At 35.3% G+C, this 72,089-nt stretch overlaps 3 protein-coding genes and 1 pseudogene across 29 annotated transcripts in view; 3 read left to right on the forward strand and 1 right to left on the reverse strand.

Moving 5' to 3' along the window:
* The window catches only part of LOC142529381 (uncharacterized), a 723-nt gene extending 42 nt beyond the window's left edge, over positions 1–681 (forward strand). The window contains exon 1 of the mRNA XM_075634911.1: positions 1–681. This exon is cut by the window's left edge and continues 42 nt beyond it. Coding sequence (XP_075491026.1) covers positions 1–681 — 681 coding nt within the window.
* A 9,327-nt stretch (positions 682–10,008) lies between these two features.
* On the forward strand, positions 10,009–41,893 carry LOC142528865 (uncharacterized). Of its 26 annotated transcripts, none has more exons than XR_012815765.1 (6): positions 10,009–10,391; positions 11,804–12,044; positions 12,518–12,599; positions 14,778–14,931; positions 15,504–16,100; positions 28,319–28,583. XR_012815765.1 is itself a non-coding variant. In XM_075634119.1 (5 exons), the coding sequence occupies exons 1-5, from the start codon at positions 10,311–10,313 to the stop codon at positions 41,708–41,710; spliced, it is 426 nt and encodes a 141-aa protein (XP_075490234.1). In that variant the 5' UTR covers positions 10,009–10,310; the 3' UTR covers positions 41,711–41,888. The 26 variants fall into 26 exon arrangements, 9 of the variants coding, with proteins under 9 accessions (XP_075490234.1, XP_075490236.1, XP_075490229.1 ...); XR_012815777.1 differs by lacking the exons at positions 15,504–16,100; positions 28,319–28,583 and adding an exon at positions 23,284–25,302 and having other exon boundaries at positions 11,804–11,894; positions 11,959–12,044; positions 12,190–12,599; XR_012815778.1 differs by lacking the exons at positions 15,504–16,100; positions 28,319–28,583 and adding an exon at positions 23,284–25,302 and having other exon boundaries at positions 11,804–11,894; positions 11,959–12,044.
* A 10,040-nt stretch (positions 41,894–51,933) lies between these two features.
* LOC142529383 (transcription factor MYB7-like) lies at positions 51,934–53,051 on the forward strand (annotated as a pseudogene).
* A 147-nt stretch (positions 53,052–53,198) lies between these two features.
* LOC142529968 (ubiquitin-like protein ATG12) lies at positions 53,199–57,754 on the reverse strand. 2 transcript variants are annotated; one of them, XM_075635701.1, is made up of 6 exons: positions 57,589–57,753; positions 57,379–57,437; positions 56,783–56,851; positions 56,637–56,699; positions 53,540–53,692; positions 53,199–53,412 (listed from the first exon to the last, which is right to left on the reverse strand). In XM_075635701.1, exons 1-5 carry the CDS (start codon positions 57,608–57,610, stop codon positions 53,633–53,635), a joined length of 273 nt encoding a protein of 90 aa, XP_075491816.1. In that variant the 5' UTR covers positions 57,611–57,753; the 3' UTR covers positions 53,199–53,412; positions 53,540–53,632. The 2 variants fall into 2 exon arrangements, with proteins under 2 accessions (XP_075491816.1, XP_075491815.1); XM_075635700.1 differs by lacking the exon at positions 53,540–53,692 and having other exon boundaries at positions 57,589–57,754.
* Positions 57,755–72,089: the final 14,335 nt, after the last annotated feature.

The raw sequence follows: 72,089 nt of genomic DNA on the forward strand, positions 1-72,089 counted from the left end.
GACTTGGAGTACGAAAAGTTTAAGAAAATATATCCCGATGCTGCAAAGTTTTTGGATGAAAGTGATTTATTGGATCGATGGACTCGAGCATATAGCCCAAGATCTCGATATAACATTATGACAACGAATGATGTTGGATCAATAAATGTAAGATTGCGTGAAGAAAGAAAACTTCCAATCATTGCATTACTAAATTCTTTGCAGACATTGACTACATCTTGGTTTTCAAGGTATCGAAATGCATCTGTCGCATCAATAACAAATTTCACTCCAACTGTTGAGTCGATTCTGTGTGAAAGGTTTAATATTGGTCGGGGATATCAAGTTTATGAGCTGGGACATCTTGAGTTCGATGTTCGAAGTGCTACAAACAGTGACCTTGTGGATTTGGAATCAAAGAGATGTACCTGTAGAGAATTTGATATTGACAAGATTCCATGTTCTCATGCAATTGCAGCGAGTTACTTTTGTGATGTTAATTTTTATTCCTTGTGTTTTGAGTATTATTATGTTATGATATGGTATTTAGCCTATTCTGAGCCAATTTATCATGTTCTGAATCAGAACGAGTGGCCACTTGATGATATGTTAGTACTGCCACATGTGATCAAGAGAAGGCGTGGAAGAAAAAAACAAAACAGATTTCCATCTGTTGGAGAATTTGGTAGAAGATATGATTGAATGATATGTAATTTGTTTGAATTTAAAGACAATCGATTTGATTTTATTAATATGTATTGTGTTTGTGGTGAATTTTTAACTTTGGGTCGAGGGGGTGGTGAGTGGGTCAAGTGGACAAGATTGTAAGGTGTGCGGTCGATTTTTAAGTTTGGGTCGAGTGGGTGGTAAATGGTACGATTTTGGGTCGAGTGGTGGTGTTTGGGGTTTGGTTTAGGGTTTAGGGTTTGGGTCTAGTTTGGGTTGATTTGGGTCGAGTGGGTAGAGGGATTTTGAGTTTTGATCATTTTATAATATAATTCATTTTATATATAATTTGAATGTAAATATATATAAAAAAATTTATTTATGTAAATATTTTAATATGAGTTATATATTATAATTTAAGTATGTTAGTTAAAAATTTCATAACAATAGTAGAAGAATATATCCCTTAATCTAGCAATGTGGGTTGAATTTCTACTCGACTACAATTCTTAACAAATTTTATAATTCCACTAAAATTCTTAACAAATTTCATAACAATAGAACCTAAAAAATTTATAACAAATTTCATTACATGTTCTACTGAATGTATATCGAAGCATATGAACTGAATGTTTATTGTATATCAATGGTTCGAGCATATTACTCGTGCACGAACATGGGTCGAGCCTTCATGACGGGTCTCGACCCACTAAGGCTCGACCCAAATTGGGTCGAGTGGGTCGAGCCTGAGATATTGCGTGGCTCGACCCACTCGACCCTGGCTCGACCAACACGATCCCGTGAATTTGTTTCATTGTTTAAAATAGATGCCCACACGATCCCGTCCTCGACCCAATGAATTATTTTCATTGTTTAAAATAGATTGAATGTACTAAAAAATGGATCAAAAAATCAATTTAAAGTATCATATAATTGTTTTAATCCAACGACCATAATTTATCACAAATACAAAAACAAAAATAATGCCTAAATTCTTCAATCTTCTCATCGTTCAGTTGATAGACATTTTCCCTGAACATGGTATAAGCTGTTGTCGCTAAACACTAAACTCCACATTCGCCGCTGCAATGAAAAAAAAAAACATAAAATGTACATTGATATACATTAAACAATAATGAAATAATAATTTTTAAAATAAAAAAATTTAACCTGATTTTTTGAGTAGGAAAATTATCAGGCCTATCTATACTCCATTTTTCCGAAGAATCAACACCCAACATACGTGGAAGCATAAGCGACAAAGGGTTAATAAGTTTAAGCAATGTCTTGCCCGACCTATCTGCGCTGCGGTCTGAATCCATGATTGTGATCTTCTTAAGGTTAGGCAAAAATTTTAACAAAACCCAATGTTCAGGAAAATGAAAGGGTATCAAAATTATTGTGGCTTTATTCCATGGAATAGCCGGCCACTCACCAATTTATGCTCTCACATAGAGCATCAAACATTCTACGTTAGTCTTCCCGCCTTCATTGAAAGTAGTCGAAATCAACTAATGAAAATCGACGTCCATCAATGACACCTCCTGTGACATTAAATGTGAGTACGTCCTTTGTAATTGGAGTAACCCTCGACAACATTCTTGAATATGCTGAAAATGATAAAGTGAAATATGTTAATTACTAACTTAATGTAATAAATAAAATAAAATAAGAAAAAAAATTATTGTCTCAGTCAACCAACAAGCAGGTGTCCCCAATTCACGAAAACACACTTTATCGTAGGACGAGTTCAAACGTCAACTACTCGTTTTTTAAAACGTGCTAGAAATTTTTTTTTTCTCCTTAATCTCCATAATTCGAAATATACATATATACTTTAAAATACCTTGACACTATTTTAAAAATAAAACAACCAACTAACATTTGAAAATCAAAGGAAAATAGTTTGAATCATATAAAGTTTTACAAAACCTAAAAATATTATTTGAAAGGTATAGCTCATACTATCAACCTCTCAAAAATCTCTCAAGAGCATAAATAAATAGTCGTAAAATATCTCTAACATAATTTGAAATCATAAATCATAACTAGTGCGAAAAACTAGAAACGCTGGTCCTCGGGTTATGTGCACCTTCAGTCTAGTAAAGTCAACCATCAAGACCTCCAATACCATTATTATCAATATCACCTGCATCAATCACACCTAATGAGTCTAAAGACTCAACACACCATAATCTTGATAACAAGTAATACGTATACAAAACACATGCAACTGTGAAAATACTTGTACATAAAATATCGTTTTCATGAAGATGTATAAACTTTGAACATGAATATTTTCGTAAACATTTTCAAGATGCATAAACTTTAAACATAAACATTTTCATGATGCATAAACTTTAAACATAAACATTTTCATAGACATTTTCATGATGACGCATAAACCTTAAATATAAACATTTTCGTAAATTTTGACGCATAAACCTTAAATATAAACATTTTCGTAAACTTTTTTATAAACATTTTCATAAACATTTTCATATCAACATAAACATATTTATATTCATCATAAACATATTCATATTCGTATCAATATTCATATCCATATTCATATCAACATATTCGTATTCATATTCATATTCGTTTTCGTTGAATTCAGATCGTTAATTGTGACTCGTATTCGTATTGGGCGATGAATCCATCTACATGTAACCAAAATATTGGGCGGTGGGGATATCAGCGACACTCTTACCTGTGAACTGAGTCTGGCCTATGTATTAACATATCATATCGTGTCAAATGAAAATACGATCGTCGGGCTCCCACTGGGCCTTCTCCCTCACAATATCTCCAACATATCATCGTATTAGTCACAATTACTTCTGTAACGTCTACTCGTTTTAAAATGCGGAATTTTTTTTTTAAAAGCTCTCATTTTTGAAAATAAACATTTAAATGAATCGCATTCATGCAATCCTACGTAAAAGCATCTTTTAAAAATTATCATAAACAATTACCAATGAAAATATAACGGAGTAAAGAAATGAGTAAAACCCTAACATCCAAAAGTAACATAGAACAGTGTATAAAATCCTCATATCATATCAAAAACGTAAAATCGTATAAGTGTGAAAAAATCATAGGTCCTCGGGTCGTGTCGCCCCCCAGGTCCGCTGACTCAGAGTCCAGCACCTCCAGTCTCCTCAGAATCTAGCTCACCTGCATCACACATGCCTAGTGAGTCTAAAGACTCAACAAACTTTTACCAGTAATAACAAGTACATATACGTAGTACACAGCAGTGAAAAATATCATACTCAACATAACTTTCATGAACTTAAAAGCGTAACGTAAACGTGTCGTGGAAAATCATATCGTGTCAAATCATGTCATCTCATGTCATCATGTACGTGTCAAACAGCTCATCAAATCAGCATAAACTTAAACATTTTCTTTTAATTGAATTCAGTTCATTAGTTGTGACTTTCGTATCAGCTCTATCGTATCATCTCTATCGATGGATCCATCTATAAAACCGTGGTACCTGGCGGCGAGGACATCAGCGACAGTATTACCCGTCCACTGAGCCCGGCCTCAGCTCATCATATCTCATGTCATCATATACATATATATCGTCAGTCACAACCAAATCTCATCCTTCAAAAATAACATCATATTCACCAGTTAATAAAAACATGCATATACGTAACATTTTTCTTAAAACCAAGCATGCGACGTATTTAACATAATTGCGTAAAAATCATAAACATGATGCATAAACATTTAAAATATCATAAATTTGTGCTCAGGACGCTGCCAAGACCAAAATCTCACCCCGGATGCAAAATGACCAATTTTGCCCCTGGAAACCCAAAAATTCTCGTTTTAAACCTGGACCTCTAAAATTGACCCGAAGCTTACCAAACTCCTTAAAATGTCCCAAAATGTTTTTAAAAGTATTCCTAGATGTAAACCCGAGTCAAAATCAGAACTTAATCTATTCGTTTTAAAATTTGGACTGGGGTCCCGTTTTTAACCCGAATCGACTCGAAACTTAACCGAAATTTCCCCAACTTCTACCATAACTAAAACCCACCCTAACAGCCCTGAAACACGACTTTCCAGCCCTCAAAGACCCATGAAAACAGACCCAAAAGCTGCTGGAATTTCTGTGCGCAAACAAACCTTAACCCTAGTCACGACTTTGAACCGAACCAACGGCCCTACAACTAACCAGCTTGGACTAGACCCAAACCAGCCCAACCTCGGCCAAAACCAAATAGTAGATTACAAGATAATGAGCCCTTAATTTGTAATTTAAAGGATTAAAGTAACTTTGAGCCCATTAAGCTTAAAAATAAGCCCATCAAGTCCAAATATACTCCCGAAAAATATTTCGTGTTGGAAAGTTTTTGAAAATATTAGCCGAACCCTCAAAAAGTCCCCTGATTCGATAAAATTTACATATCGATTAAAAATATGCTCCGCCGGTAAAAATACCCAACAAAGCCCAATTCTTGAAAAATACCCTTAAAACACCTTATATTAATAAATAAAAATTAAACACATAATTAAAATAATTTTCCTGATATTTCTCCGGTCCCAGTTCCTCGTTCGAACGCGAAATGCAACTTAAAAATCATAGTGCATGAACTTTTAAACTTTCATGAAATGAATCCTATCATGCAATAATTATGCATAAAATGCATAAAATAATTAAACACAAATTAATAAAATAAACACGCATTTAATGCTTTAAAACAATTTAATAAAATATCAAAGAAATTTAATAACTTGCATGCATGTGGTTTACGTGGACCTTCAAATTTTCGGGACGTTACAACTTCACTTCCTTCAATGTTTCGTATTCTCCTCACTTTATAAAATTAAACATGTATATTACGTTTTTCTTTTAAACCAAGCATGCAACATATCTTTTAACGTTATCGTTTAATCATAAAAATCCGTAACCATTTAAATAAATGTTTTAACATATTAAATCATAAAAATCTATAAACATTTAAAATAATATTTTAATATATAAAAATTCATAAACATTTAAAATAATATTTTAACATGTAAAAATTCATAAACATTTAAAATAACCATTTTAACATATAAAACAACATTCAGAGCACTGCCATGACGTTTACTAATTTTCGGGTGTAAAATTATTGTTTTACCCCTAGACATAAAATTTCACGTTTTTGACATTTTCTTAATTCAATCGACTCTAAACCATCTCAAATAATTATTTAAGCTTACAATAATTTTCTCGTATTTTTATTTGGCTTAAATCGATGACTTTTAAATTAATCTTTAATTATAACGTATTAATGCGTTTTAATCCCGAATTAGACCAAACTTTAATATATAAAATTTTCATATTAAAAAGTTAGATTTTTAATAATTATTTGGCCCTTGTGAACCATGACTCGACCCCCTTGAGCCATGTTTCCAATTATTTGTTCATTGAAAACCCTAACTTGACCCCTATATGTTAACCTCGAGCCATCTCCATTTTTTATCGAGCCATGCTCGGACCATCTCGAACCGACCACTGCCCAGCCCCTTTAGGAACCCTCCTGGACCATTAGAACCATAAGACTCAACCCAAGCCCCAAAACTGAAGCCACAACATAAGCCACAAGAAACAGCCGAGAAACCCACCTAGACTACCCTTGAGCCATGTTCGTTTTTCTCGAGCCAAGCCCGAACCCTCTTGAGCCAACCTCGAACCAGACCCCCTATGGACCCTAATGGACCCTTAGAACTTGAGGAACCGACCCTAAGCTAGATCCGTAACCACAGCAACAGAACATGCCATGGCCGAGACTCCCCTCATGCTAGGACTCTATGTTTGGCTCGCTAGGACCCCAACCACTGGACCAAACCCTAACCCAGCCCCTTGTGCAACCTCTTAGAACCCTAGCCACTTGACCTAGCCCAGCCGAATCCCTCTGGCCGAGCCCCTTAACCCTCTGCGCAAGCTGCACACCTGTGCACCTGCATGTGCTTAACGGGTTGGAGTCCTAGCTTGCTAGGACTCCTTCTCAGCCCTAGTGCTCGAGTCCTAGCGTGGCTAGGACTCCTTCCCTGACCCCTCACGGACCCTAGCTAGCCTTGGTCATAGCCGAGACCAAGCCAAGCCACCAATCCCATAAACCGATCCTTATGATCAACAACCAACAATTTTTGGTTCCAGCTTGTTTAGTTCGTGTTTGCAGCGTGTGGTGTGTGTTCTTAGTCCCTTAAACTTGTGTAAAACAATCTCATGTTACTTTCTAATCATGGTAGCCCCTTAGGTACATGAATTCCATGGTTGTTAGATCAAAATACAAGTTTTAAAAACCACAAGATGCATGTGCGAAAATAATAAGATGTGTGGTGTTTTCATAAAAAACATGATCAAATAAATACTATGGTGTGATTGACGGATCGAAGAACGACGACGAACAAGAACCCCTTGCTTGAAGACTAGGGATGGCCTGAAACTTTTCCCTTTGTTGATGCTTGTTTGTGTGTCGTGTATTGAGAGGGAGAAAAGAGTTTGGATTTGTTGGGGAAGTGGGGTGTGTGATTGTGTTGTGAGTTGTTGGGTATTTTCGCACTTTAAATATTAATTAATATACTAACAAAAGCCTTGGCCCATTAACAAGTTAATTAGGTCCAATTATCCCATTAGTGCTTAATTAAAATATTTTGTTTAGTAAAGTTTGTGAATTTATTAGTCGGGTTGCTAAAACATTCGTATTTTTGTGAAAAATCCAACATCGATAAAAATTACGTACCGGCGTATAAAATCACCTTCAAACTCCTTATTTTCAAAAATAAGAAAAAGAGTCAACCATATTTTAATTAATTAAAAACAATTATTTAATAAAAACATTTTTCATTTTTCAGTCATCGGTCTCCGTTCCTCGATCGCAACTCGAATAGCCTTTAAAAATACATTTTAATGCAGCCATGTAGAAAAGTATATTTTAAACATGTCAACATGCAAAACATATTTAATTAATGCAATTAAACAATTAATTGAAATACACAAGGAATTTAATAACTTGTATGCATGTGGTTTACGTGGACCTTCAAATTTTCGGGGCGTTACACGAGTACAACCCAGATATCCTCGTATTTTCCATACAAAAATTAATCTTAGCACTTACTCGAGCCCACGATTTATCGGCGAACATTCTAGCTCTTTTCTCAAAAGACATAGAAATCATATCATTCATAAGAAGATGACACAGTTCCTCATCTGTCATAGGCTCTTCCTACACTGTGAACAATCTTAACTTATGGCTCGAAGTTTTTTCAAAAGCACGAGTCAAAGACGTATCGCTCACAAGTCGAATATTTGGATCCACCTCATCTATTCTCATAAATGAAGTCTCTTCATATGTTCTCCTTGATGTCTCGCCTTGATCTAAGATAATAATACATACAATTTTATCATTTTTCATACTAACAATTAAAAATCATATAAATATCGATAAGTTAAAAATATATAAATATCGATAAAAGTTACCAAAATTGGCACACATTGTAGGCAATCTCCCAAACATATCCTTCAAATCGGTCTGCATATTTTTCAATAGATTCATGATATCGGCTTAGTTCTTTTGTATCGTCCCAACCTTATCCTCCAAACTTTCAAACGAAGGTCATACATATCTGCAACAGATGTATGATCTCTATGCATAGATATATGTCTCATGTCAGTCAATGGAGGAGACATTTGATTCATGTTTGAAGGACCACCGGATGGCCGATAATATTTTCGGACTTTATCTCGAGATGATCTGGAGTATATATACGTGAATGGTCGGAGAAACTGAAGATCCTCAGTTTGTACACCCACTTCATCATCTGCGTGCCCAATGGATCTTGACTGCACACTACTTTAATATCATGTCTAATCAACTCTGTAATGCGATTGATTACCATATTATTAGAATCAACAAAATCGCCAGTCATATAATGCGCAGACAACAGTTCCTCCGTGGTGGGAATGAGGATCCCCAAAATATCATATATTAATCATTAACATTAAACATGAAAATTAGTTAACAATTAACAAAAAATGTATTAGATAATACAAAACGTAAATAAAATGAACAATTTTGTATTTACCTTAATATATATATTTTTAAATGCTTTGTTCACGTCATCCATGGAAGAGGAATGGTTTTTGCTCTATTTCTTAGTCAACCAATGACACATCCGAGGTATCGGTACATTGGGACCTTCTCGACATCTAGCGAACACTTCAGCAATTGTTGGAAAATATTCATAGGCCAAAATCTAGCACACAAAAATAAACACATTTATTAGTATGATATAAAATAACAATGATATTTCATATAATGAACAATATTTACTTACCTGTAAAGGATGAATAAATGCTCTTATATGGAAGTTACCGCACCCACTGAAATCTGAATCATTTCCACGGCGTGCTACCAATTTTTCATAGCTTCTGAACTTATTTTCAAGATCTTTTCTAAGTCCATAAAGAACTTCTTCGAAAGCTATTCTACCCCAGAGATAGTTAATAAAATTATCAAAGTTATTAACTAATCTAATCCATTCTAAATCAACTGTATTATTTTTATTTTTTCTTTGTCTACTTAATACACCAGCCACGAACAAAAGACAAGCCAATTTCAACTTCTCAATGTCTATCTCTTCCCCTGAGTCAATCTCGTACTCATCCATTCTATCTATGAAATCCCCCATACTTATACAGTCTCTTCCACCAAAATGCATCTACCTAAATTCATCTTCCTCAGGTATCACAAGATAAAAGTTTGAACAATTTAGGCTCGTTAACAAACAATACTGTAACAATGAAAACCGTAAAGGTCGTTTACGATATATCATCCAAAATTCATTACATCAACTATCATAAGTTTGTCTACTAATAAAAAACCATAACAATTGATTCGAATTGTTATAATCCTTAGCATATATAATTAAATTCCTGAATTTTGTATGATGTACCAAATATTATATTTCTTTTCTCATTAAAAAATAATACAATTTTCTTACAAATCTCAACGTATCTTGATCCTAAAGTTAACTTACATTCAAAGAATTGATTCCTTCCAAGTTTAGTGGGGAAGTAAATTTGCAAAAAAACAAAAATGTTATTAATTGTCAAAATTTAAAATTAAATAGTGTTTGTTCAATTAAAAAATTGGGTCGAGTCTGGGTCGAGCTCTTCACACTGTGGGTCGAGCTCTTCATACCTAGACTCAATCTCTTAGGTCGACTCGTGTTGGTCGACCCAATAAAATTCAAAATAAATTTAGATTTCTTATTCATACGTGATTTTCTCGTACGAATTTCTTGTACTTATTGTTAGCAAACAACCAAAACAATGCATGTAAAGAGTCATTTGCCCTTTTCCTGCTCTCTTGTTTAAATTGCTCCCAATAAATAACCCCAATCCTAAACCCCCAATACCGTCAATCCCTAGCCCTCACCAAATCTTGTCGTGGATGCCTCCGTACACCGCCGGACGTGGTCTGTCGACCCTTGATTCAGCTTACCCGTGACCCTTTGCTTCGTTTTGAGCCTTGAATCGACATTTTTGAGCAAGATATCAAGATGTCCGAACCTATGCTCGCGACCCTGTTTCTGCGCGATTTTCTTCCTGGCATTTCTGGCCATTTCTTCGCCGGAAATGACTTATTCAGGCCATGGGTAGCAGTAATCGACCAGACCCTTTTGGACGTGTATTAAGTCCAACACAAAGCTTCATTCACGCTTTGGATGAAAAAGTATGTCTTGTGAATCTTGTAGATTTTATACTTCTAAAACTTGATCTGTTACTCAAAAGCTTGTCCACTAATGCAAATTTTTTCCATTCATTATATTAGCAAAAATGAGTTTTTACTTTTATTTGTTTTTATAGTTGCAACATTCTGCATCATTAATTTGTTTTGAATATTTAGTAGAGTTTACTACCGGAAATTGAAGATTCGGTTTCCTCAACATTCTGCTCCTCTCCCTCTGTACTATATCTATATTATTGTGTACAAAGCCTCCCAAAAAACACTGTTAATGCCATAAAGCAAGCAATGCTGCATATAAGAAACAAGTTTGTTCTACATGCTTGGTTTAATTTATTGATGTCTTGTCTTTTATTCTCTTTCAAAACAGCTTTGTTTTATTTCATTCAAGTGTTCTTTTTTTTTCCATGAAAGTTTTGGTTTGTTCCACTTTCTTTTGGTTTGTTCTACATGCTTGGTTTAATTAATTCCTCATATTATGTGGATCTACATATGATCTACATATTATTGCAAGCAATTAAAAAGACGGTAAGCTTCATTAATATCATTCTTAGTCAAAACAGATTGAGATATAAAATCATGAAATTGCCACTGTTAAGTTCAAATTTGTTCAATATTGTTACTTTTTCAAAAATTTGGGAAATTGGAAAATATAAATTCACATACTTGATATTTGAGCACCATTTAACCTGAGCCAAGATCAACTGTTGGTATTATTTTTTGATTTCCTATTGAATGTTGAGTTATGATACATATTTTGGTAACTACAATAATCTGACTTTGCATGTGAAGTTTGTTAATGTGGCTAATTGATACTTGATGAATTTACTTAGTACTTTTCTCACTGTTGAATGAAGGCTGTCTGTGATTCTAATTCTTTTTGGTAAATTTATGGCCCAACTTGATTTAATCACAGAATAATATATGTCTCTCGTTCTCTTGAAGAAAAATTTAAATTTAAAGCTTCCTTTTAATGTTTATGTTAACTTTTAGAGAACAGTTGTCTAACCAAAAATCTCGAGGGAGAAAAAAAAGAAGAAATGAATGAAGACAGTGAGAAGAGATGAAAATATCATAATACCATTTTTCCAATGTTAACTGAAGGTTAGATTATTTGTTTACGGTTTGAAACAATTTTGAGTGAAATGCACTCTTTCAATTCTAAAACGCACCACATAAGCAAGGTTAATTTGAGTTCTTTTAACCATGGTGTTGATCATGCATGTTGTGTTTTCTTAGATTTGTTTGCATGTGAGTATAAGGTTTCATGAGAAGTGTTTCTTTATGCACTTTGGAATAAGAGTTTATGTGCAAGAGATGATTAGTTATTTCTTGATCTTGATTTATTAAGGTGCAACTTATCACTCTAATTTTGTTCCTTTAAATGTTCTTGATTTCAGGATCCAAATGATCCAACTATTGGGTTTTTTATTATATGGGATGGACCTTCTTTGCTGTCTAGCCTGAAAATACATTGCAGGTTTGATACTGGTATGCATCTCTACATAAATATAAGATATTTAACATTAAATGAGCTAAAATCTATCCAATATAGGGCATCCTCGGGTACACTGAAGATGGTGTTATCTCCAATGATTTTATTGGTGAATCCAGGTCCAATGATTTTATTTGTGACTCTAGGTAAAAAAGTTTCCCTCTTGTTGCTCTTTCTATTGTTCATATGTAGTATTGGAACTAGTGTGCTTTTCTCCTGGGGGAGTGGAGGCTCAGTTGAGAATTGATCCTAATTTCATGCACTCCATTGGTTTATGGATTTCTTTTCCAGGGATAATGGCCTGGTTGAGAGATCTCCATACTTTTTTGCAGCTTGGTTTCATTGTAGTGTTGGAATTAGTGAGCTTTTCTCTGGGGGGTTATGGCCCAGTTGAGAATTGATCATAATTCCATCCACTCTATTGATTTGTTGATTTCTTTCCCAAAGGAGATAGCTTGGTTGAGAGATCTCCATAATTTTTTGCAGCTTGGTTTCATTGTATTGTTGGAATTAGTGATCTCCCGGGGAGTGATGGCTCGGTTGAGAATTGATCATAATTCCATGCACTCTATTGGTTTATTGATTTCTGTTTGAATTGTACATCAAATTTGTGTTCCAGGCCTGAGATGGTGGTGGGCTGGTCTAATTCGCATCCTAATTTTGGATGTTGGCTTTCTGGTGTTGACATCAATACTCAACAGGTTTTGCTTCTTTCCTATTTTTTGATTCATATCATGTTTTGTCTAAATATATTGGTGGGGTTGAGGCAAAATATTCTTTGGCGATGATAAATTTATTTATTTTCTGATAATTCGACATGGATTCCAGGCATGTTGTGATTTATGGTTTCAATCACATTATTTATAGATTTTATTAGATCTCCAACATTTAGTACTAACCAAAATGGGTCACTTTCTCAGCCTCATTTTTCAGCAAGACTGGATCAGGTCATTTAACATTTTTTCCAAGTCTTTTCCACGTTGAGATCTGAAGTTTGATCAAAATTGACACTCTGATCAAGTTTTGATGCAGCAACAAGCTCGACTTTCAGAACGCTGTAATTGTGAGACGAAAACAGTAGAAAAATGGCATTTTTTAGTATTAAAATGAAATTAAGAAGATGACGTTGAGCCAAATCCAATGAGAGACGTGAAAAAGAATATGAAAAATTTGAAGTCAAGAAAATGTTTAAATATATCAAATTAGAGGCTTTCTTCGAGCAAGGCCGGACCTGACATTTTTTAGTTCTGAGACGAATTTTAGAAAATGGACCCTCAAATAACGAAGCACGGAAATTTTATTTGTAATTAATAGATCTTTTTCCAAACAAAACATGTAAAAAAAATATAAAATTCCAAATATATTAAAACACATGGTATTATTGAATTTTCTCTAAACCGTTGATTTAAATACTTTAGATCTAACACGAGTCATAAACACATTATATGAATGAATTATTGTTATGCCTATACTAGCAGCAACTAAATAAATTAGAATTCATGAAATATGGTTAAAAGAGAAAATTGTTTTTCATTTCGTTATATTTCTCCTCTTGCGATTTTAGTCCGCTACGTAGTGAAATTGAAGTGTTAGTCTAGCATGTTATTTTTTTTTTTTGGCAATTTTGATCTGATTTTTTATGGAAAACCTAATGGTCATCAGAATTTGATGATTTAGTATCGGAACTTGCCTACGTGACATAAAAATTGAATATCTTTCAAAATAATGGAAGATTATCCTAAATCACACAAAAAATATTTTCTACTTATTTATTTTATAAATTAATATATCCAAATAATCAAATACCTTTAAATAATAAATAAAATTTCCAAAAAAAAGCTCTTCTTGAATCCCTTGAACAATTGGTTAACTTTCATTGTATTTTAATTGACTTTTTCTATAATATTATTTTAGAGTATTTGTGACTTTGAAAGGTAATAATTTATAAAATGAATAGGTGGAATGAGAATTTTCCCACTATTTTGAAATATCTCCGGTTTTTGAGCTGGCAGGAAAGTTCTAATTTAAATCATAAAACTCCGTCGAACATGAGTTTTTCTGACCAAAATTGCCAAAAAATATTAAACTTAAAGGACCAAAACTGCAATTTGATTATGTAATTGATTAATACTACAATGTAACAAACATAACAGACTAAGAAAACAATTTTCCCACAATAAAAATTTGTTATCAGTTTTTTTCCTAGTATTTTTTTTAAAACCGAGTGTCCTCAATCAATTAAGCAACAATGTTGTAATCTCTCGACCATGCACAATTCACAAATTTTTAAATCTTACTGAACAAGAGAATATATATATATATATATATATATATATATATATATATATATATATATATATATATATGAAAAAAACTTTTTTCAAAATTAAAAATGAAAATCATTTGACACATAACCAACCAATGGAGTAGATTGCCATATTAGAATGTCCATACACGGGTGTGAACGAAACGAACCGAGTTGAATATTAGTGAAAATTTAAGGATCGAATTTGGCTCATATTAAGTATATTCGAGTTCGACTCGAAACTCGAATTTTTTGGCTTAAGTTCAGCTCGAAAAGAAGTTTAAACATGTTTGAGTTTGGCTCGAGTTCGATAAATTCGAATACAAATCAAATATTTATTGAATCGACTCAAAAAATTCACGAAATAACTCGATTCATTTACAGTTTTAACACACAAGTGTCACCAACGATGAGCATTTACACAAGAACATATTTTTGGACCCTCATTATAGTTGGATAATTGAGAATAAAAACTTTTTGGCACATATATTATATATCTATTATAAAAATATATATGGGCCTAGTGGAATTTATTGTAACGCTGCCTGGCCCAATCCTTTCACTTTTATCTTAGGGTTGCAGTTTCTCCTGAATCTTCGAGAATCTTCGCCGCCTTCTCTTCGTAAGTAAAATCCTCGGTCTGTTCCGCCATTGTGGGTTTCCGGCTGCGGGTTGCAAGAAAGTGAGTTGAGATTTGGTTTCTTGGGAGAAAGCACCCGATTTATAAAGTAAGTGGCATTCAATACACAATCTCATTAAGGAGATGTTTCGTTTGACTACCGAGTTTTGTTGCAGTGTTTGCCCACACGAGTATTGATGTATAATGCCCTTTTCAAGAAATAAATCTGTGAACATTTTGCATTATCAGTTCGAAATGCTTTGATCTTCTTAGGGAATTGAGTATCAACCATAGTGAAAATCTTGGTTTAAAACTGGTTTAATTTTGAATTGCTTTAAAACTGGTTTAATTTTGCATTATCGGTTCGAAATGCTTTGATCTGCTTTAAAACTTGTTTAATTTTGAACTATAATCGGTTTTATTTTTATGTAAAAATTGTTGTGAATTGTGTGTGATTCACTAATGTTGCGTAGCAGAAGGTTTTCTTGTTCTTGAATGTGTGTGCTATGGGAGTGGATGAAGAGAAGTATAGAAGAAAACAGAATATTATTACCTTTGTTTTTTGTTTTGGGGAGTGAAAAGAATACAATAGAATGAGAGCAAGAAGACTACTTATATGTAGAAAGAATACACCATAACTGCCTCAGCTAATCTAACGGTGAGAACTTGTTCTTTCTCCAGATTTCTTCCATTTGTCCAGATGAAATCTCAGCTGCAGAATTCTCGCTAGTTGGGATCTTCTCCAGCTTCACCTTCCCTTTTGACATCAATGTGCTTAGTCCGTTCATGATAAACTCGGTTCTTGGCTAAGTGAATGCCACTTTGACTGTCACATAACACCTTAGCTACCACTGTGATCTCCTGTGTCTCTAGTTCTGCCACCATCCCACTTATCCACAAAGCTTCCTTAATTGCCTCTGTGACTGCTATAAATTCAGCTTCAGTAGTAGATAGTGCCACTACATGCTGGAAGTTACACTTCCAACTCACCACATTTCCATGATACTTAAACACATAACCCGTCAAGGACCTCCTTGAGTCCAAACAACCAGCATGGTCTGCATCTATGGAACCTTCAATAACTTCCATGCCCTCCTTTCTGTTTCCATACAACAATCCCAATCCAAGTGTTCCTCTGAGATACCTAAAAATCCACTTCACTGCCTCCCAGTGGTTTCTGCCCGGTTTAATCATATATCGACTTTCCAGACTCAGTGCATATGCTATATCTGGACGGGTACAAATCATGGCATACATAAGACTGCCTACTGCATTAGCGTAAGGGATCTTCTCCATGTTCTGCACCCCAGTCTTAGGAGAATCCTTGATTGACAATTTAAAATGTTGAGCCATAGGGGTTTGTACTGGTTTAGAGTTTTCCATGCTAAACCTCTTCAACACCACGTCAATGTAAGTCATTTGTGAAATATAAAGTTTACATGTATTTCAGTTTCTCCTTATTTCCATACCGAGGATCTTACTAGCTGGTCTCATCTCTTTCATTTCAAATTCACTCTTTAGTAGCTGTTTCACCACCTCTACTTTACTTGGATACTTAGATCCTACTAATATGTCACCTACATAAAGTAATAAATAAGTGCTAATTCCATTTTTGCTTCTCTTGAAATAGACACAAGTGTCATACTCACATCTAACAAAATCAACTTTGAGCACATAAGTGTCAAACCTTTTGTACCGTTGGCGTGGAGATTGTTTAAGTCCATACAAGGACCTCTTTAACTGATACACTTTCCTTTCTTCCCCTGTTTTAGCAAAGCCTTCAGTTTGTGTCATAAAAAATTTTCTTCTAAATCACCGTGCGAGAAGGTTGTTCTTACATCAAGCTGTTCCAGCTCCAAGCCTTCATTGGGTACTAGGGACAATATCATTCTGATTGAGTTGTGTTTAACCACAGGGGAAAACACTTCATTGTAGTCCACTCTTTCATGTTGTAAATACCCCTTAGCCACAAGCCTTGCCTTGAAATTAGCCTTCTCTACTTCTGGAATAGCTTCTTTTATCTTAAACACCCACTTGCAACCTATCACTTTCTGTCCCAGAGATTTTTCAACCAAGACCCATGTTTGGTTTTTCTCTAAGGACCTCATTTCGTCCTTCATTGCATCTAACCATTTATCAGAGTTGCTGCTTCTCATGGCCTCTTTATAGGAAATTGCGCCTTCTTCACTTTCAGATGCTACCATGACAACAAAAACAATCATGTCAGCATATCCAAACCTTTGTAGTGGTGTGATATCTTTTTTGGTTCTGTCTCTAGCAAGCAAATAATCATTTTCGACTTGGTGATCAGCTCGAGACTTTCCTTGTTGCTTATCAGCATCATCTTGTGACAATTTTGAGGACTCAACCTCTAAATGGACTTCCTCATTGTTGCCAGCATCTTCTCCATTCATCTTTGGGTTAGGTGAATGGTACATCTCATTTTCCTTTAACACAACGTCTCTACTTATGATTATCTTGGACTGTCCCTTCTCATTATGCCATAATCCGAGGCAACTCCCTCTTGATAACCGAGGAACATGCATCTTATCGATCTTGGCTCCAACTTTACCTGGTTTACATGCGTATAGCAACACAACCAAAAATTCTGAGATATTCGAGGTTTGGTGCATGTCCTGACTACCTCTCCATAGGAGTTTTCAACTCTATTGCAGTAGATAAGGTCCTATTAATCAAGTGTACAACCCCACAACAAACCATTTTGTTGTGGGGTTCCTCTTACAGTGAGATGCCTCTTAATCCCATTCAGTTTGCAAAAATGCTTAAATTCCTCTGAACAGAATTCCTGACCATCATCAGTCTGAAGTGTCTTAACTTTCTTTCTAGTTTGGATTTCAACTAAAACCTTCCATTCTTTGAAATGAACAAAGGTATACTTTTGTGCTTTAGTATATAAACCCAAACTCTTCTTGAGAAGTCGTCGATAAGTGATAAAAAATATTTGGCCCCACTTTGTGAGGGCATTCTTGCAGTCCCTCCCCCTACCCCGACAAATCACTATGAACATATTTGAGTATACTCTGGTTCTGTGAATTCCATGGGCCAATTTTAGTCTCATTGCTTTGCCATATGTGCATTGCTGACGAAACTCTACCTCCAAGAAGACCCTGTTTGCTCAATTCCTTGAGACCTACTTCACTGATATGGGCTAGTCTCATGTGCCAAATCTAACCCTTAGTGGTGTTAGGTTCTGTTGCAACACTTGCTTTTTCAGTGACGACTTTGGCTTGCAGCAAGTACAACCCATTCTCGAGTCTTCCTTTCATTTTTACCAATGAATCTTTAAAGACTTTAAGGGCTCCACCTTCAATTTTACAACAAAAGCCATTGGAATCCAATATTCCCAAAGACACTAGGTTCTTTTTCAGTTTTGGTACATGTCTTATATCTTTTAAAACCCTTTCTATCCCATCTGCAAGCTCGATTTTTATGAATCCAATATCAGTGATTTTACAAGGCTTATTATTACCGAGAAGTGCTTGTCCTTCTTCACAAGGTTTATAAAAGGTGAACCAATTTTTGTGATGGCACATGTGGAAGGAACAACCTGAATCCAATACCCATTCATTGCTAATCCTGTCATTTGTCACACAAAGAACTTCAACACTTTCGTACCCCTCAGAGGCTACTTCAGCATCTCCACGATCACTCTTTTTGTCCAGATTATATTGCTTTCTTTCTGGGCAGTCTCTTTTAATCTGCCTCTCATTCTTACTTAAGAAGCACTTCATCCTATCCTTAGATTTTGATCTAGGAATGTTCTTGAATTTGGAGTCCTTCTTCTTTGTTCTTCCTCTAACATTGAGTCCCCTTAGAATAAGAAGTTAGAATTTGGATTTGATTCGATGGTTTGAAAACTTTATTCATTTTCTGTTTTTGTTGTTCCGGTAGATATTGATTTCGCCCCTTCATTCTGTTATCTTCCAAGCATCAATTTTTTTGTTGTTTATGCCTCATTTGTTTTTTTAGCATTAAATATTGGTTAACATTAAATTTTATTTGAATAATTCATTATGTTATTTATAGGATTTAACGTGGACTGACGTCGAGGAGTACTTCGTGCTTTAACTTTCACAACGAACGGTTATCAAAAGTTTTCTTTTGCATTATCATTCGCTGTTTACATCCTTTTTTTCCTACGTTCATTAGCGATGACTGCAACACGAGATCTAGTGGTGAATAATCACAATAAGAAATTGGAACCATGGAAGGTAGTTGTTTGTTTTGGGGTTGGGGCAACTGTTTGGGTAGCATCGCTGGTCCTTTTAAGAATTATAATATGTTTTGAAGTCCATCTTAAAAGGCTCCAAAGTTCAATATGGTGTAAAGTGTATTTGGTGTTGTTAAGTGCTCCAGGATTATTCCTCTTTCCGATTTTATCTGGGATCTATTCTAAATATTTCACAGATAGAGTGAAGTCTTATATTCTCTGTATGTTATCTCGTATCATCTTTCATCCTCGACCTCACGTTCTGCCTTTCTTGTGGCAATCCTGGAGTATATTCGTGTCGGTGCACTTTGATAATCTCATTGAAGGAAAGTAAGACGAACTTCTACAAATAGCACACACATGCAACACCAATCACAATGGAAAAAGGTTTTTCAATGCTTGGCAAGATGCGAAGGTTAATAATTGAAGGTAAGTACGTACTATTTGCGGAAGTTCGTTTTAATTGCCTTCAATTATCCACATTCCCATTTTGCCAATCATTGAAAAACCCTTTTTCATTTTGATTGGTGTTGCATGTGTACTATTTGCGGAAGTTTGTCTTACTTGCCTTCATTGAGATTATCAAAGTGCTCCGGCGCCAACATACTCCAGGATTGCCTCAATAAGATTGTGACATTCGCTAAGGAAATGACAGCTGCTGAGCTTAGAACTTCTGTTAACGATGATAAAGTACAACTTATTCCTTTAAACATGTCCACTTGTTCAAATTCAATCTCATGTGGGAACGTGAGGTCGATGATGAAAGCTGATAGAGATAACATACAGAGAATATAAGACGCCGCTCTATCTGTGAAATATTTAGAATAGATTCCAGATAAACTCGGAAATTAGAATAATAATGGAGCACTTAACAACATCAAATACACTTTACACCAAATTGAACTTTGGAGCTTTTGAAGATGGACTTCAAAATATATTATATTATAATTCTTAAAAGGACCAGCGACGCTACCCAAACAGCAGCCCCAACCCCAAAACAAAAAACTACCTTCCAAGGTTCCAATTTCTTACTGTGATTATTCACCATTAGATCTCGTGTTGTAGTCATTGATAATGAACATAGGAAAGGAAGGAAGTAACCAACGAATGATAATGCGGAAGAAAATTTTACGTTGTGATTGATGTTGCATGTGTGTACTATTTGCGGAAGTTCGTTTTACTTGCCTTAAATGATCTATCTTCCCATCTTGCCAAGCATCGAAAAACCTTTTTACATTGTGATTGATGTTGCATGTGTGTGCTATTTGCGGATGTTTGTTTTACTTCCTTCAATGAGATTATCAAAATGCACCATCACAAACAGCAGGATTGCCTCAAGAAGGGCAGATTTTGACACCCGTCGAGGAAATGACAGTTGCTGAGCTTAGAGCTTTTGTTAACGATGACAAAGTACAACAATTTATTCTTTCTAATATGTCCACCTGCCCAAATTCAATCTCATGTGGGAATGTGAGGTCGATGATGAAAGCTGATAGAGATAACATAAAGAGAATATAAGACCCCGCTCTATCTGTGAAATATTTAGAATAGACATCTGTTAATGATGAAAAAGTGCAACAACTTTGGAATGATGCTGATGAATATGTCACGTTGACTACGACTGATACAATGTTTCGAAAAGTCTTCGTAGGCACATTTAATCGGGGTTTGGTGCATGTCCTGACCACATCTCCATAGGAGTTTTTAACTTTATTGCAGTAGACGAGGTCTTATTGATCAAGTGTACAGTCGTAGATATGGCTTCTGCCCAGAAGTATGCATCTCACTTTTTCATCCTATTTGCCAAACCATTTTGTTGTAGGGTTCCTCTTACAGTGAGATGCCTCTTGATCCCATTCAGTTTGCAAAAATGCTTAAATTCCTCTGAACAGAACTCCAGACCATCATCAGTCTGAAGTGTCTTAACTTTCTTTCTAGTTTGGGTTTCAACTAAAACCTTCCATTCTTTGAAATGCACAAAGGTATCACTTTTGTGCTTTAGTATTTAAACCCAAACTCTTCTTGAGAAGTCGTCGATAAGTGACAAAAAAAATCTGGCCCCCCATAAATCACTATGAACATATTCGAGTATACTCTGGGTTCTGTGAATTCCATGGGCGAATTTCAGTCTCTTTGCTTTGCCACATGTGCAGTGCTCACAAAACTCTAATTATGATATTTGATCACCTGCAAGAAGACCTGTTTGCTCAATTCCTTGAGACCTACTGCAGCAAGTACAGCCCATTCTCGAGTCTTCTTTTCATTATTGCCAATGAACCTTTAAAGACTTTAAGGGCTCCACCTTCAATTTTACAACAAAAGCCATGTGAATTTAACATTCCCAAAGACACTAGGTTCCTTTTCAGTTCTGGTGCATTGCCTACATCTTTTAAAACCCTCTCTATCTCATCTGCAAGCTCGAGTTTTATGGATCCAATAGCAGTGACTTTACAAGGCTTGTTATTCCCGAGCAGTACTTGTCCTCCTTCACAAGGTTTATAAAAGGTGAACCAATTCTTGTGATGGCACATGTGGTAGGAACAACTTGAATCCAATACCCATTCATTGCTAATCCTGTCATTTGTCACACAAAGAACCTCAGCACTTTCGTACCCCTCAGAGGCTACTTCAGCATCTCCACGATCACTCTTCTTGTCCAGATTATATTGCTTTCTTTCTGGGTAGTCTCTTTTAAGATGCCCCTCATTCTTACACAAGAAGCACTTCCTCATATCCTTAGATTTTGATCTAGGAATGTTCTTGAATTTGGAGTCCTTCTTTGTTTCTTCCTCTAACATTGAGTCCCCTTAGAATAAGAAGTTAGAATTTCGATTTTTTTTAATGGTTTGAAAACTTTATTCATGCTGTTTTTGTTGTTCCAGTAGATATTGATCTCCGGCCTTCATTCTATTATTTTCCAGCATCAATTTTTTTGTTGTTTCTGCTTCATTTTTTCTGCCTCCTTTGTTTTTTTAGCATTAAATGTTGTTTAACATGAAATTTTATTTGAATAATTCATTATGTTATTTATAGGATTTAACGTGTACTGACGTCGAGGAGTACTTCGTGCTTTAAATTTCACAATGAACAGTTATCAAAAGTTTTCTTCCGCATTATCATTCGCTGTTTACTTCCTTTTTTTCCTACGTTCATTAGCGATGACTGCAACATGAGATCTAATGGTGAATAATCACAGTAAGAAATTGGAACCATTGAAGGTAGTTGTTTGTTTTGGGGTTGGGGCAACTGTTTGGGTAGCTGTCGCTGGTTCTTTTAAGAATTATAATATGTTTTGAAGTCCGTCTTCAAAGGCTCCAAAGTTCAATATGGTGTAAAGTGTATTTGCTATTGTTAAGTGCTCCAGGATTATTCTTCTTTCTGATTTTATCTGGGATCTATTCTAAATATTTCACAGATATAGCGGAGTCTTATATTCTCTGTATGTTATCTCTATCATCTTTCATCCTCGACCTCACGTTCTCACATGAATTGAATTTGGGCTGGTGGACATGCTTCAAGGAATAAGCTGTTGCACTTTGTCATCGTTAGCAGAAGCTCTAAGCTCAGCAACTGTCATTTCCTGTACGGGTGTCACAATCTGCCCTTCTTGAGACAATCCTGGAGTATGTTCGGGCTGCTGCACTTTGATACTCTCATTGAAGGCAAGTAAAACGAACTTCCGCAAATAGTATACACATGAACACTAAGCACAATGTAAAAGGGTTTTTCAATGTTTGGCAAGATGGGAAGGTGGATCATTGAAGGCAAGTAAAACGAACTTCCGCAAATAGTACGCACATGCAACACCAATCACAACGTTAAAGTTTTTTTCTGCATTATCATTCACTGTTTACTTCCTGCTTTCTTACGTTCATTATCAATGACTGCAACACGAGATCTAATGGTATATAATCACAGTAAGAAATTGGAACCTTGGAAGATAGATGTTTGTTTTGGGGTTGGTGCAGATGTTTGGGTAGCGTCGTTGGTCTTTTTAAGAATTATAATATAATATATTTTGAAGTCTGTCTTCAAAGGCTCCAAAGTTCAATTTGGTGTATAGTGCATTTGCTGTAGTTAAGTGCTCCAAGATTATTCCTCTTTCTGAGTTTATCTGGGATCTATTCTAAATATTTCACAGATAGAGCAGGGTCTTATATTCTCTATATGTTATCTCTATCAGCTTTAATCATCGACCTCACGTTCTCACATGAGATTGAATTTGGGCAGGTTAACATGTTTGAAGGAATAAGTTGTTGCACTTTGTTATCTTTAACAGAAGGTATAAGCTCAGTAGCGGTCATTTCCTCAGCGGGAGTCACAATCTGCCCTTCTTGAGGCAATCCTGGAGTATATTCGTGTCGGTGCACTTTGATAATCTCATTGAAGGAAAGTAAGACGAACTTCCAGAAATATCACACACATTCAACACCAATTACAATAGAAAAGGGTTTTTCGATTCTTGGCAAGATGCGAAGGTTAATAATTGAAGGCAAGTACGTACTATTTGCGGAAGTTCGTTTTACTTGCCTTCAATTATCCACATTCCCATCTTGCCAAGCATTGAAAAACCCTTTTCCATATTGATTGGTGTTGAATGTGTGTACTATTTGCGGAAGTTCGTCTTACTTGCCTTCAATGAGATTATCAAAGTGCTCCGGCGCGAACTTACTCCAGGATTGCCTCAATAAGATTGTGACATCCGCTGAGGAAATGACAGCTGCTGGCTTAGAACTTCTGTTAACGATGATAAAGTGAACAACTTATTGCCCAAATTCAATCTCATGTGGGAACTTGAGGTCGAGGATGAAAGTTGATAGAGATAACATACAGAGAATATAAGACCCTACTCTATCTGTGAAATATTTAGAATAGATCCCAGATAAACTCTGAAAGAGGAATAATAATGGAGCACTTAACAACAGCAAATACACTTTACACCAAATTGAACTTTGGAGCCTTTGAAGATGGACTTCAAAATATATTATATTATAATTTTTAAAAGGATCAGCGACGCTACCCAAACAGCAGCCCCAACCCCAAAATAAACAACTACCTTCCAAGGTTCCAATTTCTTACTGTAATTATTCACTATTAGATCTCGTGTTGCAGTCATCGATAATGAACATAGGAAATGAAGTAAACAGCGAATGATAATGCAGAAGAAAATTTTACATTGTGATTGATGTTGCTTGTGTGTACTATTTGCGGAAGTTTGTTTTACTTGCCTTCAATGATCTGCTTTCCAATCTTGCCAAGCATTGAAAAACCTTTTTACATTGTGATTGGTGTTGCATATGTGTACTATTTGCGGATGTTCGTTTTACTTGCCTTCAATGATATTATCAAAATGCACCAGCACGAACATACTCCAGGATTGCCTCAAGAAGGGCAAATTTTGACACCCGTTGAGGAAATGACAATTGCTGAGCTTAGAGCTTTTGTTAACGATGACAAAGTGCATTAACGTATTCTTTCTAACATGTCCACCTGCCCAAATTCAATCTCATGTGGGAACGTGAGGTCGATGATTAAAGCTGATAGAGATAACATATAGAGAATATAAGTCCTCGTTCTATCTATGAAATATCTAGAATAGATCCTAGATAAACTCGGAAAGAGAAATAATCATGGAGTACTTAACAACAACAAATACATTTTACACCAAATTGAACTTTGTAGCCTTTGAAGACGGACTTCCAAATATATTATAATTCTTAAAAGGACCAGCGACGCTAACCAAACAGCAAGGTTCCAATTTCTTACTGTGATTATTCACCATTAGAACTCGTGTTGCAGTCATCGATAATGAAAGCAAGGAAGTAAACATCGAATGATAATGCGGAAGAAAATTTTACGTTGTGATTGGTGTTGCATTTGTGTACTATTTGCGGAAGTTCGTTTTACTTGCCTTTAATGATCCACCTTCCCATCTTGCCAAACATTGAAAAACTTTTTTACATTGTGATTGGTGTTGCATGTGTGTACTATTTGCAGATGTTTGTTTTACTTGCCTTCAATGAGATTATCAAAGTGCACCTGCGTGAACATACTCCAGGATTGTCTCAAGAAGGGTAGATTTTGACACCCGCCGAGGAAATGACAGTTGCTGAGCTTAGAGCTTTTGTTAACGATGACAAAGTGCAACAACTTATTCCTTCTAACATGTCCACCTGCCCAAATTCAATCTCATGTGGGAATGTGAGGTCGAGGATGAAAGCTGATAGAGATAACATACAGAGACTATAAGACCCCGCTCTATCTGTGAAATATTTAGAATAGACTTCTGTTAATGATGAAAGTGCAGCTGATGAATATGTCACGACGCTTGCTGAAGGTCACCTGCCGGTGAACAGATTCTCAATCCTGGATCTTTCCACAAGCCATCGAATATATAAAATTAAAACAAGTTAATGATAATTGCAAATTTAATTGGTTTAAAATTCTTGATGTACCGAAGACAACCTTTCACTAGTTTGCTGAATCTCCGCTTGTAATGGTCCTTTGAACTGTCAGTTGCACGATGACGGCTATCTTTCTACTCAAAGCGTCCGCAACTACATTAGCTTTGCTCAGGTGGTTGCTAATATCGCAGTCGTATTATACCAACTCTAACCATCTTCGTTGTCTCATCTTCAACTTTTTTTGGGTGAATGAGTACTTCAAACTTTTATGATCAGTAAAAATCTTGATCTTCTCCCCATATAATTAATGTCTCTAGATCTTAAGAGCAAATACTACTGCTGCGAGCTCGAGGTCATGAGTCGGGTAATTCTTCTCGTGCATAAGCTATCACTCGGTCATTTTGCATCAGGACTGCGCCTAAACCAAGCTTTGAAGCGTCCGCATAGCGAACATACTCTCTTTGCCCTGATGACATCGACAGAACTGGCGCTGAAGTCAAAGCTTGCTTCAGGTTCTCGAAACTCTCTTGACAGTCGAATCCCCAAATAAACTTCGCATTCTTCTTCGTCAAGGCAATCAAGGGTACTACAATAGAAGAGAATCCTTAAATGAACTTCCGGTAGTAGCCAGCTAGACCCAAGAAACTACGGATCTCGGTTACGCTCTTTGGTACTGGCCACTCTCTAACTACCTCGACTTTGCTTGTATCGGCCTCAACTCCATCTCTAGAAATGATGTGGCCTAAGAACTTCACTCTCTTGAGCCAAAACTCACACTTGCTGAATTTAGCAAATAACTTCCTATCTCGCAGTATTTGTAGTGCTGTTCTCAAGTGCTGACCATGCTCTTATTTGCTCATCGCGTAAATCAGAATATCATCTATGAAGACTATGATAAAGTGATCTAGATACGGCTGAAATACGTGGTTCATGAGATCCATGAAGATCGTTGGCGCATTGGTCAACCTGAATGGCATCACCATAAACTCGTAGTGCCCATATCGAGTCCTAAAAGGCGTCTTATGAACATCGGACTCCTTGTGATTCAGCTGATGATATTCCAAACGAAGATCTATCTTTGAGAAAACGATGCTCCTTGCAATTAGTCAAATAAATCCTCGATTCTAGGCAAGGGATATTTGTTCTTGATGGTGACTATGTTCAAGTCTCTATAATCAATGCAGTCGCATACTATATATCATCATTTTTCTTCACAAATAATATCAGTGTGCCCCATGGAGAACAACTTGGACGAATAAAACCCTTGTCCAACAACTCTTGAATTTGGCATTTTAGCTCTTTCATCTCGGCGGGTGCTAGACGATAGGGTGTCTAATAAATTGGCACACTGCCTGACATTAACTCAATAGAAAATTCCACCTCTCGATTCGGTGTAACGCCAGAAACGTCCTCAGGAAAGACACTAGGAAAGTCTCTGACAACCTCAACATGCTCTAGCTTCTGACTGACAGGAACAGGTGCTGAAGCAACACATGCTATCTATCTCTTCCCCTGAGTCATTCTCGTACTCATCCATTCTATCTATGAAATCCCCTAAACCTATACAGTCTCTTACACCAAAATGCCTCCACCTAAATTCATCTTCCTCAGGTATCACATGATAAAAGTTTGAACAATTTTCTCTGTTCCTGCTCTCTTGTTTAAATTGCTCCCAATAAATAACCCCAATCCAGTCAAACCCTAGCCCTCACCAAATCTTGTCGTGGATGCCTCCGTACACCGCCGGAGGTGGTCATGTCGACCCTTGATTCAGCTTACCCGTGACCCTTGGCTTTGTTTTGAGCCTTGAATCGACATTTTTAAGCAAGATATCAAGATGTCCGAACCTTTGCTTGCGACCCTGTTTCGGCGCGATTTTCTTCCTGGCATTTCTGGCCATTTCTTCGCCGGAAATGACTTATTCAGGCCATGGGAGATATAAAATCATGAAATTGCCACTGTTAAGTTCAAGTTTGTTGAATATTTTTACTTTTTCATTGATGTACATGATGTCAATAATTGTTCAAGATTGAGATAAATTTATTTTAATTGATGCACATGATGTCAATAATTGTTCGTTTTTCTACAGGTGTTGACTATTCCATTTAGTTAATTTGATCAGTTCAAAAATAAATTTTTTTGTAGCCTTGGTTATTATCCGTTTATTTCCAATGTTATGAAATCTCATTGCGGTCTTTATTTTTCTGATGGGTTGATGGCCTAGTGGAATCCCAATTTAAGAATACCTTGTGCAGTTGGTAGATAAAGAATGCTTCTTGGCTCTTGCTCTCTGGCTCAGTTGTGTCTTTGTAAATCACGAAGTTGAGTATGTATATTCTGTTGTGGCATGCATGCATTATAAATAGAATGAGTTCAATTTGTAGAGTGGTGTAAGTTATTCATATTTTTGTATAGTTCAGATTGTTGTGTATGAGCTCTTCCGTAGCAAGAACTTGCACTCTTGTGCAGATATGTCTCTCTGCTCTTTCTTTTGCTTCATTCTTTTACACTGTTATATTCTAGCTATTATTTCGATTGAAAGTTCTTTATTATGTAAACTGTAATGAATTTGATTTATCCAGAGTTTAAAACCGAACATGATATTTGTCTCACAAATCTGTTGTTTATCTCGAATTTGCGCTTCTCTATTTTAAAGTTTCTCTTCTTTCCAAGAGATCTCACCTTCAGAAGCTAAGGTGTGCTTAGTTTGACTTATGATGATTTTTTTGGATGTTTAGTGTGGTTTATGATAATTTAAACGAGCCTAGAGTGATTTATTTCGGTTCATTGCTGTTATTTTCTTTCTCTATTTATTTGAATGTTTAGTTTTATTTTTGGTGTTTTTTTTTGGTGGGTTTCAGGTGGTGTCTTTTCTTCTGGACGCATCTGTCAAACCGGATGTAGCAATTTTGATAGATCACAAGTTGAGAAAGAAAAAGTATGATCTTTTAAAATAGTGAAGTAGGAGAATATGTTTTAGGACTAAATTGTTTATTATGTTTATGATTTTATTGTATTTTGTTTGTATGTAAAGTTAGCAAATTGTAAGAGGTTTAAAAGTTGATTGATATGTAAAATAATTATTGTTTAGATTTTTTGGTTATAATAATAATTGTTATTTTTAGATTTTTTTCACATTTTTATATTTTATGTTCAAAATAAATTTGTAAAGAATAGTTCAATTAATAGGTAAAATAAAAAAAATTAAATTTTTTTAAAAAACAAAGTTTTTAAATTGTTGTAAATCATATAAAAAGATAATGTTTTTATCCGTTATAAAAGCGATGTCTTTGAGTAAAAACATGATGGTTTTTATATGTTATCTATGTGTAAAAATTGTTGTCGTAAACAGTAGTGTGAAAAGTGAGCTAAAAAACAACGGATAAAAATCGTCGTTTTTCATGTTAAAGACAATGGCTTCGCAATGGATAAAACTATTGTCTTGATTGAAAAGACAACAGTTTTTATATATTGTCTTTTAGCGAATTTTTAACATTGATTATGACAATAGTTTTTTTCTACATAATGTGTTTAAGCGTTTTTCTCGTAGTAAGTCGAGAGAAATCACAGAACAATAAAAAATAGAAACTCTTTCACGTGGCCCCCTGGCATCAAGTCTCGGTTCTTCTTCCAAGCATTGAGGAACAATTAAAATTCCTAGTTTGGGGAGCTGACGCACAATATAGCCCCAAAGTAATGCCATATAGATCGGGCTACCAATGAAATGTGTGTGAATGTCTCAGACATATCACAACACTGACATTTAGATGCTAACTCAAATCCATGTAGCTGGAGCACTTTGTCAACTGGGAGCCACTGATGTCAAAATCTCCAAAAAAAGAAAGACATGGAAGACCTCATCTAATGGCCCCGGAAAGGAGTGAAGATATAAAAAATGTGGGTTCTCAAACGAACCAAATCCCAATCCAATTTCACCAGGAAAAAACCTTCAACGTGATATAGATAGGGCAACAACAGCGCAAAGAAGATCAAAATATCATGCCCCCTCTGACAGGAAGTGAGAAATGTGAGAACTGTGATCACCTTTAGCCTCTCTCAAACAGAGGACATACCAAAGACAAATTTTAGAACAAAGTATGGACACTAGGAGTTCATGTTTGGGTTAACAAACGCTCATAAAGCATTAGGGTGTTCAAACCATTCCTTGACAAATTTGTGCTAGTGTTTATCGACTATATCCTCGTATATTTATCAGGTGAAAAGGACCACAGAGAACATCTTCATCCCACCCTTCAGATTCAATAAATGCAAATTCCGTCTATAAAGTATGACCTTCTTGGGAGATATAATTTTAGAAGCAGGAGTATCAGTGTATTTAAAGAAAGTGGAAACAATCTCTGACTGGATGAGACCAAAGACCATGATCGAAATCTGCAGTTTCTTAGGATTAGCTTGTTATTATCGAAAATTCATGGAAGGATATTCCTCAATAACCATGCCTCTCACCAAGCTCACACAAAAGAACTTTAAGTTCAATTTGAGTGATGCTAGAGGTAGGGGGCATATGAAGACCTATAAAGGCGAAGTTCATAATAGTTTCAATTTTTATCTGGAAATATTTTCTCTTCAGTGAAATAATTTATATATACTAGAGTTGTGTTATTCAGACCAAATCTTTCTCCATCTTACACATTCTCTAGATCAAAGGGTATTCTTATGTGACTTCGAAATAATTATCTTAGTATAAACACAAGAGTCTCTTTGAGTTTAATATACTATTCTTCAGCTCGAGAAGTTATTTTCTTGTAGAATCGCTAGTTCAAGCGCAAAGGGACATTTGCTAATTCTATGGTTGACCAACCACCTTCTCCTCCCTAGGAAACCATTTTAATATGAATTCCTTTCCTAGATAACCTTAAACTATATAAACGACATACCTTTATCCATCAATCTAGCTTTTTTCAAGGATGATATGGCAGGCGTTGACATGTGAGAAAAGTTTCGAGACCCTGAAAAAGAAACTTGTATCCACATCAATATTGGTACTATCGACAAATGACAAAGATTTTACGATATACAGTGATGCATCACTAAGAGGCCTATGATGTGTGCTCATGCAATATGGAAGAGTAATTAATTATGATTCAAGGCAACTAAAACCATACAAGAAAAAATATCCTGCCCATGACCTCGAACTAGCTGCAATATTTTTTGCCTTGAAAATTTGGAGGCATTATCTCGAAAGATTACAACTTGACGATAAGCTACCATCCGGGTAAAGAAAACAAGGTGGTTGACGCTTTGAGTCGAAAGAATATGAGTAAAGTGATTCTAGCTTCACTCTTTGAACAACCATGCCCACAAGAAACCGTTAAGATAAATCAGGATCGAGATTCCGCTTTGAATAATCTTAATAACCAATTAAAATAAGGGAAATCTAAAGATCTTCAGATTGATGACAAAAGATTCCTATGGATGAAAGGACGACCATATATTCGACACCGATAGCCTTCAACAAGAAGTAATGTCTAAAGCACACAAGTTGAAATTTTCGGTCCATCTTGTTAGTACAAAGATGTACATAGACCTCAAGAAAAATTTCTGGTAGAGTGGAACGAAGAGGGATGTATCAGAATTCGTTTCTAGATTCCAAGTCTGTCAATAGATCAAAGTCGAGCATCAATGACCTAGATGACTTATTCAACCACTCGAAATCGCGGAATGGAAATAAAAACACATTTCCATGGACTTTGTGGTGGGCTTACCAAAGTCAAGAAAAATTCATGATGGGATATGAGTAATCGTATATAGACTATAAAATTTATGCATTTCCTACCCGTCTGCATGAACTATAATATGGATAAGTTAGCTACAATGTATATGGATAATATTGTGTGATTACACTGGAGTTCCTGTAAGAATTATGTCCGATAGAGATCCAAGGTTTGTATTCCGTTTTTGGAAGAGCTTTGAAGAATCTATGAGAACTAGGATCACTGTCAGTACGGCCTATCACCCATAAACTGATGGAAAAACAAATAGAACAATACAAACTCTTGAGGATATGCTGCATATATACCCTAGACTTTAATGGCAATTGGAGTGAACATTTACCCTTAATTTAGTTTTCTTACAGTAACAGTTGCTACATCAGCAATGCAATGGCACCATACGAAGCCTTGCAGAAGAAAATGTCGATTACTCCTATATTGGGATGAAGTAGGGGAAAAAGACATTACTGGACCTGAGCTTGTCCAAACAACATCATACAATGTAACAATTATCAAAGAAAGACTCGCTCAAGATCGACAGAAAAGTTGGGATGATCTGAAAAGAATACCAATAGAATTCCATGTCGTTGATAAAGCTTATGTAAAGGTTTCCCTAATGAAGGGATTAGTCCGATTTAATAAGGTTGGGAAACTGAACTCTAGATATGTTGGACCATTTGAAATCTTAGAGAAAGTGAGAACACTAGCATATAGACTAGCATTACCACCCAATATGTCAAGGATTCACAATGGATTCCATGCATCTCAATTGAGGAAATACATTCAAGATCCTAGTCACATTCTTCAGACTGTACCACTCCTAATCGAAGGAAACTTGAAAAAGGATCTGAAATATGAGGAGATCCATATTCGAATTTTGGATACTGAGGACCAAGTACTGAGACTACAAAACATTCCTTATGTTAAGGTAAAGTGGTGTAACCACAGCGAATGAGAAGCTAATTGGGAATCGGAAGAAAGAATGTGCAAGTAGTACCCCTAATTTTTTGAAGACCAAACCAACCCAAGTTTTGATGAAACTACCAATAAGGAGGGAGAGACGTGAAGACCACGAAAATCCAACCCTCATTCGAAATTCAAGCATGTGGCTTGATTTGTGATAAGCTCTTACGGCTTGACATGCAAATGGTGAGACACCTTACGGCTTGACATGCAAAAAGCGAGACACCTTGCAGGTTAACATGCGAACAACTAGACATCTTGCGTCTTGACATGTTATCGGCTAGACATCATGTAGCTCAACACTAGAGAGCTTGATATCATGCAGCTCAATACCAGTCCCGAATGGATTATGATGTCCAGCTCGAATGCAGATGGTAAAGAAAATGTTTCAAGAATGTGTAAAAAATATTTTTCCAAATTTTCTTTCATGACATATATACATTGAGCTAAAGCATCATCATTAGATTTAATATGTTCATTAAAAATAAATGCAATGTTGCAACAATGTGTTAATACCAAATGTGAAGTAGGATAATAAACACCGAAGAATTGGTCATTAACAGATGCAGATTCACTGTAGGACCGGGGGCCCCCCGAAATTTTTTTAAAAAATTATTACTATATAAGATATTTTTTATTATTTAGTATATATATTATTTGACCCATCAAAAAAATAAAGTAACTATAATTAGTCTAATGGTTAAAGACTTTTGAGTTTACACATGTGGTCTGCGTTTCATTCTTCTTAAGTGCTTTTTTTGACATTTCTTTGCAATTTTTTTTAAAACCTAAATAACGGGCCTTTACAAAGGACCAACTTAAGACATTCACAGTTGGTTAACACAAACACAATCAAGAAACCCATTTGAAATAATAACCTAACATTGTGCAAAACATCTGTTATATTGACGACTGGCGAGTGAAATATTGTGGGACACGAGTTCGGAGGTGCACCGGAAGAAAGACGAGGCTTCTTGGAATTTTTTCTGGCGTTCAGGAATTGGGCAGCGGAGAGGTAAAATTATTGCTAATTTTCTGCTTCATGTTTTATATGGTAAAAGATTTAAATGAAAAAAAGGTTTTTAAATTTTAAAACAATACATTATATCTTATGGGTAAGCTTTTCTTTCTCCAATTTTTTATCTCGAATTAAATGTGATTACATGGTTGAAGTACATTATGGGTAAGCTTTTCTAATGATTTTTTATACTATTATCTGTGATTCTTAATGATTTGGTTATATTATAGCATTTTGGTTAGAGAAATTACTTTTGACTGATGTTAGAATTATATGAGCAAATGCCCAAGACTTCTTCTGAAGCAAAGCACTGGGAAGAGAACATATACCGATGTTAGAATTATATGAACACCTTGCAAGTTTGAATTTTATGAGCTTGGAAATATTTTAATAGCTAAAATTCGACTTTTTCATTGTCACATGCTTCATATACTTCAAATGGGAAAATAAGTTACAATTGATAAGTTTTTTTAAAGGAAGAGAATAAATGAATTAGATACAGCTACTATTTTGGCTTCATCAACAAGATCAAATAACAATGATCTTCCATCTGAAATTTCTCCTCAAAGATTCAAAAATATAGAAATTGAGGAGATTGATTTCAGTTTTTTGGAGCGTGATCCAGGATTGCATCGAAAAGTTTGGGAATATCATCATAACTAACATGAAGAGATTCGTCGAACTTATTTGAATCTAAAGGCATATCAACCTATTCTTGGAGAATATCCACAAAATAAAAATATTAAGCAACCTCGAAGATTTTAGTCTGCTAATTGGTATGATAAATTTCCTTGGTTGGAGTATTCACCCGTTAAAGATAAGGTATATTGCTTTCCATGTTTTATCTTCAACAAGCCATCAGGATGCTCAAATAAAAATGCATTTACAGTTGATGGGTTTGATAATTGGAAGAAAGTTAGAAATGGAAAAGCTTGTGCTTTCTTAGGTCATATAGGGAAACATAATGTATCTTCACCCCATTGTAATGCTGAAAAGGCATGTGATGATTTGATGAACGAACCACAACATATCTCAAGGAGATTCGACAATTTTAATGCCGAACAAGTTGCAACTAATTGTCTTCGGTTAAAAGCTCACATGCATGTGGTAAGATTGCTTGCACTTCAAGGAATTCCATTTAGAGGTCATGATGAGAAATCTAGTTCGTCTAATCTTGGTAAATTTCTTGAATTCTTGGATGTGCTAACCATGTACAATGATGATCTTTCAAAGGCAATTGCGAGAGCTCCAAAGAATGCCAAGTATACAAGTCATGAAATTCAGAAACAAATACTTCATGTGCTTTCAATGAGAGTGAAAAATGCAATTCGTGAACAAATTGGAGTATTCACCTGCTAAAGATAAGGTATATTGCTTTCCATGTTTTATCTTCAACAAGCCATCAGGATGCTCAAATCAAAATGCATTCACTGTTGATGGGTTTGATAACTGGAAGAAAGTTAGAAATGGAAAAGCTTGTGCTTTCTTAGGTCATATAGGGAAACATAATGTATCTTCACCCCATCGTAATGCTGAACGGCATGTGATGATTTGATGAACCAACCACAACATATCTCAAGGAGTTGCTACTAATCATCTTCGGTTAAAAGCTCACATACATGTGGTAAGATTGCTTGCACTTCAAGGAATTCCATTTAGAGGTCATGATGAGAAATCCAGTTCATCTAATCGTGGTAAATTTCTTGAATTCTTGGATGTGCTTACCATGTACAATGATGATCTTTCAAAGGCAATTGCGAGAGCTCCAAAGAATGCCAAGTATACAAGTCATGAAATTCAGAAACAAATACTTCATATGCTTTCAATGAGAGTGAAAAATGAAATTTGTGAACAAAATGGAGTTGTAAAGTATTGCATAATTGTTGATGAAGCCCGAGATGAGTCAAAAAGAGAGCAAATGTCTATAGTATTGTGGTTTGTGGATACTAATGGATTCATTCAAGAACGTTTTTTTGGACCTGTTCACGTATCTGATACTGCTGCTTTGACTTTAAAGAATGCTATATATTCTGTTTTTGGTCACTACAATTTGGATGTTCAAAATATTAGAGGTCAAGGTTATGATGGTTCTAGTAATACGAGGGGCGAGTTTAATGGATTACAGGCTTTGATTGTAAAAGATTGTAAAAGTGCTTATTATGTTCATTGCTTTGCTCATCGGTTACAACTGGCTTTAGTTGCAGCATCAAAAAATGTGACATCTATTCATCAGTTTTTTGATAAATTAACTTTTATAATTAATATTGTTGGTTCTTCATGTAAACACAATGATGAATTGAAGAATGCTCATGCGGATGATATTGCATATTTGATTTCTATTAATGAACTCGAGACAGGGCGTGGACTTAATGAGATAGGTACTTTACAGCGAGCTGTTGATACACGTTGGAGTTCTCATTTGAGATCATTAGCAGGCCTAATTAAGATGTTTAGTGCATCGTGTGCGGTATTGCTTAATGTTATGGAGGATGGACTTCTTTCTCAACATGCAGATGCTACATCTGTATACGATGAAATGACTTCTTTTGATTTTGTATTTATCTTGCATCATATGAAAGAGATTGTGGGGATCACATATATCTTTTGTCAGGCTTTACAAAGTAAGTCTCAGGATATAATAAATGCAACGGTTTTAGTTAAAACCGTTGCCGTAGATCATTTTTTAAGCAAAAGACAACGGTTTTTATAAAACCGTTGTCTTTTGGGGGTCAAAGACAACGGTTTTTAGGGTCAATAACAACGGTTCTGTAAAACCGTTGTCTTTGAACGTTTATGACAACGGTTTCATGAACCGTTGTCTATTAGTGTGTTTTTTTGGACAATCGACAACAGTTTTAGAAAACCGTTGTCGATTAGGGTGTGTTTAGAATAAAACACAACGTTTTTTAGTGACAGTTTTCATAAAACCGTCGCTAGTGTTAGTGACAGTGTTATGTAAACCGTCGCTATTTTGAAATTAGCGACGATTTAAATTGAACAGTCGCTAAAGTTAGCAACAGTATCATGTACAACCGTCGCTAATTTGAACTTAGCGACGGTTTAGATTAACCGTTGCTGATATTTGCGACGGTTGAAAGACAACCGTCGCAAATTTCAAAAATTCAATCCCGGCTAACATTCCCTCCATTTTCTTCCACTACTCTCTATAAATACCTGTAAATTCGCTCCATTTTCTTCCACTTCACTTCACAACACTTAAAATTTTTCTCACTTACACGATTTTACAACTTCACAACACTTAAAATTTTTATCTCTTACACGATTTTACTACTTCACAACACTTAAAATTTTTACCTCTTACACGATTTTATCACTTAACGACACTTCAATTTTTTTATCTCTTATACGATTGTACCAATTCACAACACAGATTTATTACATTCTTAGATTTTTTTTATTTTACCTAAAATATTAGCGACGGAACTCATGTAATAAACAGTCGCTAATTAGCGACGGTTTATATATGCTTAACGTCGCACATATCATTTGCGACGGTAACAACAATTTTAAAAGGGCTACGACAACGGTTAAAAACCGTTGTCGTATGTCATTTTTCTTGTATTGGATAACAAGTGGGATGATTTGCTTGTAAAAGTGAAGTCTTTTTGTGAATTTCGAAATATTGATATTCCTGATTTCAGTGCTCCGTATATTGACAGAAGAGGTCGAGTCCGTCTTTGTCAAGACAATTTCACCATTGAGCATCATTATCGGGTAGACCTCTTTTATGGTGCGATAGATTCACAGTTGCAAGAAATTAATAGGCGCTTTAGCGATGATGCTATGGAGTTGCTCATTCTGAGTAATGTCTTAAATCCTAAAAATGCAGTGGAGTCTTTCAGAATTGCAGATATATGTAAATTAGTTGAAAAATTTTATGCACAAGATTTTACAAGAGATAAAAAAGAACAATTGGAGATTCAGTTGAAGCATTACGAGTATAATATCGTCAAAGGGTATGACTATAAAAGTCTTTCAACCATTTCAGAGTTATGTCAATGGTTGATGAAGACTAACAAGTCTGTGTCATACAAGCTCATTTTTAGGATCGTACTTGTTCTTACTCTTCCGGTTTCCACTGTTACTACAGAACGGACATTTTCTGCGATGAATATTGTGAAAACAAGACTTCGGAGCAAAATGGAGGATGATTTTCTCTCGGACGCATTAATGATATATATTGAGAAAGAAATTGCTAGAAATGTGAGCATAGAAGATATCATTGAAGATTTTGAAAATTTAAAACAACGTCGAATTTTTTTTAGTTAAAAAATTGTACTTGATACTTAATTGAGTATATCTTTCATGGAACTTTTGGCTTCCATCTTTTTGTAATATACTAATATGACTTTTAAATATTCTATTTATTTTTTTAATTAATGTATTCTTATTATTGAAATTTATATGCAAACATATAATAAATATTTTCTTGTTTTTGTATATGTGTCCACCCCAAACATATAATCCTGGATCCGCCCCTGGTCACTAACATCATTAAAAAGACAATAATAACAATTTTTCATCAACATATTCATAACTTGGGGATTAAAAATATACATAATAAATCATTATATTCAAAAGACAATAATAACAATTTATATGTAGAATTTCAATGAGTTGGAACGTGTCGTGTAAACCATTTAGGCCTCATACAATATATTTTGCAAAATTTTCCCATTGTTTCATAACTTGGGGATGTGTCCATAAATAATAAATTGTGTTTCTAATTAGTTGAATATGTGCTCTTAAATTTTTAGTCCATCTTGAACACACAAATTTAAAATATGACATGTGCACCTAATATGAATAAAAATTTCACCCAGTGATGGTTTACAGATTTACATAAGATCATTAATACTATAAGTATTTGCACTAGAATTATTAAAATAATTTGAATAAACTTGAGAAGTCAAATCAAATTCTTATAAAATAAAAAATATAAGTTGAGAAATATTTTGTGGCGTGTGTATTTCGTTAAAACATTTATATATAAGCAATCTTTTTTGAATGTTCCAATTATTATCAATCCAATAACATGTAATACACATATATGAACAACTTTGCCAATGACCAAAACAAAGATACTTTATTTTTTAACTAGAAAATTCTATAATTAATTTTTTTAAATCAACGTCTAATTTTTTAATTGTACGGGATACGTCTAATAGAAAGATTTGAACTTTTAGCAATCCAATTTTCAAAAGATAATTAAAAAAAAATTTCAACCACACACAATTTTGTCATTTATTCTCTAAAGCTAGCTATGTCAAATTTAAAAAGTTGAGATTCATTACCCGATTGAGAAGAGAATGTTGGGATTTGAGTTTGAGAACGATAAATACCTGTTGGAACAAGAGCTTTTGTGTTTTGGTGTTAACAAATAATTAAGGCAAAACTAATTTAAGTTAAAGTTAAACTGGTCTAGTCGATCAAAACTGACTTGGATCCAAACTGAAGTATTTCTTATCGGTCCATCAGTTTTTCTCGTTCAGTTTACACCATATATCAGTTTACATCAGTTTATTCTAGAAGACTAAACTCATGATTAGATAAGATGCTCGTACAAAACCGATTGTAACAATGCACGATCGCAAAGTGTACGATTGTTAGGAATGTTGACATAGACTAAAGACAATCCAACATACATTTTTTTGGAACTGATATTTTTCAGAAACTATATATAGAGAAGGGATTCAGTTCACCTGGCAACGATTTTTTGAAAAATAGAGATTCAAGCATTCAAGTCCTATAATAGCTTAACCAAACTCAGTCAGGCGAACACCTCTCACAAATAATTTTTATTTGATCATTGAGCATAATTAAGTTCTAAGACACAACAATATTGTAATTCACTACACTTGAATAACAATTTCTATACTGTTCATTATCAATTGAAATGTACCAGGAGTTTCAGTTTGGCAGTGTTTAAGTCCAAACTGAACTGAGATTTTGCAAATTACTTATAATATCCAAAGTCTTTTAGTAGATCCTTCCGAAAAATAGAAGGGATGACGTAGGAGCTTCAGTTCTCCGAACGTCGAAACAAACCTGCGTTTTATTTTACACCTTCAGTTTACTCAGCCTAACCTTTGTTTGTGTTTTATTCTAATTTTTCAGTCTAGCTTCCTTACGCACTTATCTGTTAGTTAACTGACATCGACATTCGAGAATATATAATTTAGTTGCCAATTCAGCTAAATTAATCAAACAAAGAAAACTTGTATCTAGTGTTTATTCAACCATCCTTCTAAACACTCAACTGATTCTATCAAGTGATATCTGAGCAAGGCTTATTCTCGACTCTGAACATTAACATTCGACTCTTCGGGCCGGGCCGACCCGACAAGTAGACCATTGCAAATGGCCACACCATCGTTGATTTCAATCAATTTCTTTTAAAAATAAAGTATTAAATAGTTGAGCCGCCGGTCGACAACGGTCACTTCATTGTGGCTGTTGATATTCAATGGCCATTTGATGAGACAATCATGGATTTTCATTTAAAATAAAAAATGACTGATCCGTCGGGTCGTTTTTCACCCGTAACCAGACAGTCTAAGGGCGGTTCCGGGTCAAACTCATTGACACGATTAACCAATCCATTGACCACGGGCCGGTTTTGGGTCTGGTCTGGGCTGGTTTCGGGTCTGTTCTGGGTTTGACCCGATCCTTGGCTAGGTCTAGTAATTGGTTCATTGATTGATAGCTTTATAAATTAAATATCAATATTTTAAATGAAATCCAAAGTATGCATGCATGTAATTATGAAATTAAATCCAAGTTAAATTTTGGTATGTGACAATGTATTAAACCTGTAGTTTATATTATAATTCGTTCGGATACTTTTTTAAAATAGGGCATGCTAAGTTTATATAGTATGTTAACTTTAGAGGGAGTGGGTAAACTAGAAAGTCAACTTTGAGGAAAACTATATTAATGCTTATATTTTCATATGTGGTAGTATAATTTGATCAGGTGATCATCTCATTCGAATATAGAGAGAACATAATTGATCATTGCACATATTTTTATATTCAGTGGGAATGTCATACATGCATGAGTTGTATATGTTTGGATATTGTGTACATAATTGGGATGTTGGACATATATTTAAGAAATATGGTATTGAATTATTAGTCAGGTTATGTAGTATATAAAGTGAACTAATGATTTAAGATGATATATCAGAGACCTGACATTGAAAATCGTTGGATATTTGGACTCCGAATAAAAATTTGCGGAGTTTTATTATCGAGAATGATCATTAATTTAAGAAACAATTGAGAATCAATTGTGATAATAAAGCCGCTAAGTTATATTTGAAAAACAACTAAATCTTGTCAAAGTTAACATATTGACATGAAGTTTCTAGTTGTGAAGGAAAATATTTCAGAGTTGTGTGTCAATTGAGTTAGTTATTGCAAACTCTATAGTATGGGTTGGCCTTGAAATATGTTATGGGCAGGTGATGCACAGTGGTGTTGTCCATATAAATGATATGCATGTCTATATAGTAGGAGTTTGTATTCGATTTGGGTATTAACTCATTTGATATGATCTAAGTTTATGTACAAATTAAGATTTATTTGAATTACTGTGAAATAAAGTGATAACTTCATTTCAGTTTAACATTTAGTAGAAAGTCTGTTATTAGACTCTTTCAGTCATTAGAATGACCATTTGGAAATACATGTTTTATTATTAGATCACATTACATTTACATACTTGATTTATGTTGTTGATTATGCTGATATTGTGATAATTGATGAGTCTAGTGTTTTTAAATGTAGCGATGACCTCTTTGGTTCAACATTAATATAATTGATAGACAAGATTATTAAGTAATATTTTGGTTTAAAAAGAAAGAGTTCAATCCAAATTTTTGCATGTGCAATATCCTAAAACTTATGTGTCCAAGTGAGAGATTGTTGGTACTATTTGTGAGCTCATATAATTAATTTAATTTACATGGATATGCTATCTAATAAAAAAATCCGATAAGTTGATCTAGTTAATTATGTGTTTTCAAATTATTAAATAAATTGGCATGATCCATCTTATGTGTAAAAATCCAGCCCAATTAAATCTTCTATGATGGGTCGAAGGCAACTCAGGTTATATATATGGTTTTGGTCCCCGAGGCACATAGAATAATATATACAATACACATATTCTAGACTATTCTCCTACTCTCATCTAAGGCAAAAATAAGGTGATCGGTTCTCTGTTGCCATGGAAGATCCATAACTCCAACGCTAGATCAATTAATAAATTCTGGTACGCATTTACTATTATTTATATTTTCTGATAATTCGACATGAAAATTCTAGACATGTTGTGATTTATGGTTTCAATCACACTATTTATAGATTTTATTAAATCTCCAACATTTAGTACTAACCAAAATGGGTCACTTTCTCAGCCTCATTTTTCAGCAAGACTGGACCAGATCGTTTAACATTTGCTTCCAAGTCTTTTCCACGTTGAGATCTGAAGTTTCATCAAAATTGACACTCTGATCAAGTTTTGATGCAGCAACAAGCTCTTGACTTTCAGGACGCTGTAATTGGGAGACGAAAACAGTAGAAAATGGTATTTTTTTAGTATTAAAATGAAATTAAGAAGATGACATTGAGCCAAATCCAATGAGAGACGTGAAAAAGAATATGAAAAATGTAAAGTCAAGAAAATGTCTAAATTTGTCAAATTAGAGGCTTTCTTCTAGCAAGGCCGGACCTGACATTTTTTAGTTCTGAGACGAATTTTAGAAAATGGACCCTCAAATAACAAAGCACGGAAATTTTATTTTTAATTAATAGATCTTTTTCTAAACAAAACATATAAAAAAATATAAAATTCCAAATATATTAGAACACATGTATTATTGAATTTTCTCTAAACCATTGATTTAAATACTTTAGATCTAACACGAGTCATAAACACGTTATATGAATGAATTATTGTTATGCCTATACTAGCAGCAACTAAATAAATTAGAATTCATGAAATATAGTTAAAAGAGAAAATTGTTTTTCAATTCGTTATATTTCTCCTCTTGCGATTTTAGTCCGCTACAAAGTGAAATTGAAGTGTTAGTCTAGCATGTTAAATTTTTTTTTTGGCAATTTTGATCTAATTTTTTTTATGGAAAACCTAATGGTCATCGGAATTTGATGATTTAGTATCAGAACATGCCTACGTGACATAAAAATTGGATATCTTTCAAAATAATGGAAGGAAGATTATTCTAAATCACACAAAAAATATTTTCTACTTATTTATTTTATAAATTAATATATCCAAATAATCAAATACCTTTAAATAATAAATAAAATTTCCAAAAAAAAGCTCTTCTTGAATCCCTTGAACAATTGGTTAACTTTCATTGTATTTTAATTGACTTTTTCTATAATATTATTTTAGAGTATTTGTGATTTGAAAGATAATAATTTACAAAATGAATAGGTAGAATGATAATTTTCTCACTATTTTGAAATATCTCCAGTTTTTAAGCAGGCTGGAAAGTTCTAATTTAAATCATTAAACTCCGTCGAACATGAGTTTTTCTTACCAAAATTGCAAAAAAAATTAAACTTGAAGGATCAAAATTGCAATTTGATTATATAATTGATTAATACTACAATGTAACAAACATAACAGACTAAGAAAACAAATTTCCCACAATTAAAATTTGTTATCAGTTTTTTTCCTAGTATTTTTTTTTGAAAACCGAGTGAACCTTCAACTGTCTAGACACATAAGCTATCACTCGGTCATTTTGCATCAGGACTGCGCTTAAACCAAGCTTTGAAGCGTCCGCATAGCGAACATACTCTCTTTGCCATGATCCATCGACAGAACTGGAGCTGAAGTCAAAGCTTGCTTTAGCTTCTCGAAACTCTCTTGACAGTCGAGAATCCCCAAAATAAACTTCAGATTCTTCTTCGTCAAGGCGGTCAAGGGTACCACAATAGAAGAGAATCCTTGAATGAACTTCCGATAGTAGCCAGCTAGACCCAAGAAACTATGGATCTCGATTACGCTCTTTGGTACTGGCCACTCTCTAACTGCCTCGATTTTGCTTGGATCGACCTCAAATCCATCTCTAGAAATGTTGTGGCCTAAGAACGCCACTCTCTCGAGCCAAAACTCACACTTGCTGAACTTAGCAAATAACTTCATATCTTGCAGTATTTGTAGTGTCGTTCTTAAGTGCTGACCATGCTCTTCTTTGCTCCTCGAGTAAATCAGATATCATCTATGAAGACTATGATAAACTGATCTAGATACGGCTGAAATACGTGGTTCATGAGATCCATGAAGATCGCTGGCACATTGGTCAACCCGAATGACATCACCATAAACTCGTAGTGCCCATGTCAAGTCCTAAAAGTCGTCTTATGAACATCAGACTCCTCCACCTTCTGCTGATGATATTCCGAACGAAGATCTATCTTTGAGAAAATTGATGCTCCTTGTAATTGGTCAAATAAATCCTCGATTCTAGGCAAGGGATATTTGTTCTTGATGGTGACTCTGTTCAGCTCTCTATAATCAATGCAGAGTCGCATACTACCATAATTTTTCTTCACAAATAATACCAGTGTGCCCCATGGAGAACAACTCGGGCGAACAAAACCCTTGTCCAGCAACTCTTGAATTTGGTCTTTTAGCTCTTTCATCTCGACGGATACTAGACGATAGGGTGTCTTAGAAATTGGCACATAGCCTAGCATTAACTCAATAGAAAATTCCACCTCCTGGTTTGGTGGAATACCAGAAACGTCCTCAGGAAAGACACTAGGAAAGTCTCTAACAACCTCAACATCCTCTAGCTTTTGACTGACAGGAACATGTACTGAAGCCACACATGCTAGAAAGGCTTGGCAGCCACGTTTCATAAGCTTCCTCGCACAGATGCAGGAGATAATGTGCTGCATTTGCTTGTTCCTTGCTGCCGAAGACAAACAATTTTCCACTGGGCGGTCGAATAGATACTGACCTCTGTCAAAAATCTATCGAAGTTCCATTCAAAAATAGCCAATACATGCCAAGAATGATGTCGAATTCAGGCATCGGGAGTACGATGAGATCTGCCCGAACCACATCATTTTGTCAACGATGCTCCAAATTCTTCACAATGCTGGAAGTGACCATTTGATCACCAGAAGGAATAGAAACTCTAAAGCCCAATTCCAAATCCTTGGGTATAATCTGTAGTCGGTTGACTGAACGTCTCAGATATAAATGAGTGTGTAGCTCCCAAATCCAGCAATGCATAGGTAGCTACACCTAAAATGAATATTTTTCATGCGGCAAATATACCATCAAATCCAATCGTGTTGAAACTTAAAGAATTTCTATCATTAATTACCCAAAAGTTCTTGAAAATTACACAATTTTACCTAAATAATTTTCGAAATTCGCATAAATCCTTAAAATTTTGAATTTTCTTCATTTTTGTCCCTTAAAGTTTTGAAAATTGCATCTTAGCTCGATCAAATTCCAAATTCCATCGATTCCAGCCCTAAACTCTTGAAAATTATTGTTTTGATCCCTAAAATTCTAGAATTTTGGAAACAGCCCCTATTTATCTAGAATTTTCAAACAGCCCCTGAACGTTCTAAACTTTGCATTTTAGTCCCTGAATTTTTGAAATTCCGGATTCCACCTTAGAATTTTCACTTTTCTCAATTTCAATCCCTGGACTACAAAAATTTTGGTTTAGCCCTTGAGTTCTTGGCCTAGTGCAATTTAGCCCTTAAATTCTTGATTTTTGCACTTTGGTCCTTAAGTTTTCGATTTTTCCCATAAATATCCCAAAATTCTCGAATTTTCCATTTCCCGGCCTTAAAATTCTTGTTTTGGTTCCATTCATTCCTTTGCATGATTAAGGCTTATATTTTATGCTCAATTTTTATGATTCTCCAAGTCATCCTTTAAATCCAACTAAGGTAGAGCATGCAACCTATTTTCCTCTAAGTTCTCTATTATCCCATTCAATTTACATAACCAATTTAACATTTCATGCAACAAAAGCAATATAAAAATGTTAAACGACTAGATTAACAGTGATCAAAGTTGTGTCTGGCTCTTCCTCAGCTTCCTCAGCAGGCATCACTTAAGCTCTGCCGACGGTTGGTCCCTTCTTCTTTGGGCAATCAACAACTTTATGTCCTACCTACTTGCATATGAAGCACTTGTATGTTCCCCACATGCATTTGCCAATGTGTAAGCAATTGCATTCTTTGCACAGTGGCCTCTCTTCAGGTTTTGTTGCTCCAGACTATGGTGGCTTCGGTTCCCCCTGTTTTTTCCACTGTCCTTGGGACTTTTGCTGCCCTTGAGCTTTAGGAGGTCCCGTGAACTATCCCTTATTCGGCTGAGAATTCTGCTAGTGATGTTGCCTCTTACGTTGCATCTCTAAATCAATATCTTTCAAGGCTTGCTCAGCTTGGAATGCACAAGCAGTGACAACTGCATAATCCGTCGGTCGCATCAACATCACATCACGACGTATAGTAGGTGGAAGACCATCCAAGAAGTGCCTTAGTTTCTCAGCAGCATCCCTAGCAATAAGGGGCATAAAGTGACAACCCTTATCAAATTTCCTAACGAACTCAACCACAGTTGTGTCTCCCTGACGGAAACTCATGAACTCCCTCTTCAAGCACCCTCGGACGTCAGCAGTAAAATACTTCTCGTAGAAAATGTTCTTAAATAGCACCCAAGTGAGGGTGGGTAGATTAACTCCATGTTCAGCTCCTTCCCACCACAGAGAAGCATCATCTCGCAGCATGTAAGTAGCACATCTAACTCGGTCAGCATCTCCCATATTCAGATAACGGAAATGCACCTCAAGAGATCGAATCAACCCCTAAGCAAAAAATGGGTCGGTGGTGCCAGAAAACTCTGCCGGACCCCGCCTTCGGAACTGATCATACATATCGTGTTGTGGCCTTGGAGCCTGCTGCTCAAAGAAACGTGTCATGCCCTCTAGTACACGAGTAGCAGCATCCCCATTAGGAGGTGGGGGTGCATTCCCTTGACGATCTTCATTAGTCTCTTCTTGCCTATCAGTACTAAGTGCGCGTCTAGGAGACATTATATCTGAACGTTTTCCAAATTTAAAAATGTAACCAACATGCATTTAAATCTAAGCTTCTAATCATGCAGCATGTAAAAATATATTTTTGAGCAACTTTAAGCATAAATATTATTTAACTTCAAAAAGCATTTAAACATGTAACTTAAGCATATAAATCATGTAAATATGTAGGTAATATCATTAAAATCATTTAAAGCAATTAAACTTACAGATTTGAGGCTTGACGCCTGAGCTTTCCGGAACTGGTGGTGGCACAACCCTTTGTAAGAACATTGCTCTGATACCAACTGAAACGTCAACTACTCGTTTTTTTTAAAATAAACTCCCCAACTAATTATTTGAAAATCCAAAACGCCATTCAAAACAAATCGTAAATCATCAAACCAAACTTAAAACTATCATTTTTAAAAATAAATCATAAACTTTTAAATCTTTCAAAACCACTAAAAATCATAAAGTCATAAAATCTTTAAAGTAATCTTAAATCATAAACATAATGCGGAAAACTAGCGACAGTCTTCGGGTTGTGTGCACCATCAGTCTAACTAGTTCAACCATCAAGACCTCCATCGTCAAAAAAATCATGCTCACCTGCAACGATCCCACCTAGTGAGTCTATTAACTCAGCAAACCTTAACAATGATAAGAAGTAATACATATACATCTACAAGAAACAATGAAAGATACTTTTAATAAAATAGCTTTTCATGAACATGAATAACTTTAAATCATTTTTTCTTTCATCATAAACATTTTCTTTCATCATATACGTATATATATTTTTTTTATTGAATTCAGATAGTTAATTGTGACTTTCGTATCAGCTGTAGGTCGATGGATTCATCTACGTATAACCATGGTACCAGACGGCGGTGACATCAGCGACATTCTCACCGTCAACTGAGCATTGTCATTACATATCATCATATCATTATAATCATCATATCATCGTATTAGTCACAATCAAGTCACCTCCTTCAATCTTTCATCACTTATAAAAATTCAAGCATATATATATCATTTTTATTTTAAACCAAGCATGCAACACGTATTTTAGCATTAACGTTTCACCATAAAAGTCCATAAATATTTACAATAAATATTTCACAGTTCATTATAGCATTCAGGACATTGCCAGGACGTCTAACATTTTTCAGGTGTAAAATGACCGTTTTGCTCTGAAGCCTTAACTTTCCCAATTTACCCTTGGACCTTAAAAGTACGACCCAAATCCATCCAAACTTAACATAACACCCATAAATATTTCTTAGACGTAAACTTACGCTCCTCGACTAATTTCTTGATTCGTTTTAAAACTTAAACGTATGTCTCGAATTTAACCCGAATTGACTCAAAACTTAACCAAACCTTATCAAACTTGAACCATAGCTTATTAGAACCTAACCATACCCTATATAACCCAAATCAACGCATTTAGAACCCTCAAAAAAGCATAGAACAGCCACTGAATTTTGTGCTCTAAATTGATCGAACCCTAGTCCAAGTCGACCTATGCGATCTTCGAGCCCAGCCCTTAGCCAACATGTCCAGACCCTAACCAACCATCCTAGGACCTAGAACGAGCTCTTAACAATCTATTGGACCATGCCCTACATGCCTTACACGATCGGCCCTCAACCCATGCATCTACAGGGTTTGCGCACGCCCAAGGAACGCCACAACCCTTTCCCTTCGAACCAACCTTCCCTCAATCAGCCTAGTACCCCGACTCAGCCCCCTTAGGCCCCCTGGACGTGTCCTACAGCAGCCAGCAGACCCACCCTTCAAGAAGCCCCAAGCCGAAACCCTAGTCTTCTTAAATCCCAATTTTCGTTCCTCCTTTTGCCCTCTCCTTTCCAGCCTTTAAACATGCACCTAAGGGATCCCTAATCCCTATGAAATTCACCCCTTTTTATTTCCCTAGCATGGCAGGCCCTTTATGCAACATTAACATGGATTTAGAAACATAAAAATCAATGTTTTGACATGTACAAGCCATAAAAACGAAAATAATGGAAGGTGTATCATGTTTTTCATGCAATCATGTTAAATACACATAATATGGTATGAACGATGAGTGAAAGGAGATTAAGGCATACCTTTGCGTATTTCATGCACGAAAATAATTTGAGATGCGAAGAACGTCGATGGAGAAGGACGGAACTTGCAGTATTTTTCTTCAAAACAAACGTGAATAAGCTGATATGTGGTGTGTATTATGGCCGAGATTTTGAGAGAAATAAATCCTAGGACTCTAGGTGCTTGAGGTGTGAATTATGATGTAGTTTTTGGGTTTGTAAACATTAGTTTTATTATAAAATACCATAACAAGGATTTAGGCCCAATAACTTAGGTATAATAGGCCCATTATAAAGTAGGTAAAATATTTCGTCTAGGAAAGTTCTTGAAAATATTAGCCGAGTTCCCAAAAGTTCTTATTTTTGTCAAAAATCGATTATCGATTTAAAATATGACTCGGCGGGTAAGAACATCTCAAAAAGCACCATTTTTGAAAATACCATATAAAATATACTATATATTAAACAATTAAAAATAATCATTTAATAAAAATATTTTTCCTTTTACGGTCCCCGGTCACCGTTCCCCGATCGTGTCTCGAATAATCTTTTTAAAACATAGTTTTATGCATTCTAGTAGAAAACCATATTTTAAACATGTAAGTATGTCTATCATATTCAATAAATGCAATTAAAATAAATTAATTAAGCATTTTCCATTTTTCCATAGATTTGCATGCAGTTGGATCATGTTATCGCATTTTTGACCTTACAGTTTCGTTTCTGAAAGTTCGATCGAGTACAATTATTCTTCTTCTCTTTCTTGTGATATGATTATCCTACGTATTGGAACTGTGAGAATTCAATCGGATATGAGTGAGAATCTCGACATATGACAAGTTTATGGCTCGGTAGAATTGTAAATGTTATATGGCATCGCCTCCTTAGAGGAGTAAAAATTTGGGACTGATATCAATAAACTATAGAAAATTGATGAATCTCAGTGCTTAGGCCAATTTTATGCCTACGTTTATGCTCATGATATATGTATATGAATTATGTTGTTTATGATATGCTGCTTCTTTCGAAAATCATGTATGTTTGTTATGTATGTACTCGAATGGATCGCGCTTAATGACTGACAATCGTATCACTCGCCCGTTACTCTATCATCATCAGATAAGTCTGAATAACAAATAAAAGAATAAGAGCAAGGCCAATTTTGGTACTGGTAATGGATGAGTCAAGAAGTTAATTTAGTTTATTTTATTTAAAGTTTTAAATACTTACACAAATTTTTACCGTTTTAAGAATTTACATTGTAAAATTTTATGGTATTTATGAAATAAACTGATTTTATTTATTCTGTGTTACGAGGCTGTTGTTTGACGATTACGTGATTGTTGAACAACGTCAGTGTCTACATGCCTGGGTCCTAGAGCATGACATTTAAGTGGTATCAGAGCCAGGTTCATAATTTAGTTGGGAAAAAAATTTGCAAACAAAAAAAATGTCTGATTTTATCAAAGGTTCGATGTTGTAGTAATCACCAATTTGTGTGAGGTAATGTTCGAAATCGCGAAATTATTTCGGTTAGGCCTCCGAAATTGTTTTTTTACGTTCTATAAAAGTAACGTAGCTTATTTTCGTAGAAAATTCCAAATTTGATTCCGTCAATTGTTCTAGTCTCCTCTCGATGTATGCTTCAATCCAGATGCTGATCCCTGAACCTTCCATTTTTTGAAAATTTATCGAAGAACCTCATTCAACACGTTTATTGTAATGCTAGTAAATTTTTTATGAAATTCTATTACATAAACAATTAGTATTGGCATATATTATTGGTAATGTAGCTATCAGAGATAACTTGACTTAAGTTTCCGACTTGAGATTAAAGATTTGTTTGGATTGTACTTATCAGAGATAACTTGAATAAAACTTCCAACTTAAGATTAAAGATTTGAATCGGGGATGATAAACTATTTATGAAAAACATATATTTTTAGTGATGCGATCCGGGTTGAAATAGATGAGTCAGGTCATGTACTCCGCCGGATCTGCTATCAAGATAGTGAAGAAAATAAGAGAGGTGTATCGGAGCTAGAAACTTCTTTCCCGGGCGAATAGGATGTCCTGCACTCAAGAAGATAACCACGTGAATGGGCACCGGAGGGGTGTCCGACGTGACCACTCCGATGCTTAAGTCAGTGAATGATTCAAGCAAAAAACCAATATAACCAAGTGATGGTTGTGATATTGGTGTGAATAGAAGAGTTTTAGTAATAAATGAGCTATGAATGTTGGTGTATTCAATATCTGAATGAATTAAATGCAAAGAGAGAACCCGATATTTATAGTAAGAGAAGTGATGATGAACCTCGTTCTGCGTGCTACCTACCAATTATAGCATGGCGGCTGACTCATACCCTATATTCTGACATTTCAAATCTCATACTAGTGACATCCACCCTACCTGATTTTGTCAACCACTTGGATCGGTGTCAGAGATGGGACAGCCGCCCACACTCTATTCTGCTAGTACACTTGAGTGTGGTGCTTATATCGAGGTGGCCCGGGTAGAAAATCTCCCGGAAGCTTGTATGAGAGCCCGGGCGCCCAATAACCCGGGGAGAAGACGTCCCGAGCGTTTAACTGTTCGGCCTCTGGTGACCCTTTTCGTAGATTCACCCTGAATAGAGCTATCCATTCAGTATCTCGGGTCGTCCGTGACCCGGGCTCTTTTGTAGACATCACCAATGGTCTTGGACCATCCATGACTCGAGCATAACCCATACCACTGACCTGGGCACAATTCATGGCCCGAGATATCCCGGGACATCAGTTAGGAATGTATCTATCAGAGATAACTTGACTTAAGATTAAAGATTTGAATCGGGGATGATAAATTATTTATGAAAAACTAATATGAGAAAATCTGATATAAGAATTATATAATAAGTTTTGGGTATTATAATATAGAAGTTGATTTTTGTATCAATGGTTAATTGTGTGAACATTAAATTTGGGTTCCTAAGAATGATAAGCATTAACTTTAAATATGTAGGATATTGGAATATCTTGTTTAAAATGAATGTGGAAAACACTATTTTTAGATTAAGAATTTATATTATTTTAAGATAACAAGTAGGTATTACCTTATATAAATAAAATAAGTTATGAGATGTTCTTGGGTATTGAGGAAAGTGTAATATAATAAGTTTTGACTCTTCTTACGATACTAAGAATGATTCAAGGATAAAGACATTCAATAAAACTCGTTTAATTTGTGTTAGTGCGCTAAGCTCATAGTGGAGGCCAAAGTGAGACTTGGCACAAGAAATAATAAATTGGGATTAGCCTCTTTCTTACAAGGTTGAATGAGCTTTTATTTTATAAAGACTAGGTTATAATTTTTGGAGTTAAAGTCAATAGATTGATATGAGTTAAGTTCTAAGATTCAATATTGGTTTTAAGTTTTGAGATTGTACTCGTAATAATTTCAAGATAGAATAAAAATAGTATCGATACGCATTCCTTCATTGCCGACCTAATAAAACTCGTTATGGTCAACTTCGATGTCATACTAGGAATGGATTAGTTAGCAAGAAACAATGTAATGGTAGATTGTAAGGGAAGAGTGTCAGACTCCAAACCTGAATCAAAAGGAGGTCTTGTATCATGACAAAGCTAAGAAACGGAAGTCACTTCTTTTCGTTTCTCAAGCCTGGAGATCCATGAAATCGGGAGAAAAAATCTACCTGAGAATCAACCTATAAACCGAGAATCCTCACCGGTACCAATCAACTTCTACCATGCCTTGCACAACAGCTGACGCGCTAAAGTGCACAGGGAGCATGGACTGCTGTCGAGGATCAAAAAACTGGCTGAAGTCGCCGAATTCCAAGGTCCAAAGCATTGGGAAACCGTTGCAGCCAAAGCAGGTTCTTTTAACACAGCCTTTACAAACTAATATTTGAATCCATATATATATATATGTAGTGTGTGTGTGTTTTTACTTTGCTGGGCTTAACCGGTGTGCCAAGAGTTGTAGGCTACGATGCATGAATTATTTGAGGCCACGTATAAAGAGAGGCAATTTCTCCGATCAAGAGGAAGATTTGATCCTCATGCTCCATAAACTTGTTGGAAACAGGTTAGCTATGTCGTATATATATTACGAAATTAAATCTCAAGATCAAGATCCAAAAACGATGAGTTATCCAGAGAAGTGAATAGCAGAAGCCCAAGTACTAGTAGTGGTGTTGTGGTAGGCTGGCAAAGCGGCTTTGATGTGGATGATTTGTTTTGACTTTTCTAATGAGAATCCTTCAACTCTGGAATGGGTCACCAAGTTTCTCGAGTATGATCGTAATTCGTTTTGAATCATTTCATTACCTTGTATGTTTTCAATTGTAGCGTTAAAGAAAATGAAGCGTGCATTGCATGTTTAAACATAATTCATAGAGTAGTCTCGAAACCACCGTGTTTTACAACCTCTTCTTAAAATCTACCATCTCAAATCGTATATAGTAAATAGCCAAGCTTCAAGTTCCCATTCATGCATCCATAAACGCTTACAAAAATAAAGAACTGTGCAGACATTCAATGCGTGCACTGGATATAGCAGTAATTATTGCGCTTACACAGATGTCACAATCTACTCTCTCCTTATTACTCTCGATTGATTTGGATCTACTATTTGCTACCGTATTAAAAATATACTTTATAACAATGATCCAACTAAAACATTTTTTTGGTTTAGCTCATAAACTCGAGCAACATAAAAAATCAATATTAAGCAAAGCAATTACCCGTCCCAACTTAAAAGGTAACAAAATTTGAAGTAACGAGCTAAGAGCAGAGCGTAAGAAAGGGCGAAACTAAAAGTGCAAGGGAGTCGAAGACGCTACTAGGAAGTGTCAATCACAGTTCAAATTCAAACTCGTTTATACAGAATCATGCCATCAAATATTATCCAGGGAAAAAAATATTATGTGGGGCAGGCTTAGGATCGTTACAATAATCATGGAAAGAATGCATATTCGCATCCAATGACAATAATCATGGAAAGAATGCATATTTGCTTTAGTAGAACCTGCATACAGGAATCAAGTTGGCATGAGTTAGTAAAGCCAAACTACCATAACATCAGATTGCCAAATGAAATCAAGATATATAACATAATTGAGGGATCATAGAGGAACATAACAATGAAAACTTACTCAAAACACTGTGTGCAGACAAGTATGGAAAAGGATGATTGTGGCCCACACCAAATATACAGTATGTGGTTAGGGGACAGCATTTGGTAGTAGTCAACCCCAGGCCATGGAGCACGCATAATTAACCACTAATTTACCATCAAAACCAAAGTTCTGAAATTCGAAGATGACTGTTAGCGACAAGCACAAGAACACCTGCTTAACTCTATTTCTCAAGCTGGGAGTTAGAATAGGATCAGGTGAGAAACAGAAATTGTAATGTCCTAATTCACAGGATCACGAACCATTAAGAAATTTAAACTCGGCAATATTTTCAACGATAAAAGTTATTGTAGTGCCCAAAAACTATTACACGTAAACCTCATGCATGATTGAATTAATTTATTTATCTAGTTAATTCATGATATTTGTTAAGTTATATATATATATATATATATATATTTATAAATTATTTAAAATGTATATATATATATATATATATATTTCATTATGCAATTTTTATTATTTTTTAAAATGTTTTCATTAGTTTTAGTTTTTCAGAGGAATATTCGATACCGAACCGGAAAAGGAGACCAAAGACGATTAAGATGAAAAAAATTAAGCTATATTTTTATTTTAAGTCAAGAAAATAGTATTTTTAAAGGATTTATAAATTTTAACATTTTTAGGGCTAAATTTAATTTATCGAGTGAAATAGAAATATTAGATATTTTAATCAGCAAAATTCGAAAATAAGATATTTAAATACGTCCACTTGAAATAAAATATTTTAATAATTATTTTTATGACTTAATTAATTAAATTAGGTAGTATTTAATTATGGGTAGAATTTAAAATTTGTAGGTCCCTTAATTTCAAAAGTTGGAGGACTTAATTTGTAATTTAAATCGTGAGGGCTTAATTAGTAATTTTAATTGGTGTTTAGAGTCCTAGCCCTAAATTACAACACAACTCACGCACACACACAACACACACAAACACACACCAAGAGCACATAGTTGGCTGAGAGTTTCACTAGCAAGGATTGGTTTTTTTTTTTCAAATTCCTCCTAGCAGCAACCTTGGGCAATCATCACACTACAATCCTTGATTTATTTAGTCACTTCTCAAGCCAATAAACGCAGCAACCCGTCTCCGTTCGGCCTCCGTTCTCTCACGCATTGGTTTATCGATATTTCGTGCGTTTTACCGCAGAGGGATGTCTAAACCTTTCCTTTATGCATCGATGATGTCATATACTGTATTTTGATATAAAATATGAATGAAAACTTGTTGGTTTGATTATATGTATGCTCAAATGTTATTAAACTCATTTTGAGTATGAAATATGCATGAACTTCAACGTTTTCTAAGAGTTTTGATCGTCGTCTTCGTTGGGCAGTACCTATGGTTTGCTGCTACATATAGTCATGTTATGGGATGTTTTTAGATGTCTTTAAGCGGTCCGGGATGGGCCGATAGGCCGCTGGATAGTAGGAAACGAAACAAGCGAAGCCGCGCGCGCATAGGGGGTTTATCGCGGGTTCACGTTGGTTTGGGTTTTAAGCTGGACCGGGGCTCGTGGCTAGGGTCTAGGCGGGGTCCTGGGGTAGGCCTGTTATGGATTGGTTAGGGTCCGGTTGGGTGGAAATAGCTGCTGGAGTCGAGAACTTCCGGGGGCGCGCATGAAGGGAAGTCGCGATTTAGGGCTGCGACTTTGCGGTTTATAACGGGCTGTGGTGTGTATCTAGAACAGGCTGGACCAGGGTCGTAAGTTATGTCTAATGGTCGAGTCTGGGGCTTGGTTCGAGTTAGAATTGATAGGAAGTCGTACGGAACGCATAAGTGCCATAGCGTCACTTTTTGGACAGCTTGTGTCTAGATTGTTCGTTGTGCATGGTACGAAGTTCGGGCATGGTTCAGGGCTGGCCTTGGGCCTTGGGCAATAGGTTAGCATGTATTTTATGTACGGGTCGAGTCCCGAGTCGATTGGTACGTTCTAAGTGGTTCTATTTAATTCGGGAAGTCGTACGTGTCCGAATGCATCTTAGGGGCTGTTTTGGGTATCAATTTTAGCACGTTAGGGCAGCAAGTCCAAGGACGATCCAACGAGGTTCACGATATTCGTGAGTATGTAAAACGTGCAAAATAATTATTTTTGAGGTATGCGATTTGTCTTGTAGCCAAATTATGTTACGGGTTTGGAAGCCGGAGAACGAGTTCGGGGACCTCTTCAACCTCTTCGGATGAATTATGTTATGTTAGGGAGTGGACATCCAGTCCAAGGGCTGTGGTAATCCCTGCCGGCCCAGTACTGTTGTTTAATTTGATCAAACGATTTATGTTATGGACCACTTGCATCGAACAAAACTCTACGCAAAATGATTTACGATCTCGATTACGATGATGAGTATGAAAATATGATATTATGAAATTGTTTATGTAAGAAAGTCGAGTTATACATATTTATGTTAATATTATGCTATGTACGAGCTATGTTTAAAATTGAATGGATTTTTATTACATATTACTTGTTATTCACGGTTTATGCATGCTGAGTCATTAGACTCACTAGACTTGATCGATATAGATGATGTAGTTGAGGAGACGGGAGGCGGTGACCAGTGAGCAGGCTCGGGCTAGTGGCAGTGCAAACCCGATGACCTTGTAGCTCACGAGAGTTTTAATTATGCACGTTTAAAACTATTTTCTTAAATTTTATGCCTTAGTATTGGTTACTAGGAAGCTGAGATTTTTTATATATTATGTTGGATTTTTTTAAAGTTTGGTGGATGTTTTTAAATTGGGATTTTGTGATTGTGGTACTTAAAATGATGGAATTTTAATATTAATTTTATTTTAGTATGACTGATGATCTTTAATTTATTTTACAAGTTATATTTTTAAAAAATAATATAATATAAAAAAATTCAAATTTTTCTGCAAATATTAAAGTATTAATATTTTAAGGCACGGTTCGTCACAGTTATATCCTAAAAACTAATAAAAAGTCTACAGAGATGAGAAATAAAGGATAACTCAGCTAACTCCGAGACCAAAACTACAGCACAAGCAGCAGATCCCACAGAAGAATAACTCATAAGATAAGACGACTTACATTATATAGATCGATGACCAACTCATCTGGATTTGGTGAGAAGGCGCTGTTCACGTACACAAACTATGAAAACAAGGGGAAAGTTAGAAACATTTCAAGTAAAACTCAAATATCATGCCCATTTTGTAATGCATAATATGACTTGCCAAAGTTTCCCTGTGAAGTTGACGACGAAGAAAATCAATCACTTTTACAAACTTGTCAGCCCCAGCAATCTGCATTTCAGAAAAAACTTAACTCAAAGCATAGAAACATAAAAGTGAAATTTGAGACAAGAAAATCTCTTTCTTGAGAATTTTAAATAAACAAAACTGTTTTATAGCAACCAAGTTTATCAAAAGTTTGTAATACGAAACTACTCAACAGTGATATTCCGTAATCCATTACCAATTACCAATCAAATAAAGAAACCGGGTAAAATTACTTGGGCGTGAATATTGATGATATAATAAATCATTTAAGCTGATACACTGACATTAAAGTAACAGTCATTTAATTTTTGGTACATGTTATTTCAATCATCAATAAAACATGTTCTAACTGAATTTGTAACTCTAAGTGAATCAAGGGATGGGTTTGTCAGCTAAGGCCACGCTCTTTTTACTTCTTAACCATTCTGATCTGAACCTGAACCAGTCTAGATTGGATCCATAAAATTCGAACACAAAGAAGAAGAATTTAAACCCGAAAAAAATTGCCCCAATCATGCGAACAATTCATCGAATGCAAGAAAAACAAAAACCTTGAATTTAGCTTGCTTGAGGATTGGAGCGTCACCGGTTGCTCTTAGGTGAACTACCACTGCATCAAAATCAATACGAACCGATAATATGGAGGGGGAGAATAATTAACTACCACACTCGGATTACTAACAAAGTAATTGGAAACCTCAACATTCAAACTATAAATAAAAAGAAAAAACACAGAATTTTACAAATTTGAAGAAACTGACCTTTACGGGTCTCCGACGACATCGTTGATCAACGGAAGTTACTGTAATTATTCTCTACTTTCTCACAAGCCCTCGCCGTCGTGCTCTACTCTCCCATTTTGTATGCCTAATAATCACAATTCATAATTTATTCTCTCCAAAAACATCCTTATCTGGTGAGGAAATTTTTAATTATTTTTACGATTGACAGATTTTTAAAAAATAAAAATAAAAAAAGAGAGAATTTAATTACGATATTACAATATTTGGGATGAGGATCGGTCGAAACCTTATTGTAAAAAAACCTCTTTTTAAGCTAGCGACGAGGAATGACCGGTTTCTTTTCGGTTCAGTTTTGGTAAATTTCGGTTTGATTTTCAAAAGCTTTGATGTGAAAACCAAATAGCACCTTTTACTTATTTTAACATATTACATAAAACTTTTAATTACAAAAATCTACTATTTTATTAAGTTTGAAACACTTAGAGTAACTAACTTTGATGTCATGGTCTGTTTTAATAATTATATATATTAATAAAATGTTAAAATTTAAATGCAAGTTATATATAGTTCAGCGGATAGGGTCATTGTTTTTTTTGGGTTTAGGTTATAAGTTCAATTCTTATTGACGTCATTTTTTTTTCTTTTATTTTTCAATTTATTTTTTAATTTATATATCAAAATTACATTGTAGTCTATCATTATTTCTTATAATTATGTTTTGATCATCATTTAAATATAAATCAAATGAATTATAAAAAATATTATACAACCACGCAACGCATGCGTCGGTGTACTAGTATATATTATGTGTAAACTAATCGATTTCGGTTTTGACAGTTTTTAAATTTTAATAACCGAAAATTGAATTTATCAAAAATGGGATAGAAAAGCGAACCAAATAAACTAAAATTTACGGAATAGTTGGTTTATCGATTTAAACTGCTTAATGAACATCGTAATGCAGTTAAAAAAAAATAACTATATTTTAAAAAATTTGTACTTTATTAAACACGTTATAGTATAATCTTAAATTATAATATACAAATTTTTTTCATTCTCAATTCTTTTCTATAGTAAAATAGGATTCAATTTTGAAAATAATGGAAATAAATTTACTTCATCTTAGGATCTCTGGTGGTGTTTTAGACGGAATGAATAAAAAGCATTACGTTTTTTAATTTTTTTTTCTTCAGACGACCTCTACTTGTATTAACAGCAGAAATCTGATTTCGACCTTCAAATGTCAGTATGCAATCGATGTGCAATGCAGAATAAGTCTAGTGAACTCTGTGAACAATAATAAAAGTAATGGAAAAACACAGTGATTGTTTCTGGAAGTTCGAAGGATATAAGTCTTTTACGTATCTCTTTCTTCTGTTTCGAGAAAGTATTCCGTAAGACTTTGACATTTACAACTTATGTAAACACTCAATTTGGTAGCAATTAATATTACCTATTGAAGCTCTTAGTATCAACTTCTTTACAACTTACTTACACATTACTTCTGATGAGAAATACTTTTTTGTCGGTTACAAAGATCTACTCAAAATACTAATACACTAATGAGATTAATAATAGAATATGATACAAGATGATCTTTTAGAAGATTTGATAAAGCTTGTATGAGTATGCTTCTGATATATTTTAGCAGTACTTCTGAATAATGAGATATATTCGTGTTGTGTGTGTCATTACTTGCTGAAATATGATATGACTTTATATAGGTGATCTTCAAACGTTTGGATCTGAAATTTTATAAATTGATCATATCAAGATCATTGATGCATTTTTCCAAATTGTCAAATATAATTTGGAATGCTCCAAAAGTAGAAAGTGACATTAAATACTTGATACTATCTGTCCAATCAGTTAGAATGTACCCTCTTTAACTAGAATGCTCAACATTTTTCTAATATTCTTTTCTGTTGATTTTATGCTTAAATAAGTACGATGATATATTCAATGTTCATAAATAATTGTTGTCAAAATTCAGCAGTATGTGGATGTGTTCAGTAATTGTTTGTCCATTAAGTTCCTTATTCTATAAAAACTTAGCTGATTCTCGGCTATTGCCTATTGGCTACTGAATTTTTTGGAGTGTTGAATTTAGTAATCTTGATTTAATTCCTTACAACAAGCTTATCGCCAAAACTTAAATATCACAACACTTCATTTGGTATTTTCATCTTCTACTTATTTACATTTGAGTTTAGGCATTTAAAATCTATGAATTCAAAAAAAAAAAAAAGTTAAACTGTTAAATAGATGAAACTCAAATTTATCTTGTAATTATTTACACCATAACTATAATTAAAAAAATGATGTGTTGCACGTTAAAGAACGCTGTTTTGGTAAAAGTTAACTATCCAAATAAATTAATGTCGCATCAATTTTTGATTTATTTTGTTCCGAATTTAATATAACAAATATATAGTGCATTAGCACATTAATTGTATTATATCATACATATACGATATGTATTCAAACATGTACTTGTTTCTGATTCTCTTTAATTTATCATATCATAATCTCGATATTTTTATGTTCTTTCTTATTTTTTTTAAGTTCTTGTAATTAATTATCCGATACTTTGACATAATTAGGATAATTATTAAGTTGAGATTAAAATAATTAATTATGTCAAATGATTTCAGAAAATATATTAAAAATATGTATTTTAGAATATCGGAGTTAATACGATATAAAATACATCTGAAACTTTAAATAACAAATGAGAGTATAAAAATTCAAAATCGGATTAAATGGGCATATGTTACTATTTTTACTAACTAATTAATATTAAAATGCATATATACACACAATTGCCAAATAAAGAAAGAAAAATGAAAAGAAGAACAAGCCATTCCATTAAGCTTCGTTTCTCCCATGTTCCCGTCGTCTCCCTCCTTTCACCAGCTAGTCGTCGTCGTCACCACGAAATGGAGCTCCGAACACCGCAGCAGGTAGCCCGATATCTCGCTATTCCATTTGTGACCTAAAGCGAAGAATATAGAAGCTGATTCAAAGCCAAGCATGAGTCTTGCTGGCGAGCTGGTTGGTGTGAGTTCTTGATTCGATTTAGGCGAAAGTTGGGTTTGATTTCTTGGGTACTTCTCGACCTGTTTAATCTAAGCGCGACATTTCTCTTGTGTTTCATCCGACTTTCAGTCGAGTTCAGAGCTGCTCCGACGAGTTTCTAGTGAGCTCTATCCTCTGCACCACCGTGAGACACCTGTTGTCGCTGTTATCCATATACTAGTTTCGATTCTTTAGGTATATTGAGCTCGATTTCAGCACTTATTCGTTCAAGTATAGGTTGCCGATTTTGGGGAAAATCGTCCCTCCGATTTAATTCCTCTTCGTCGATTTATATGCATAGTCGTGTGAGAATTTATTGGACACAACACGACATACCTCGCATACTTGGTATGGTCGGGTTAGGTGCATGACAATGTAGCTCTCTTGCGTGTTGTTGCTCGAGCATTACTCGTGTAGTTATTTTACTGTTATTACTCGTGTAGTTATTGTACCGTTTATTGGCTCCTATTCTCCTGTTATTATTAAGCCATGTTCATGTATTGTATATTTCATTTTATTATATGTTTATGCATCATTTATGATTATCGTTATTGTTGTTTAATTATTTCATACTAAAATCCTAACATCGGTATTTTATAATGGAGGCTACTGTGGTTGCTGTTGGGCACCATGGTAGGTCACCCTAGTAGTTGTGCAGCACCAGGCGGAAGTTCTATAAGTGAAGCTCGTGATTGAGATATGATTACTTGATTGTCAGAGTTGAAGTCTCTCAGTCACTCCATTTTTATTATTTGGAGTTTGGTCAATTTTATATCAGAGTCTATTTATTAAGGAGTTGCCTCGTGTATTTGTTTGGTTTTCACAGTTGTTATGGTGAGTCTGGATTTAATTTATATCATTGTGAGCCTTGTCGGTTGTATTTGAACTTGAAAGGAATATTTTATTCCAAATTAATCTTTTTCTTTTATCTAAATTGAAAATAAGTGTTTTCTAGACAAATTTGACTTGAGCTAATAATGAGATTTAATCCATAATAATTTATTCTTGTTATTTATCCCACATGATTCGTTTTTTGTATTTATCCCTAAGATATAATATCTTAGATTTGAATAAAATCTTATTCCTAATAAACTCTTGTTTTCATGTTTGTAGGATTTGTTTTATGGAAAGATAATTAGGTCAAGATATGGAGATCTACATGTACGAAATATTGGGAAAAGAATGGGGATTACTTTTGCATAGAGGAGAGTTGTTGGAGTTTTTCTCTGAACTCACACAAAGTTCAGAGTTGAAGATTTTTATCTTGAAGAATTTGGGTGATTGATTCGCATATACCGTGTTGCTGATTGTTGTTGACGACGCTCAAGAACAACTGCATATGTTGGGAGAAGAGTGGTTCTGTTTGGTTTTTAAGCAATACGACTTTTTGTTTAATGCATCTAGTATTTACTTTGATTTTTTAATGCATTTTAATTCCTTGAAGTGTCAAAAAATTTGGTTTTGTTATCCTCACTAGTATTATTTTGGTGTAAACAATTTACATATTTTTCTAGTGAATTTTTGCCATGAGGTATTGCACAAGTATTTGTACTTATGCATAATTTAAATATGGTGTTTATTCATTAAAATAATATTTGTGTGTTAATAATTAATTTTCGCTGCATGTTGTGTGCTGGTGTTGACAACACCCGAGCACAACACTAAATTCTGATACATACATTATAATTTATTTCATGTTCGACAACATCCTTTTAAGTGGTATCAGAGCCAACGCTTGATATACTAAGTGACTGATTCTGGTTTACTGTTGTTTTTACAGGAAATATAACAATAGCTCAATGGACACATTGACTTCAAGTGCTGCCTTTAGGCCACCGGTCTTGGATGGATCGAATTATGCGTTTCGGATAGTCAATATGATGATGTACATAAAATACATCGAGGAAATAGCTTGGCAACGAGTTCTATACTGTTGGTCACCACCTAGAATTGTTGATGTTGATGGTGACAGCCGAGTTATACCTGAGAGTGCATGGTCTAATGATAAGGTTCAGACATCAAATTTCAACTCAAATGCACTCAATGTCATCTTTATCTCTATTGATGTCAACATTTTCAGCCTTATCACAAATTTTACATTTGCCAAAGATGCTTGGGACATTCTCCAAAGACACTGTGAAGGGTCAGAAAGTGTTCGTAGAACTAAACTGAGGATGCTGACCTTCAAATTTGAAAGCCTTAGGATGGAAGAAAATAAGACCATTGTTGAATATGATCGATGAAACGTCTGCTTAATCATTTTTTTAAAAAGTACTAGAAATTTTTTTTTAAAAAAAAACCCTCAAACTTTCGGCCTATACATATACATATACATAAAAATACTTTTGCACCATTTTAAAATAAATCATCCAACTAGTATTTGAAAATCCAAAGGGAATAGTCAAAACCAGAAATCGTAAAACGTTTAAGCAGACGTTACAGTTGGTATCAGAGCAATGATTTTGTAAAGGGTTGTGTCACCACCAGTGCCGGGAAGCTCAGTCGTCAAGCCTCAAATTTGTAAGCTTTACATGCTTTATATGATTTAATATGTTGTTACCTGCAAGATGACATGAATAATATGTTTACGTTACATGTTTACTAGCTTTTTGAGTATTTGTGCTTTGCATGCTTAAATTGCTAAATGATTAAGGATATGTCATATGGTTAGAAAACTTAGATTTAAGTGCATGTTGGTTACGTTATAATTTGGAAAACGTTCATATAAAATGCCTCCTAGATGTGCCCCCGTTATTGAAAATCAAGCCGAGAACAGTGTAAACTGTCAAGGGAATGCACCACCACCCCTTCCTCCAGGAGATCCTGCTACTCGTGCATTAAAGGGGATGGCTCGTCTCTTCGAGCAATAGATACAGCAGCAACAGTTATAGCAGCAGTTACAGCAGATGCAGCAGCAGCAGTTACGGCAGCCACCTAGGCCACAACATGATATATATGATCAGTTCCGGAGGCTAGGGCCGAAGGAATTTTCTGGCACTATCGATCCTTTTGCTGTTGAGAGTTGGATTCGTTCACTTGAGGTACACTTTCGCTATCTGGACATGGGAGATGCTGACCGTGTGAGGTGTACCACTTATCTGTTTAAGGACGACGCTTCTTTATGGTGGGAAGGAGCCGAGCATGGTGTTGACCTTGCTACACTCACTTGGTCTCAATTCAAGACAAAATTCTATGAGAAATATTTTACTGCTGATGTCAGAGGTCGACTGAAGAGGGAATTTATGACTCTCCGTCAGGGAGACGCTACTGTTGCCGAATTCGTGAAGAAGTTTGATAGGGGTTGTCACTTTGTACCTCTTATTGCCAGGGATGCGGAAGAAAAGCTTAGACACTTTATGGATGGTCTACGACCTACCATATAGAATAATGTTATGATGATGCGTCCAGTGGATTATGCTACTGCCATTACTTATGCATACCAGTCTGAGCAATCCTTGAAGGACATTGACTTTGAGTTACAGCGTAAGAGGCAACAACATCATAATAATAATCAGCCTAATAAGAAGCCGTACACGGGTCCTCCTAGATCTCAAGGGCCTCAAAATCCCCAAGGTCAAGTCAAGAAGCAAGGACAGCAGAAGCAACCATCTGCAGCACCAAAACCTGCGGAAGGACAACCATGCAAGAAGTGCAATCGTCTACACTATGGACCATGTGTGTAGGGTACTACTAAGTGCTTCATATGCAAGGAAGAAGGGCACAAAGCTATTGATTGCCCGAAGAAGAATGCACCTACCGTTGGGCGAGCTTATGCTATAAACGCAGAGGAAGCTGAAGAGGCAGACACTACGCTTACCACGGGTAACCTAGTCATTTAATATTTTTATATTTCCTTTATTGCATGAAATGTTAAATTGGTTATTAGAATGGAATTGGGAACAAGATTTAACCTAGTAGAAATTAGGTTGCATGTTCTACCTTAGTTGGAATTTAAGTTATGATTTTAGAAACCATAGTAAATGGTATGTATTTTGTGCCTTAATTTTTGGGAAGGATGAGATATTTCCAAAAAAAGTTTTAGGGCCAAATTAAAGAAAAATCATAAATATTGGATTGAGTGCAATTTTCGAAATTTTAGGGGTCTAAAATGAATTTTTCGATAATCAAGGGACTGAAATGCAATTAACCAAGGGATATAGGATCTAAATGGGATTGCCGAATTCTTAAGGGCCACAAATCCAATTTTCGAAACTTAATGGGGTCAAAATAAGAATTTTCGAAAATATAAGGATTTATTTGCAATAATTCGAAAATTTGGGGACTAGAATTCGAAATTCGGAAAATTGAAGGTGCATCTTCTTTTCGGTAGCTCGTCACATAAGAACTCCAAAAGTTAAGCGTGCTTGACTTGGGGCAATTTTGGGATGGGTGACCTCCTGGAAAGTTTCTCAGGGTGCGTGTGAGTGAGGACATAAGCACGCTGAAAAGACTCGTCTTGGTACAGTGAGGACAGTCGTCGAATCTGGGGCGTTACAATCGAAGACTTCGGGACATAGCTAATGAAGCTTTTAGTCTAGGAGATCTTTCGTCTAATGAAAGGCTTGTCAGCAAGGTACTCAGATCTCTTCCAGAACGGTTTAACATCAAGATATGTGCCATAGATGAGTCGAAAGACACATTTACATTGAATCTGGAAGATTTGATAAGCTCCCTTAGGACATTTGAGATGAATTTGGATCTACAAAGAAGAGATAAGGAGAAAGCCATCGCATTGCAAGCTTCTGATGACTCCTTCAACAATCTGATTCAGGAAGCAAATGAATCTGATCTCAGGTGAGGAGTCAATCTCTTTGATTACTAAGAAGTACGGTGATTACTTGAAGAGAATGAGAGACAAGAAGAAAATTATGCGACCGCCGAAACCTTCTTTTGGCCCTTCTGACATAAATAAATTGCATACACCTGCTCAAGGGTATTTTAAACCAAGAAATGAAGTGATGGCTCAACCAGAAACTAAAAGATTGGACTCCGTACAGTGTAGAGAGTGTTCTGGATATAGGCATTATGCTAATGAGTGTGCCAATCGACTCCGCAGAAATAAAAGTATGGCAGTTTCCTTGAGTGATGAAGATTCTGATGAAGAACTTAAATCCAGTAAAGGAGATGATTTCACATCACTGTCTGCCATTTTGAAGAATACATGCAAATTGCAGGTCAATCCACTTGGTGTTTTCACTGGTGTTGCAACACCAGGCCACAACACCATCTCAAAGTCACTATGCCTTAATGCAAAATCTCTTGGGAACTTGGACTGTGAAGAAATTCAGGAATATGACCAAGAAGAGCTTAATGTAGAGATTGTCCAGATGATGTATGAAGAGCTATATGAAGTTGGCTCAAAAGAAATGAGACAAATTCGATACTTTCAAAAGAAAATACTGAATTAAATAGTATTTTGTCTCGAGTTGAAATCTTATTGAATTGAAAGGACCTCGAACTGTGTAAAGTCAAGGATGATCTTGGGAAGGCCTCAAACATTGTTAAATTCAACTCAATTTCATCAAAGATTGACTCAATGCTAACAATGGGAAAGGATAGTATAGCTGGGCTTGGATATGTTGAAAGTGTTTATGAACATGTTGAATCTTCCAACTCCGGATCAAAATCAACTGCGTTTGTAAAGGGAAGTTAAGACAATTCGGTCCCTTTAATGGTTAACCCTCCTGTAAGTTGGAATCTTCCAACTTCGTCTTATTTGAAAGTTGATCCTCCAGTGAAGATGTCACAAACCAAGAAGCGAGTGTCAACTTCTAACCCAAATCAAAGAAAGCGACAACTTATCTGTCATTACTGCCATAAGCCTGGGCACATCAATCCCTTATGCTACAAACTAAGAGATGACTACCTGAATTGTCAATGAAATCGGGTATTGCACAAGGAGTTGCACAACACCAAGCACAACACCGCAGTCAAAAATTCTTCCACAAGAAAAATATGGGCACCAAAAACTATTATTCGATACAATGTCATTTACACTTCTTTAAAAACTAACACTGCGGGTGCATGGTACTTTGACAGTGGGTGATCACGCCACATGACCAGATATAAAGAACACCTCACGGATTATGTTGAAGCAAAAAGTGGGCGTGTAAACAATGTTGGTGGTGCTAAAGGAAGAATTGTACGCAAAGGAACCCTGAATGTTGATGGGCTTCCAGAACTTCACAATGTTCTACACGTTGAAGGACTTAATTCGAATTTAATAAACATAAGTCAACTTTGTGATGATGATTTGCATGTTAGGTTCAACAAAAATAACTGTGAAGTTTTTAATGATTCCAATGTTTGTGTAATGTCAGGTGCTCTATCTGCTGACAATTGCTATCAATTTGGAGAAGATGATGATTGTCGTAGATGCCAAGGTAAGTGATTTAAACATATGGCATCAAAACCTGGGACATGTAAGCTTCAAGACATTAAAGAATATGTGTAAATTTGATGTTGTGAGAGGTATGCCCAATTTGAGTTCAGTTAATGCATATGTATGTGGACCGTGTCATAAAGATAAACAAACTCGTGTTGCACACCCGGTGTTGCAACACTTTGGGACAACACGATGCCTTGAACTTTTGCACATGGATCTAATGAGTCAAATGGATATTGATAGCTTGGATGCTAAGAAATACTCATTTGTTTGTGTTGATGATTTTTCGCATTTCACTTGGGTAAGTTTTCTTGGAAAAAAATCTGACACTTTTGATATTTTTAAGAAATTGCATGCTAGGATAACAAATTTGTATGATGTGAGGGTGGTCAAAATAAGAACCGATCATAGTAAAGAGTTTGAAAATTCACATTTTACTTCTTTGTGCGATAGAAAGGTATCACTCATGAAATTTCAGCTCTGAAGACCCCTCAACAAAATGGCATAGCTGAAAGGAAAAATCGAACCCTCCGAGAAATGGCTTGGGTCATGCTAAGTTCCAAGAATGTATCAAAACGTTTTTGGACCGAAGCTTTAAATGCGGCATGTCACATTTTCAACCGTGCATTTTTAAGGAGTGGAGCTACCATGACATCCTATGAAATCTAAATGGGAAAGAAACCAAACCTTAAGTATTTTCATATCTTTGGTTGTGTTTGCTACATTTTCAATGACCGAGATCATCTTGCAAAATTTGATTCCAAAAGTGATAAATGCCTATTTCTTGGATACTCTATGAATAGTTGGGCTTATCGTGTGTTTAATTTGAGAAAAAGGACAACTGTTGAGTCAATTAATGTTGTATTTGATGATTTTGCAGATCTAACAGAAAAAACCAAGGAGGATGATACTGAAGGACTGTTGGATGTAAGTGAGCCACTGGCCAGAAATTATGTTGAGTCTGGTGTTGAGACCAGTGAGACAACACCCCACACAACACCACCATTGAACCGCACAGAAACACTAGAAGATGAGGACAATGATGATGGGGTTAATAATGAAGAAAAGGACATTCCTAGGCAAGATTCAGAAAAATTACCCATTATCTCAAATAATTGGTGAAGTGCATGATGACGTGCAAACGAGGAAGAAAGGGAAAGTGGACTACCGTAAAATGATTGGACTAGTCTGCATGAGCTCCACATTTTCCCAGGTAAGTCACTCGTGTTTCGTGTCTAACATTGAACCTAAGAACATTAATGATGCACTAAAAGATGAATTTTGGGTCAATGCAATGCATGAAGAGCTTGAAATATTTGTGCTCAATGATGTATGAGATTTGGTTCCTAGACCATCGAATATCAATGTTATTGGAACAAAATGAATTTTCAAAAATAAAACTGATGAAACCGGTAACATTGTTCGAAACAAGGCTTGGTTGGTAGCTCAAGGGTAAACGCAGGTTGAGGGGGTGGACTTTGATGAAACATTCGCTCATGTAGCTCGAATTGAGTCAGTCCGACTGTTGGTTGCCATAGCATGTCATATGCGCATCAAATTATACCAAATGGACGTAAAGAGTGTTTTTTAAATGGAATTTTGAATGAGGAAGCATATGTAACTCAACCAAAAGGATTTGAAGATCCACATCACATTGACCATGTCTACAAGCTGAAGAAGGCTCTATATCGACTGAAAGAGGCTCCACGAGCATGATATGGTAGGTTGGCTAATTATTTGATCAACTTGGGCTTTGAATGAGGTGAGGTTGATAAAACATTCTTTATCCAAAAATTGAAGCATGATATTTTGATTTGCCAAGTCTATCTTGATGATATTATCTTTTGTGCTTCCTCACAAAAACTTGTTGAGTGCATGTCATCGCAATTTGAAATGAGCATGGTAGGAGAGTTCAATTTCTTTCTTGGATTGCAAGTTAAACAACTGAATGATGGTATATTTCTATTTCAATCCAAGTATGCTAAGAATTTGGTTAAAAGTTCTCAAATGATAATTCTAAGCATATGAAAACTCATATGGGGTCATATGAAAAACTGTCTAAAGATGATGTTGCCGACAGTGTTGACAACACCATGTACCGCAAGATCATCGGTAGTCTTTTGTACTTAACTGATATACGCCCTGATATTATGTTCAGTGTCTGCTTATGTGCTAGGTCTCAAGCAAATCCAAAAATATCACTACCTAAAAGCCGTGAAACGGATACTTAGATACATTGCAGGTACACTAGAATTAGGATTGTGGTACACACAAGAGACAAACACCAATTTGGTAGGTTTTTCTGATGCTGACTGGGCCGGAGACCTAGATGATAGGAAGAGCACATCGGGTGGGTGTTTCTACATAATTGTGTGTCCCTATCCATCGCTGAGTCTGAGTATGTAGCAGCTGCTAGTTGCTGCTCACAACTTGTTTGGATGAATCAAATGATTGAGGATTATGGTTTTCATAGTGACATCATGATCGTATATTGTGACAACTCCAGTGCTATATTTTGCGTATTTTCCGCTCGCAAGTGCATGATTGTCAAGTTTTAATATATGAGAGTAAAGTATCGTTCCCACGAGGAGTGTATGGATAAATGTATATCAGTGCTTGTAACTAAAATAGTCACGACTTTATTTAGAGGAATCAATAAAAGGTTTGGTCTATTTAACACGAAGTAATTGCAAATAATAATAATCGATTCACCGAATGGAGAAAATATAACTGAGAGAAAATATCTAGAGGAGTGATTTCACTAATTTCCACGATATTTATTCCCGGTTGCATTTATATTCATGAATTTCAATTACTTAATGGCCAAGAACACTTAATTATTTTATTTCCCTTTTCCCAAGTGACGAGTAAATTGTATCATTCAAAGTTTGATCCAAGCATTCTTAATAAAAATCTAAGTTTAAATGATAAATGCAAACGATGTTCTTACCTAGGTCTCGCTAAAGTTACATGCCTTCCGAACAATATAAACATTCAACTATGTGTCTCTAATGATTTATAATCCTAGTCTCTCTCCCAAGTTGTAGAATTAATCAGACAACAACAATTTATGGCCAGTAAACTGAGGTCGAATAAAAACAAAGAAACACAATTAAGCCAAAAGAAATTCAATCAGATAAACAACCGAATCAAATTATCGTATCAACAAAGCTACGTCATCTTCTAGAATGGAAAATTAGTTCATAACGAAATCTAAACAAAAACAAGACATGTTCGAAGGTTTAGACATCGCAACACAAGAAAATAAAGTTGACGAAAGAATTAGATGACAAATCAGAAGTGGTGTCTCTGTCCCCAGATTCGTCGTTCTTCGTCTTCGTGATCAATCCTTGCGCTCCAGATCGTCTCCAAGTGTGTGATCTTGTTTCTCCTCTGAATTCCCTCAAGAAAACAGCCGTCCTCTCTTTTTGAAACCCTTTTCTTCTTTTTTATTTTCGTACGGGCCATTAGATTGAAGCCCATTTGCATGTTCTCGCCGTCATTAGCGCCGCAGTTCTGCACAGGCGCCCGTTTCTCAAGGACGTGGCAGTCGTGGCGCTTGTTTCGTAGGCGCTTATAGTTAGGCCATTCAGGCGCCGCGGCGCGGGTGATCAGTGCCTAGGAGCTCAGTTCTGGTCCTTCAAGCCTTAGCGATGCAGCGCTTGATCCTTGGCGCTGCGGCTCTTGTCCACCATCATTTCACGCTCAAAAGACCCTCTAATTGCCACCAACAATACAATAGTTGTTTATCTCCTGCACGACACAAAAACATCAAATACCAAGCGCAATTCTGTCCAAAACTAACATAATTCAAATAGATTATCATATAAATTAAGTGCAATTCTTGTACTTATCAAACACCTAAAACTTGAATTTTTGCTAGTTCCGAGAAAAATAAAAACTCAATCAAAACTTTAATTCTAACAACTATAATTCATGGATAAGCAAGCATTGACATTGGCCTCCAACTTATCCATTTTAATGTGATTCACAATTACTCAAGTGTCACGTGCGTGTGTGATATGTCAATCTCATTTACCCAATCGAATGCTAAAATAGATTCACAACACTTACTCGCATTATAAACTCAAGAAATCTTCAGCTTAGTTCAACCCACACTTCATTAAAATACAAATTTGCTTACACAGATCACAAAGGACTTTAATGGTGATTATTTGGCTCATAAGATAGTCAACACATGTATACCAAAAATGAATAATGATGCCAAAAAATGAGATGCTAATATGCAAATGATTAAAGTCTACACTTGCTAACCATGTTTCTCAGATATCCATAAACTTGACTTGGAACAACTTTTCTCCACTAGTTTATTGGATAAATGCGACAAGGTTAAAAGGTTTTGTAGGCTTATAACGTTAGGCTGCGGCTCATGGCTACAATAAAGGGTATGTGAATCAAAATTTGAGAGAAATATTTGAATTTTCATCATTCTCATTCTCATTTCATTCACCATCCACTTATTGTTTTCTCATCATTCATATCCTCCATTTCACATATTTTTTTCTCTTTACCACTTTTGATTCATTCTTTTCATAGTTTTTCTTCTTTTTGTTTCGTTTCTTTTTCCACTTATTTATACGTATTTGTTTTTCTTTTTCTTTCCAAGGAGTGGTTGAATCATTTCAACACCAATTAACTTATTTCTCTCAAAATTAAGTAGGATAGTAAGTGTATAAGATTCATTTGGTAGTTGTTGTGGGATATAAAATAGATACAAGTGGGGGCTAATTGTATGTCATTGACATGCATCACTTGATTTTTAGTAAGCTCAAAATGGGACATTAGGGATATTTCATGTTCATTTGGTAGGATCAAACGGTTTCAAAGATTGTCTAAATCATTCCTATGTCACATATTATATGTATTTCATCTCGAAAAGTGTTCAAGCAAATTCTAGATTACTGTCAATTCATTAGTTATCTCATACAAACCAATCACATGCACTATTCAATCAAAATGATATATGAGGTAGGTACATCAAAAAATTCAAGCATCTCAATCAAATTGAGTCTCAATGGGCTAACAATCGATAATA

This window comes from Primulina tabacum, chromosome 16, assembly GCF_025594145.1.
Source record: "Primulina tabacum isolate GXHZ01 chromosome 16, ASM2559414v2, whole genome shotgun sequence".
Classification (NCBI taxonomy): Eukaryota; Viridiplantae; Streptophyta; class Magnoliopsida; order Lamiales; family Gesneriaceae; genus Primulina; species Primulina tabacum.

Excerpts from the sequence above, each read along its gene's own strand:
- LOC142528865 (XM_075634114.1), top strand. The coding sequence starts at position 10,311 with ATGGGTAGCAGTAATCGACCAGACCCTTTTGGACGTGTATTAAGTCCA. Across the intron at positions 10,392-11,803 it reads TTCACGCTTTGGATGAAAAA|GATCCAAATGATCCAACTAT; the intron begins GTATGTCTTGTG and ends TCTTGATTTCAG. Across the intron at positions 12,045-12,517 it reads GATTTTATTTGTGACTCTAG|GCCTGAGATGGTGGTGGGCT; the intron begins GTAAAAAAGTTT and ends TTTGTGTTCCAG.
- LOC142529968 (XM_075635700.1), bottom strand. The coding sequence starts at position 57,610 with ATGTCGTCGGAGACCCGTAAAG. Across the intron at positions 57,438-57,588 it reads GTCGTCGGAGACCCGTAAAG|TGGTAGTTCACCTAAGAGCA; the intron begins GTCAGTTTCTTC and ends ATTTTGATGCAG. Across the intron at positions 56,700-56,782 it reads AACTTCACAGGGAAACTTTG|TTTGTGTACGTGAACAGCGC; the intron begins GCAAGTCATATT and ends TTGTTTTCATAG.